General features: G+C 38.0%; 3 protein-coding genes and 1 long non-coding RNA gene across 5 annotated transcripts; 2 read left to right on the top strand and 2 right to left on the bottom strand.

Annotated features, from left to right (window-relative positions):
• Window positions 1-2,402: 2,402 nt before the first annotated feature.
• LOC120447168 lies at window positions 2,403-5,058 on the bottom strand. 2 transcript variants are annotated; one of them, XR_005615919.1, is made up of 2 exons: window positions 2,726-5,053; window positions 2,403-2,669 (listed from the first exon to the last, which is right to left on the bottom strand). XR_005615919.1 is itself a non-coding variant. In XM_039628626.1 (2 exons), exon 2 carries the CDS (start codon window positions 4,184-4,186, stop codon window positions 2,951-2,953), a length of 1,236 nt encoding a protein of 411 aa, XP_039484560.1. In that variant the 5' UTR covers window positions 4,187-4,935; window positions 4,994-5,058; the 3' UTR covers window positions 2,403-2,950. The 2 variants fall into 2 exon arrangements, 1 of the variants encoding a protein (XP_039484560.1); XM_039628626.1 differs by having other exon boundaries at window positions 2,403-4,935; window positions 4,994-5,058.
• Window positions 5,059-31,678: 26,620 nt separating this feature from the next.
• LOC122756415 lies at window positions 31,679-32,395 on the top strand. The gene is made up of 3 exons (XM_044005808.1): window positions 31,679-31,954; window positions 32,082-32,182; window positions 32,242-32,395. Exons 1-3 carry the CDS (start codon window positions 31,862-31,864, stop codon window positions 32,393-32,395), a joined length of 348 nt encoding a protein of 115 aa, XP_043861743.1. The 5' UTR covers window positions 31,679-31,861.
• A 7,076-nt stretch (window positions 32,396-39,471) lies between these two features.
• LOC120446587 lies at window positions 39,472-51,222 on the top strand. The gene is made up of 3 exons (XR_005615873.2): window positions 39,472-42,768; window positions 42,986-43,246; window positions 51,126-51,222. It is a non-coding gene; the product is annotated as an uncharacterized LOC120446587 (long non-coding RNA).
• Window positions 51,223-66,500: 15,278 nt separating this feature from the next.
• LOC120445216 (ribonuclease kappa) lies at window positions 66,501-67,143 on the bottom strand. Its single transcript, XM_039625471.2, has 3 exons — window positions 66,967-67,143; window positions 66,782-66,901; window positions 66,501-66,705 (listed from the first exon to the last, which is right to left on the bottom strand). Exons 1-3 carry the CDS (start codon window positions 67,033-67,035, stop codon window positions 66,607-66,609), a joined length of 288 nt encoding a protein of 95 aa, XP_039481405.1. The 5' UTR covers window positions 67,036-67,143; the 3' UTR covers window positions 66,501-66,606.
• Between the last annotated feature and the right edge of the window lie 4,946 nt (window positions 67,144-72,089).

Genomic DNA, 72,089 nt, shown 5'->3' with positions numbered 1-72,089 from the left:
CGCCGCCTTTTACTCATAAATTACCCATTTACATTTTTGTGTTAGTCTGGTAAATTTTTAACTCCCAACGTTACGCTAATGAAACCAGGTAAAGTAAGGATATGTCTTGATTGCCGGAAAGTAAACCGTTTCACTGAAAAGGATGCATACCTGTGATACCTTTCGTCAACCAGTAAAATGTCCCGCTTGATTATACCTTGAAAAAAATGTTAAATGTTAGCTGAGTAACGGGTATCTGATAGTCTACATTGTTTTTCCACTCTGACGACCACCGCAATGAATCTACCAGGATGTTCTTAAAAACATATTGCTTGTTAAATTAAATCTCACCTTTTTTGATATTGATAGCTTGCATCTTCTTGATAATTAAGAATTTATTATTAGGAATAATGTATAATGTAAATGAAATTATAACTTAAAACCATGATAACTCCTTTGTGTACATATGATCAAACTTCCAACCTGTTGTCTTATAAATTAAAGTTATTTTTTCCAAAATCTTTTGATGTATTATTTTTGAAACCATTAGAAAAAAAGAGAAGCAAACATATAAAATTTTTTAAATTATAATAAAGTTGCTACAGCTACTGCATGAATTGGTCGCTTTTTGATTTTTTGACTTACGCTAATGGTCGAAAGCAACAGCAACCAAAATCAAAAATAGCCAAAAATCGAGCGCACCGTCTGATGCTGCTGTGCCAGTTTCCTGCCGCAAAAAGTATTCAAAGTAGAGCAGTAAATGAGATCCAACGCTCAGACGGGCAAGGATGTATTCCCGATGGTGTCCGCGAGTCCAACAAAACAACGCCTGCTTGCAGGAATCCTTTGCACGATATGATTTATTATGTCTGTGGATACGGAATGGATTTCTACCGACCACATTCCGCAAACAAGAATCCATGCACGTCTCGATTCCTTGAGGTCACTTGTCGTATTTGGGCAGAAGTTAGGTAATGACGATAAACACACGGGTTTTCCACGGAGTCCGCCAAACCAGACCGAGGATTCGTCATACCCGTAAATGACCTCAATCTCAAGCAAATTTACCCATCACATAAGAACCTTGAACAACGAGAGCAGGAATATGCATTGGAACGATAGCGCATTTTCAACAGCGCCGAGGAAGAGGATAACTTCGCAAGCAACGCTTGCAGAACACAAAAACTTTTTGAAAACATAACCGAACACCGACGATTTAGGCAGAAAGTCGTGGACACGGAGATGAGCGTACAATAAGACAAACGTTTCTTTGCCAAAACTAAGGGTGATGGAGTAGAAATAGTGGCACTCCTAGATACCGGTGGTAGTGCGAATTATATTGGAAAAGTAGCAAAAACATGTTTGGAAATAAAAAACTATTTTTTTTGTTCCTTTTTTTATAGTGACTTAAAAGGATACTTATTTTAAGCAGCAATACGAGGATTCATAGTTGCTTTTTGTTTTAAACATATATGTTTTCAGTTTTATTTTTATCAAAATATAGGATCAAGATATAGGATCAGTACGACAATTGTTTGGAGCAGATCGCCATCGCCTAGTTATGCGCGCATGGGTGTATCACTGTACCTGCAGCGCTCTTCGATTCTCTCTCTTTTCGCTCTTTTTTCTTCTCTCCTTAAAGCTTTCGCGTTATCTATTCAGCTAAATTGCTTTGTATGCCTATGTATATGTTTATATTTTGAAGCCAAGCTTTCGCTTAGTCAACTTGCATCTCCGAATAAAACAAAACATACAAATACATTAATATTACCTACTGTCCTCATTAATAGCGCATAGCACATACATATGTAGATATATGTTTATAGTTTATTGATAATAGGTATTTAAGTAATACAACGAAAAATAGCTCGACGAATGTTTATAATAAGTAAGACTTGACAACAGCACTTGATAACGGCTTCTGCTACGGCTTTCGATTACGGCTTTAGGTTACTGCTTTAGTTCGATTCGGCTTCTTTTTAGCAACTTTTTACACGTCCTTTTTCTCCGCAGGCTCTCGATTGACTCTTAACTTCTAGTGCTGGCAACTCTAGTGTCTCCAACCAACGCACAGTGGTTCCTCTTGTATGGAGACGCGGCCATAAATACTTCCAGTGCAGTTAGAAACCTCAAATTTAACCTCAGGGATCCAATAGTGCTTCAGTAAGCATGGTGTAAAAATTGTTAGGATTGGAGCCCCCTTCCCCACCAAAATGCAAAAAAACCCCTTTTCAAGCACCTATAAGTAGGCAATAATTTTTTTTAGCAAATAAAACCAGGTTAATTCGTGTATATTTTTGACAAATGGGCAGGCAGACAAATATATATACTTTATGGAGTCTTATTCTTCTCTCTATTCTCTTCTTCTTTATTTTTGTTGTTTGGAAAAAACTAATGAAAAATATAAAAATGCATATTAGAAATTAATTTAATACTTTATTATTAATTTTACAATGTTTCCTCTAGCAAACTATAAACAGATTCAAGCAAAGTTGACTTATCCTTTTTCTCAAGGTCCCTCTGTCCGGTTATAAACGGATCGGAGCGTAGAAGGAGTGCATTCAAAATGTCGGTGTTTGTAATAATCCGTGACATTTTCCGGCTGTGATAAAGTCTACATTTTTTAATTTCTTTGTTGTTTGATTCCGCAGCTTCCTCGGAAAGCTCTCCAATTGATATAATTGCATGTTCTATAATTGCAGATCCATGAATTAATACCTTGTGAACTGTAGCCGGCAAATAGTACCATGAATATTTTTTTGTCAGTTGCTTGGCAGTTTCTAAAGCGTATTCATTAAATTTCTTGGCATTAATTTTGTAGCCCGATGCAATAGCTTGAAGTATAGTGGCACAACGATGGATCAAGTTTTCATCTATTCCTGTAATATCAGATGCCAATTTTGGATTAGAAAAGAATTTTCTAGCGACATTTCCGTCGTTTGATGATCCTCTACCCCCATCTCTGGGCTTGTCAACTATTAATCCCATTTTTTCGCGAAATTCTTTTTGAATTTTTTTGCTTTCTTTTCATTACTTCCAATTTTTTTTCCGGATCTCTCACCTGCCACATCTTGACGGAGGACTTGTAAGATATATGTAAAAAGTATTCAAAGAAGCGTATTTTTGCATGAAGGGGAGAAAGACCAAACTCGAAATGTTCTTTGTTTACAACTTTGTTTAAGCATTTGTCCAAATCGTTCATTTCTTTTGGATTTGCACCACAAATGTAACATTTGGCAGAAGATGACTCAGTTAAGGCATTGCATACCTTTCCATCCACCATAGTCAGTTGTAAACTATGTTCAACGTTTATATTTCTATTATGAATAAAAATCACTGACCGCTTTAGAAGGTTTATTTTCTCTTTAAAATATCTCTCCTCATTGATAGAAAGTTGACTTGTCTCTTTTTGGAACTGGAAACGTATTGGCCTGCAGTAACGCGTTGAGGAGGGCCTGGGATTTTTCCAAATTATTTTATTGCCAGATTTTGAAATAAGTTGAAGTGGTACGTAGGATGTCACAAACAAGCTTTTGTCATCTAAATCATTATTGGAAAATTTTTGTTTGTATTCACTATGACCTGTACTTCCATCAAATCCCCATTTTCCAATTAACACCAAATTTTCAATAGAATCGTCATTGACTGTTTCCACAACATTAGCCTGTAGCTCTAAAATACTCGACGCTGTATTATCTAATAAACTTTGTAATTCAACTTCAGCGTGAGATTCGTCTACAGATATGTTTTCAGGGTATCTCTTTTTCTTTGAATTTAATATACGTTTATAGCATGGAAAAAAATCAAAGGATATTTTGCTGTTCACGAAGTTTCTGATAAGCAAATATTGGTTTTTAGACATAGCGGTCTCCATTAATAGCGAAATTACCTCATCGGGATCTGCTGGCAATATATTTTTCATTTCACATTCAGTGCGTAACGAAGAAATAGCAGATTCGTCTAATTCGGCCAGATGAGCTATACGCCGTCGCTTTGTTCTCGCCGAGGATTCCTCAAAATCAAGTTTTTGACGTCCACGATGTGGACTTTGTACCCTTTGCTGATATTTTTTAGAGATGTTTTTCACTGGAATTGATTCGTTTTGATTCAGCCAATCAGACTTATATTTGAGTACTGACGATTTCTTTCGATCATAGCGTGTCCAATAATCAGCAATTTGTTTACAAAGGTTTGGAATACATTGCATATGTTCGGTCAATTCAACTATGTAGCCTTTAGTCTTAATTTCATCTCGTACAGCAGTGATAATTTCTTGTATTTTTTCTGTATAGATACCCTTTTTTGTGCACCATAAATTAAAAATGTGATGGCGTTCAAACACACACTGATACAAATCGCCGTCTTAAGCCAAGTCAAATTTACACAGAAAAAATGACAAAATAATTAATTAAATGAGCATTGAAAATTTTACACATACACGAAAGACAAAATCACACAGACAGCACAATAAAAAGGCAAAACAGAGACTTCGTTGGCAAATTTGACTTTGAAAAAATAAGAGATTGGGTTAGTATATTAACGATAACAAGCACATCCGCAACTTTCCGCAAAATTCTCGAAGAGTTTTATTACCTCAAGAAACTCTTTAATACAATGACATAAACATTTATTTCGGGGTATCGGCGGGACACAACTAAAACTTTACGTAAACATGAAAAAGACGTTCACAAAATACACAAAAAAGGTTAAATCAAATATAATTACAAAAAAAGTGTTAAATCAATGAAATTAACTTAACATAATGAATTTATAAAAGTAAATACCTTCAAATTTAAACTGCATTTTAAATTATATCAATCAGATAAGTATTACTGACGCTTTACCTTTTTGAAGTTCGCTCTGTTATTAAGAAGAATGCAATTCGTCCAACTACGCTTCGCAAATGAGCTTGTGCTTGCGACTTCAATTCTATTTTTAGAAAGTCCCGTTAGCTTTCTAGAAAAAACCGGTTTTGTCTTGTATTGTCTGGACATTTTAGAGATGATTTGTTTACTTTTTGCGCAAATCTATTCTGGTTCATATTTTTTGAATTTTGGCCTCTGGGGGAACCACTGTGCAACGCTGCCAACTGCTCGATATATCGCCTGCTTACATTCGGACGACAACAAGTCTTCTGCTACATATCGTATCTCCACAACTTGATGTTATCTACGCTTGTGGAGGTATAATTTGGACCTTCAAACTCGGCAGTCTTCTTGACGTCATAGCGGCTACAGTGTTTCACTTTCACTACCTCGTAAGGACCAAGAAAAGTATTAGCCAGTTTCCTACCAGCGACGAACTGCGTCCGCCTTATTGCAACCAGATCCCCTTAATTATAAGTGACCTCCTCCTTTCTCTTTTTGTCAAAATTGTGTTTGTAGACATCTTGGGCTTTTTGTATCTGCTTTACGAACTCCTCAAAAGCGTCTGAGGTATAAGCTGCTCCACTATCCGTCACGATCCGAACAGGAAATCCAAAAACTTTTGACCATTCCTCCAGCTTTTTGATAACTTCATCGGATTTTGTAGCGAGCAACCACACGAACTTTGAAAATCCATCGACCATTGCAAATATGTACTTATAAAATTTTGCCGTAGAATCCATTGGGCCAAGGTGATCGAGATGCAACGGTTGACCACCTTTGTCTATACAGTTCAGATAACCCTCCTGCTTACCAATTTTCTTATTGGTCATTATGCACTATATGCAAATTAAAATTGATGTTAAAAAATTATTTAAAAAAATATTTTATTTTTATATTTTAATAAATTTATTGGTGATAAACTTTTTCACTTAAACAATATTACAAGACACTATTATCTGATTTTATCTTCGATCGTTCTCGATCCGATCCCGAAACAGACTGACTCTTAGATTCTGAATCCTGATCCATTCAACCTCGGCCAGAAGCTTTTCTTTGGAAACTTCTTGAACTTTCAATTATGTTTAGAATAAAAGCTTGATGCTGAAATTATTTCTTGCATTGTGAAATTCAATTATGCTGACCGATGCAGTTTGATTGAAGCGCAATAAGTTGACCATGGTTTGGTCTCCAAGCGGAAGCTGTGTTTTTTTTGGAGTTTGATTGTTTATCTTAGCGGGGAGCTAAGCGCTGGCAAAGGCAATGACAAAAACAAAGACAAAGGAAATGCCGCCTAGATTGAAATTTAAAATTTGTTTATAAACTGGGATAGAGTGCTATGTTTACGGGTTGGATAACTCTCCCCCTTCTAAAATGACGCGTCCCGCTTCATTACGAATTTCGTTTAAACGTTCATTTAATTCTGTTAAAAATACTTCCTCATTATTTGGTTTTTCTAGTTCTGGCCGTTTTTGTTTGGTTACAAATAAAAAATATCTGAATTTTACTATTAATGTAGTAATCAAATACAAAATGAATAAAATTAATAATATAAAAGAAAGTGATATCTTGGTATTACTTATTTTAATGAAGGGATTTAAAATGTTTATATTATCTAGAGAGAGTTCCGAGTTATTGGACAATATGTAATCGGATATTTCATAATCTGTAAAATGGTTTGTGGTTATGTATTCAAGAATTTTACTTTCTAAATTTGTATATGAAATGTTGTTTATTGTGGTTGTTCCGTTAAATGTTATTAGAAATGACCCATTTAAGTGGGAGTTGTTAACAATATTGTAACCATTTATAAAAATGGCACCATCTTGGATGATATCTATTTCCTTATTTTTTTCCCTTATTTTCTTACAAGTGGATTTTTCTCCATTTAATAATTTGGTAAAACAAGTTTTTTCCTTACTTATAGTACAGTAATTGTTAAAAAGTTCGGTCTTAAATGTAGACATTTCATAATATGTATTGTCGCATTTTGCGACTTGATTGCTTATTACTAGTTTTCCATCGCCTTTTGAAATCGCTCTAGCATAGTATATTTCGCATCTGTTATAAACTATAGGGTATTTTACATAAATTATTAAGAGTTCTTTATGTAATACGATTTTGAACACAGAGATATCCATTAGGTCTGCAATGATTACTGGTCTTAATTCGTGACTTAATATTTCTTTTATATCTTCATGGTTTAAAATTTTAGTATTAAAGACATCAATTTTAGCTAATGTGATAGTATCGATTAAATTTTGCAAGTCAAATGTTAAAAGTTTTAGGCGATGTTTTCTTAATGGTAAATCTTGGTCCATAAATACATGTTTAAAATCATCAGAAAGAGATTCTATTTCTTTAAACAATTTGGAATTGATAATAAATTGTTTGTTATTATTTTCTATTAAGTCATTGATTGTATTTTGAATTTTGACGAAGTCGTCATGATCCGGAGTTCCAGCTAACCACTTCCACACGGTGCCTAATTCATTAATTCCCCTTTTGGATCTAGATGATGTTAACTGTGATAAAATTAGTTCGATAACTTCTAAGTCGTATGTGATTTCCCATTGTGATCTTTTGTTAGTGTCTCTCTTTATGTTTTCTGTTTCAACATTGATTATTTCTTTATAAAAACTTAAATTGGTTACGTGGAATAAATCGCTATAGGATTCGTAAGTAAGAACATCCTTTTTGTCTTTGAACAGGAAAAATTCGTGATTGGAGTAATCAATTATTTCTGAAGTGGCTATCACTACGAATGGTATTAGAAGTAACAAGAAATGCATTGTCTGTAAATTTAAAAGAAATATAATATTTGTTAAAACTTAATATTGTCTTTGTGAATAGTTCTGTTTCTACTATTGATTACTATTTTATTAGGTAGGTTTTCCTTAACAATCTGTTTTTTATATCTTGTTTTTAGCTTATTTCTTTCCCCATGTTTCTTTTCATAAACAACCTGTCCTACATGATATTCTTTTTCTTTACGGCCTTCATTATGTGTTTCTAACATTTTTTCCTGAGTGTTCTTCAGAATGTTTGGAATGTTTTTGTGTTCAATTTTATTATAGAGAATATCAAAAGGTTTTTGGTTTGTTGTAGAATGAATACTCTGATTGAATTCTTTTGCGGCTCTAATAATTATTTCAGAATAGTCAATGAGATTAAATTCTTCTTTTATGCAACGAGCTAATTCTGTTAATGTCGAATGTGCCCTTTCAATTTGTCCGTTCGAGGTACTATGTCTGGGGTCTGCGAAATGTAGAGTTAAACCACATCTTTGTGCAAAGGATTTAAATTGAGCAGAGGTAAAGCTCGGTTCATTATCGGTCATAATTACTTTGGCGTGTGGAAATTGTTGAAGTAATTCCATTACTTTATTCTCGATGTTTAGTTTATTTTGAATTTCTTTTACTACTAGGAATTTTGAATATGCGTCAATACAAGTTAAGAAAATAAGATTCTGCGCGTAATAAATATCGATGTGTAAATTTTCTCCCTCTTTAGTTGGGATAGGAGCTTCCCCAATAGGAATTTTAATTGGATGCCTGTTATATTTATTTTCGTTGCAAATTGTACAATTTTTTATGTATTCCCTTAATTTGGTAAGTAAATTTGGCCAATAATATAATCTATTGATTTGTTTGTAGTTTTCGTCTAGTCCTCTATGAGCTCGACAATGTGTTTCTTCTATTATAATCGCCCTATCTTCATTTTTTTCCACGTCTTGTAGAAATATTTTAGTAAAAAGAAATTTGTTAGTAAAGTTATTTTTTAAAGGTAATTGAATATGATAAAGATCTTCTAAGGTGCAATGAATTCCTACCGTTATGTTCGGTGGTAGATATTCCCTTAATATTGTTATTAAATTTTCTGGCGTATCATATTCGATTATATGTCGTGTCTTGTCAAAAACTTTCAATGACTCATGTATTGTATACCTTCCCGTTGTTAATAACAGTTGTTGTTGAAACTGATTTAACGGTTTACGGGTCTCTTGTATTACATTTTCAAAACTACTTTCGGCAGAATGCTGTGTATTTTGATCTGAGCTTGATTGTTCTATATCGCTGTCTGTAAGGTTATTTAATTTTATTCGAGATAATGCGTCAGCGACGACATTTGTTGTTCCGGGCTTATATATTATTTTTGGGGTGAAACTTTCTATAAAAGAATACCATCTTTTCATTTCTATGTTCGGGTTTTTATCCGAGATTGTAAAAGATAAAGATTGATGGTCTGTTTGTATTTCTATACCGATTACTCCATATAAATAATTTCTGAGATTTTTAAGAGCCCAAACTATGGCTAACAATTCTTTTTTATTAGTAGCGTAAAGTTGTTCGGTTTTATTTAAAGTTTTGGATATGAAAGTAATTGGTTTACTATCCTGTGATAATACCGCTCCGATAGCTACATCTGATGCGTCTGTTGTCAAAGTGAATTTTTTGTTGTAATCTGGTTGGACTAATTCCACTTGTGCTATTAAATTATCTTTTAGTTCGTTAAAAGCTTTTACAGCTGGATCATCTAACTGTATTGTAATTTTTGTAGACATTCTTCTAGAAATTTTACCATTATCTCCTCCTAAGTATTTGGTTAGGGGTTTGGCAATTTTTGCATAGTTTCGGACAAATTTTCGGTAATATCCAGTGAGTCCCAGGAAACTTCGAAGTTCTCTAATGTTTTTTGGAATCGGATACTTCATAATTGTGTAAATTTTTTCAGGATCCGTTTTAATTACATTGTGGGAAACGATATAACCAAGAAATGCTGTTTCTAATTTAAAGAATTTCGATTTTTCAAGAGAAATTTTCATATTAGCTTGTTGTAAAATATTAATTATTTGAATTAGGTCAGTATAATGTTGTTCAATTGTATTTGAAAAGATTATTATGTCATCCATATAAACATGACAAGTTTTTCCGACTTGTTCTCTTAATATATCGTCCATTGCTCTTTGAAATATTCTGGGGGCGTTTGTTAACCCAAATGGCATACGTAAGAATTCAAATTTCCCGTTATTAATAGAAAAGGCTGTTTTTTCAATATCTGACTCTTTCATTAAAATTTGGTGGAATCCTGATTCCAAATCAATTGTTGAGAAATATTTTGACTTTCCTAAGTTAGATAGTATTACAGACGGGTCTTGCATCGGGTATCTGTCCGGTATTGTGCTTTCGTTTAATTTTTTATAGTCGATAACTAGTCGGTGTTTTAGAGTTCCATCTTCGTTTTGACCTTTTTTGGGTACTACTAAGACTGGTGAATTATAGGGGCTTTTACTAGGTCTTATTATTTGTTCTTTTAACATTCTATCGATTTCATTATTAACGAAATCTGAGACTGACATAGCATAAGGATATTGTTTGCTATAAATTGGCCTGTCATTGACAGTATTTATTTCTCCTCGAATATCGGTTCGAAAAGGGATTTGCATATTTATTTTAGAATGCTCCTTTTCAATTTTATTCATAATTTTATTTTCGAAATTTTTCAGTTGATTTGAATTTATTATTAGATTATGAATTTTTTCTTTGTCGGAAAATTCAACGACGGCGTGTTCAGGATTTGTGGATCCCAAACTATTAGTTTTATTGTTGACGGATAATTCAACGTCGGAGTGATCAGGATTTTTTGATCCTAAGCTTTTTGATTGTAATTTGACGGAAATAACATCGTCGGCGTGTTCAGGATTTTTTAATCCAAAACTTTTCAATTGTAATTTGACGGAATTAACATCGTCGGCTTGTTCAGGATTTTTTGATCCCAAACTTTTCAATTGTAATTTGACGGAATTAACATCGTCTGCGTGCTCGAGATTATAAGATCTCCAGCTATAATTACTTCCTTCTGCAATAACTGATTCAGTTTTATATTCTATTTGATTGCAAAAGTATTTCTTTATAATATATTCTTTTAATGGAAGAGTATTATTTTCTCCAATTAAACACAAATCGTTTTTCTCTTCATTGTCATAACATTCTAGTTTTTCCTTTTTTCCATTATATTCAAGAATACCTTTATCTACATCTATTTTAGCTCCAATTTTCCTTAATAGATTGTACCCAATTAATAAGTCGGATTCCAAACCTTCTATTTCATAAAATATATGTTTCGCTTCAAATATTGTTAGTATATTGTAATATTTTATAATTGAGTATCCATGAACTGTTGATACTCTCTTGTATATTGGTAATTCTTTTTTATTTTTATAAATTCCTTTTTTGATATAGCAAGAAGAGGCTCCTGTGTCAATCAATATTTTTAGTTGTTTTTTTGTAATTCTGTCTATTCTTGTTATATGAGGCATTCTTCTGTAGGACCTTGATTTAAAAAATGATCCTCATCAATGTTATTTATTCTCATACCTTTCTGGGCTGGTTGACTTACTGTCCCAGTTGCTTCCCTTTTTAATGGGATTTGTGGTTCACTTTTTTGAGCTTGGTTATGATTATAATTATATCTGTGTGCAAAATTATTATAATTCTGTCTGTTATTATTATACCCCATATTGTAATTATTACTCGGACGATAGTAATTATTATTCGGACGATTTTGATACTTTATGAAACTTTCGACTTCCATTGGTTCTGGTGGGGGTTGTACCTTAGAATTGTTATTTGAATTCCAATTATTATATTGCCCGAAGTTCCCGTTTTGCGGCCAATTATTATTCAGGTTGTTATTCCAGTTATTATTCATTCTGTTATTATTATTATTATAATTAATATTATTATTGTTGTTATTATTATTATTCTGTCTGGAATTAACTGTATTAAATCTTAAGTTGTTTCCCTGACCTTTATTTTCATTCCTAAATCCATAATACCTATTTGCAAATTGGGCTCGAAAGTTGTTAGACTCTAATTCTTGACACTTTGCCAAAGCGTTTGGCAAGTCTGGTGGGTTTAGAGAAAATAGTGTTTCTGAGATTGAACCGTTCAATCCAGAAATAAAAATTCTAAGAGCGTTGCTCCTAATTGTTTTATTTGTTTCTTTGGTTATTTCGCTGTCTTTTCCGTATGTCATTATGGTTTTATTTATCAGTAATGTCATTTTCTTGTTTACCTCGTTGTAGAATTCTGTAATGGTCATACGTCCCTGCCTAAGGATGCTTAATTCTGATTCGAGAATATGGATTGGTCTTTTATCGTTATAAATAAAATCCAATCTGGAAAGAATTGCTTGAAAGTTTAAAACTGTACCATGGTTAGTTAGAGCATCATGTGCTGCTCCCATGATTTTATTACGTAGAATTGTTAAAGCGATAAAATATTGTTCGCTTCGAATTTTGTATAGACTCATGGCAGTTTCTGCCGCTTCTCTCCAGCCTACATATTGGGTTAATTCTCCTGTGAATTTTGGTAAAGATTTAACAACCTCTAGGGTAGTTTCACAATTTATAGTTGGGTCGATTGTTTGGATTTTATAATCTTCCACTACATTTTTGCTAGCGATTATATGCCCTTCTATCCCTTCAATTTTTCTGGTTACTTCACTCAATTGTACACTTATTAATCGGTTAATTAATTCCATCGTCAGATTGCTGGCGTTGGATATCCCGCCCGCAGAGAGGATTGGTGCTGAACCTCCGGTTGCCATTGTTAAATTTAAATCTTCAAAACTTTTTATTAAATTTTCCAGATTGTTTTCTTATATTAATGGTTTAAATAGATATTAAATTTTTTTTTTCTTTTTTACACTTTATAGTATTTTGTATATCCTGATCTTGTTTAAAGACTTAAAATTATTTTATTCTGCTCACGATACTTTCCGTTGTATTCTTCCTTCAGTTCTGTTGGGGTCTTCCTTCAAAAGAAATTTTTTGTATTCAGCTGTGGCGGGGGATGGCCCTTTGCTCTTCCTTCCTTCTTGGTGTTGATTTTTTATTATATATTTTTTTGAATATTTTGGTTATAGTTTTTGGGTTGGTTTCATTTCTTTTTCTTGTTGAGTTCTGGTTTGGTAGAGTTCGGTTTTTGTTGAGTTCTGTTTAGTATCGTGTTCTTGTAATTCGTATTAAGTATTCAGTCCACCTTTCCTTTTTTTTTTTTTTTAACTTCTTAATTGGATTATTGCATTAATTAATTTCCAATTAAGTTTTTCCACGATCACTGTCACAGTAGTTAAATGTCGTTGGATTAATGAGGATGTTTTAATTTTTCCTCTAAAAATATGGGTTGTTGGCGGCGCGAGTTCCGTTTTATATTTAACTTATTATCATTAATATTTATTTAGAACTTTTAAATGACACCGCCCCACGTTGGGCGCCAATTAAAATTGATGTTAAAAAATTATTTAAAAAAATATTTTATTTTTATATTTTAATAAATTTATTGGTGATAAACTTTTTCACTTAAACAATATTACAAGACACTATTATCTGATTTTATCTTCGATCGTTCTCGATCCGATCCCGAAACAGACTGACTCTTAGATTCTGAATCCTGATCCATTCAACCTCGGCCAGAAGCTTTTCTTTGGAAACTTCTTGAACTTTCAATTATGTTTAGAATAAAAGCTTGATGCTGAAATTATTTCTTGCATTGTGAAATTCAATTATGCTGACCGATGCAGTTTGATTGAAGCGCAATAAGTTGACCATGGTTTGGTCTCCAAGCGGAAGCTGTGTTTTTTTTGGAGTTTGATTGTTTATCTTAGCGGGGAGCTAAGCGCTGGCAAAGGCAATGACAAAAACAAAGACAAAGGAAATGCCGCCTAGATTGAAATTTAAAATTTGTTTATAAACTGGGATAGAGTGCTATGTTTACGGGTTGGATAACTTGCATGTGGCGATAACCTGTGCCACCTTTCGTTCCATGTGCGGGATAAAAAAATGCTGTTCCAGGCTGTGCATCGTCTTTGTTATTGCAAAGTGTCCATCTGCATGGGCTTCAGTTATAATCTCATGCTCCATAGCCTTAGGTACAACGAGAAGATCACGACCGTCAACATGTTTAAACAGAACATTTCCTTTTAGCTTATATCCTTGGTATGGTCCCTTCTCCAGGATACATAAGATTGCATTAATAAACTCGTCCATCCGTTGTGCTTTTTTTATACGGGCTGTTACTTCTGTTCTCACCAAAAGAATATTTGGAAATCAGCGCTACGATGCTCCACTGCAAACGAATAATCCTGCAGATACAAAATCCATTGCGCAACCTCACGAGGAACATTCTTCTTCCTTACAGTTTGGGTAAACGCTGCGCAGGCAGTCACCAACACGAAGCGTACACCCAGAAAGTAGTGTCTGAACTTCTCGATCGCCAAGTATGCTGCTTTAACCTCCAAGATGTAACTATGTCGTTTTGAATCGCTTTCCGATGTCTTTTTGCTCCAGAAAAATATTGGATGAAGATTTTCTCCAAACCGCTGAAACAACGTTGCGCCAAAACCCTCCATTGAAGCGTCTGTGTGCAGTTCCGTGTGTGCATTCTGTGAATATATTCGAAGAACTGGTTCTTGGCAATGCCTTTTCTTCAACTGAATCAATGCGAAAAAAACCATTCAGCCCCAAAAACGACTGCACTGCTTTAACATTCGTCGGGATAGCGAATTGTTTTACGGCTCGAGTCTTTTCGGAGCCAGGCTAAATCCTTCCGTTTTGAACCGTATGTCCGGGGAAATCAATTCTGCTTTCCAGAAAACGGCATTTTTTCCATTTTATGAGCAATGAAAAACGAGCAGCTACCTCCAGCACTAATTTAAGCTTTTTTTGATTAACCGACATGCCGTAAAATACATTTTGTTTGATATAATTTATCCATGCTGAGCCCGAAGGCCAGTGTCCAGCAAAGGGGACAAAGTCACGCCCTCCACCGTAATCTACGTAAGAAGACATTCCGCCTGGGTAACACCAAAACCAGGGGATCAACCATCTTCGAGAAACCTATCTACCGGACCATCCGTAAAGGAGGAATACTGGAGCTTAGGATAAACATAATTGGCACCCAACTATTATTAGGAACCCAGAGTATCTTAAACCATGTAAGTTTGATTAGTGAATGTTAAAGTCGGCAGCCTTTAATAATTGGATTTTAAATAAATAAACAACTCCGTTGCATACTTCAAGTTACAGTGAGATATTGTTGCATACTTTTATCAGATATCATTTCCTATTGCATACCCAAAGTTACATTGAGATATTTTACTTTACTTTACTGAAAGTAGTTCTACATAATAAATAAAATTATTATTTCTATTCTTCGAGCACGTAAATAGCTCCGCTTCTAGGAAACCGAAACCGTGCTCGGAAAAAATACATGTGCGTAGTGCCAACCATCGGTAAATGAGTTCGGCGGGCGAATACAGAGAAGTGAAGCGACGGGTGGGATTTTGAACAACAAGGTTTTCGCTCGACAACTAACAATAATACAGACATGGACGCTGCTCAGTTGCAGGCGATCATACAAGGAGCAGCTAACCAGGCCCTAGCTCAGCAGGAGAATAGGCTAATGGAGTCATTTCAGACCCAACTAATTCAGGTTAGAGAAAAAATGCAGAACTTACGCGTGGAAGCGCCGCAGGTAGAAGCATATAAGAGAATTGGCTTTAAGCCAAACGTTAAATGTGACTTAAAACTCGACATTGTAAAGTCCATTCCCGAGTTTGAGGGGGACCAAGACGATTATGTGGCGTGCCGGCAATCAGCCGTGGACGCCTATGAAATTTTCAGGTCATACGATGAGAGCGAGACACACTACCAGGCTGTCACAATCATAAGAAACAAAATCAGGGGGGTAGCGAGAGTGCTTCTGGTGTCCCATAACACGGTACTAAATTTTGATGCCATTAGTGCTCGACTGGACTGCACATACGCTGACAAAACGTCGTTGCGTGTCCTTAGGCAGGGTCGTGAAACGGTTAGGCTAGGTGAGCCTACCTTGATGCAATATTACGACGAGGTAGAAAAGCGACTAACACTGGTAACGAACAAAATCGTTATGATACATGAACTGGATAGCGCCGCATTGTTCAATAATGAGGTTAGAAATGATGCCCTCCACGCGTTCGTTTCGGGGCTCAGGAAACCCTTGAGGGCCACAGTGTTGCCAGCTCAGCCCAAAGATTTACCCTCAGCCTTGGCTTTGGCTAGGGAATCCGAAGCAAGCATGGAGCGCGCCTTCGCGGCCACGTATGCAAGGGCTGTGGAAGATATGTCTTCTAGCTTCAAAGCTAACGGTCGTGTTTTTTTGCGCTCCGAATTTATTTTTGTTTTGCTAAATCCAGCGGTGGAATTTAACAAATTCTTTAATAATTCAATTTCGTAATCCGTACTAGTTAAAGTTCCGTTCGCTTCGCGAGTGAATCTTTTGTGATAAGTGCATTATTTTAATAAATTAATTCAATCTGTTCTCTTTCTGTCTGCGTTTTGTTTACTCTCTCTTTCATGAGTTGTCCGTAGTGCTGTTTGGTGTTATTTTTGTACTTAACTGCACGGTGCACCCGCTCTCTCGCTCTCCCACACAAAATCCTAAAGTGCAGACTGCGCTCTTGCGGTAAATTTTCTGATTTTGTCTTTTGCAAACCAATGTTGTCTGCTTCCATAACAAATGCCGTCAGGTAAAAAAGCCTGAGCAGTCAAAAATGACCTGTTAACTATGTGATAGAATGGTGCACACTAAGTGCGCTGGTTTTAACGGCCGAACAAGTGATGACCTAGCTAAATGCCCTAATCTAAAATACTTTTGTGATACTTGCCTAGGAGTTGCAAATGAAATGCAGCTCTTTATGCGCCAAACTAAAGGTGGCTTGAAAGGACTGATCAGCAGTTTTGGCGTGGCTAGAGATTATTTTCGTCGAGCTGATGATCTTCTTTCTGCGCTTGATTCACAATTTAATAGCCTCAAACTATTAGAAGAATCTCCGAAGCGCAAGAAAGCCGCTGGTGATCAACAGGACTCCACAGCTAATCAGTTGACGATTGCAGCAAACCCGCAAATGTTGCTTAGATCGGCAGCTAAAAAAGATTCGGTGCAATCCGATCAATCGGTTGTGGAGGAGTCCAGCCTGGGATTGCTACAGATTCCGTTTTGTCCGCACTGGTTTCTCAACCGGTGATTCCACAATATACAAGACAAAACAAAAGCCGACAACATAAAAGTGGAAAAATTTAACTTTTCTTATGCTAGGGACATCTCATCTTTCAAGATAACTGTCCCACTGTACTTTGGCCGGAAAGTATGATTGTGAAAGAGTTTGAAGCTAAGACTAAAAATAGAAAAAAAGGGCCCGTGGGAATTAAACTTCCCACAAGTGGCCAGATCACTGCACCATCCTCCTCTACTACTTCTACTTCTTCATCTTCAAAAAACTAAAATCTAGTCTCACTATCTGTTATCAAAATGTAAGAGGCTTTTGTAGTAAGCTAATTAATTTGTATTCTAATAGCCTTTCCTTTGCATCCCATATTCTTGTGTTTACAGAGACTTGGCTAAAACCGGAGATACTTAACTCCGAAGTTTTCCCATTTATGTACACAGTATACAGGCATGATCGTCCCTCCAGGCGGGGAGGGGGAGTCCTAATTGCTGTTAGGTCTACCCTCACGTCAGTGGAGGTACTTTTTGATGAGTTCCGTAACTTAGAATTCTTATGCGTAAAGCTGTCATTTTCTGATAGCTATGTTTATTTTACGTGCTCGTACATTCCGCCGTCTTCTGAATTTCCTGAATATATTAACCATCTGTCCGCTATCCAATCCGTTTTAAACAGACTGTCCGATAGGGACCAACTAGTTGTTCTAGGTGACTTTAATATACCAGACACTAAGTGGTCCACAGAAGAACAGTCGAATATTCTCCTGCCTATAGCACAGCATGACTTTATTGACGGTTTGCTTGACATATCGTTGTCGCAAGTTAATTATATTCGAAATTCTCTTGGTCGTTTATTGGATCTATGTTTTGTTACAAGTCCTGAAAGAGTGTTTCTGAATAGGGTAGCACCTCTTAGTCAACCAGAAGATCCATACCATCCAACTTTCGAGGTGACAATCGACACTGGTACCGTAATAAAAGAGAGGCCAGATAAGTCAACCAAACGAATTCATTGTTTTCGTAAGGCAAACTTCCGGAGGCTAAATCTTTTTATATCTGGCTTTAATTGGTCCGATCTATATTCTTGCAGCATAATGGCCGATGCCATAGATATTTATACCCGTTACTCGTAGAGTAAAAGGGTATACTAAATTCGTTGAAAAGTATGTAACAGGCAGAAGGAAGTGCTTCCGACCATATAATATATATATATGTTCTTAATCAGGATCAATAGCCGAGTCGATCTGGCCGTGTCCGTCCGTCTGTCTGTCCGTCCGTATGAACGTCGAGATCTCAGAAACTATAAAAGCTAGAAAGTTGAGATTCAGCATGCAGATTCCAGAGACATAGACGCAGCGCAAGTTTATCGATTCATGTTGCCACGCCCACTATAACGCAAACAAACCGCCAAAAACTGTCAGTGTTGAAGACTCTCCTTCGCACTTTCACTATCTAAGTAACGGGTATCTAATAGTCGGGGAACTCGACTATAGCGTTCTCTCTTGTTTTTATACTGCAATTAAATCATTTTTCAACTCTTGTGTTCCGATGTACTATCCGTCTACCTCTAACAAACCTCCTTGGTTTAATAAAGAGTTGACAAAAGTTTATACAAAATTTAAAAATACCGGTTCTTAGTCTTTATTTTCTTAATATGTAAGTGCTCGGGTAAACTTTACCGTGCTTAATGCTCAGTGTTATAAGAATTATTTAAACCGTAGTAAGTTCCAGATCGCACAGGATCCCAAACAGTTTTATAATTTCGTTAACACTAAGCGCAAAACAACCAGTTACCCTTCCTCGCTATTTTTTGAAAATACTTCGGTAACAGGTCCCAGGTCCCGACGGAATTCCTGGCTGTGTGCTTAGATTGTGTGCGGAAGCCTTGTGGAAGCCTCTACTAAAATTGTTTAACTTATCTCTGGAATCTACACAGTTCCCCCAAATATGGAAGGAGTCCTTTGTGATCCCTCTCCATAAAAAAGGTAGCAAATCGGATGCAAGCAATTACAGAGAAATCTCCAAATTGTCTGCTATCCCTAAGCTTTTTGAAAACGTTATCACTCCTCATTTGCAGCACCTTTGTAGGTAAATTATATCACCATGTCAGCATGGGTTCATGAAACGCAGATCAACAAATACTAACCTTCTGGAGCTAACCTCCTTCTTAGTACAGGGCTTCAAAAATAATCTTCAAACAGATGTCATTTATACGGATTTTAGTAAAGCATTCGACTCTGTTAATCATTCACTTTCAATAAAAAAACTTGATTTATTAGGTTTCCCTGTTGATCTCCTAAATTGGAGTCTAAGTTATCTGAATGGCAGGACGCAACGGGTCCTCTTTAAAAATTCTCTTTCTTGTATTCTCCGAGTCACATCCGGCGTCCCACAAGGGAGCCACCTAGGTCCTCTCATTTTTACCTTATTTATTAACGAACTTGCCTTAATAAAAAATCATTCGCGTGTACTAATGTACGCTGATGATGTAAAATAATGCTTGCAATATAAGGACATTTCTCGCCATTTGGACTTACAATCCGATCTAGATTGCTTTCAAACCTGGTGCCGTGATAACGTATTAAACTTAAATGGCTCTAAGTGTAAAGTTATGACCTTTTATCGTGCCAACTCAATGCACGCAACTTACACTTTAAGTGGGTGCTCTTTGGACAGAATAACACATGTTGATGATCTTGGTGTTCTTCTGGACCCTAAACTTAAATTTTCAGACCATATTGCGTCTATAGTCAATAAGGCCAGAGGTGTGCTTGGTTTTATAAAACGGTGGTCAAAGGAATTTGATGATCCTTACATGAACAAAACCTTATCTTTTTCTCTATTCCGTCCGATCCTCGAGTATGCATCACCTGTTTGGAGTCCACAATATGAAGTTTACTCGGACCGCATCGAATCGGTTCAAAAGAACTTCTTACTTTTTGCGCCGTAAGGCAAACCTTAGATTACCTCCTTATTCAAGTAGATTAATGTTAATTAACTTACCCTACTTAGCTAACCGTAGAACGATGCTTGGAACAGTCTTTATTTTTAACCTTATTCGTGGTGAAGTGGATAGTCCGGACTTGGTTAGTCGGCTTAACTTCACTGTTCCGAGCAGATTTACTAGAAATTACGTACCTCTAATTTTAAATCATTGTAGATCTAATTATGAGTTGCATGATCCCTACAGAGTATTATGTTCTGACTATAATAGATTGTATCCTATTATCTCTAATTCTGACTCTCTGCCGTTTTTAAAGCGATCAATACTAACATACTTAACGAATTCTTAGATCTTACTACTTTATACATATATTTCCTCGTCCTTTACTGTCTTCTATATTGCGTCTATCTTCCCGCGATTCGAGCCGTACGATACACGGCAGCGCCCCTCGGTCGGTTGGGCGGGAGAAGTGGCCGTAGACTCGCGCGAAAAAAAAAAAAAAGACATACACTTATGGGCAGCGAAAAAACCAAAACCGTTCGCACGAAGGTCAGGGAAAAAATAGCAGGACAGAGGATGGGCAAGGAGGAAACCCCCATTATTATAAAAAGCAAAATAAGTTCCCACAAAATAATGCGGCCCATAATAATAACGATGGCCCTAACCAGTCACCAGAACCCATGGAGTTAGGCTCCACACTCAAAGAGTGCAGAATACCACGCAACACGTCGACGACGAAAGTGGCAGCAGCGGCTGTCGCCGAAGTAGATGACGATTCCGACGGTTGTGACCAAGTAAACTACATCAAGCCCGTAAAGGAGCTAAAAAATGTGGTGCCGGTCAAATCCCCTTTCATGGTTAGTTCCATCGACGGTTCTAACAGAGTTAAACAGAAATGTTTAATGAACGTTTTCGGGAAAACAGCGGATTTTTTCCTTTTGGACACCTTAACACTTTTTGATGGCATTATTGGTTTTGATTTTCTAGCTCAAGTTGGAGCAAAACTAGACACAGAAAAATGCACAATAAACTATGGTCCTGTTGTTGAAGAGCTACAGCTCGTCATAGTTGCGACGATGTAAATTTCACTAACGTGAATGACATTACGGTACCAGGATCTGTAAAAACCGAATTTAGAACCATGATCGCAAACAGATCTAAGGCAATTTCAGCCTCTAACGAGGCACTGCCGTTTAATACTTCTGTTGTTGCCACAATTCGCACAAGCGATGATAAGCCCGTATATTCCAAATTATACCCGCACCCCATGGGTGTATCTGAGTTTGTTAAGCGAGAAATCGCTGACTTACTGCCGAAAGGCATTATTAGAACCTCAAGGTCACCGTACAACAATCCAACATGGGTTGTTGACAAAAAAGGCCATGATGAACTGGGGAACAAAAATAAGCGTTTGGTTATAGACTTTAGGAAACTTAACGAAAAAACCATCGCTGATAAGTATCCAATGCCAAACATCCCCATGATACTGGCAAACTTAGGAAAAGCCAAGTACTTCACAACGTTAGATTTGAAGTCCGGCTACCGCCAGATATACTTGGCCGAACATGACCGTGAAAAGACCTCCTTTTCTGTGAACGGCGGAAAGTACGAATTTTGTCGATTACCGTTTGGGTTGAAGAATGCAGGAAGCATCTTCCAAAGAGCGATTGACGACGTCTTACGGGAACAGATTGGCAAATCATGCTATGTTTACGTAGATGACGTCATTATTTTTTCTGAAAATGAAAACGACCATGTCAAGCACATAGAAGCCTGTGTGATGCCAACATGAAGGTATCCAGCGAAAAAACACACTTCTTTAAGCAGAGTGTTGAATATCTGGGATTTATTGTTACCAATGGAGGTGCAAAAACCGACCCAGAAAAAGTAAAGGCCATAAAGGAATATCCAGAGCCTACAAATTTGTATGAGCTAAGGTCATTTTTGGGTCTGGCCAGTTATTACCGTTGCTTCGTGAAGGACTTTGCGGCGATCGCGAGGCCCTTGACAGACTTGCTGAAAGGAGTAAACGGCTCTATCAGCAAACACATGTCCAAGAAAACACCTATTGAGTTTAGTGATTTGCAGAGAGATGCATTTGAGAGGCTGAGGAACATCTTGGCTTCTGAAGATGTAATGCTCAGATACCCCGATTTCAAGAAGCCATTCGATCTGACGACGGATGCCTCTGCGAACGGTATTGGTGCGGTTTTATCGCAAGATAAAAGACCCATCACTATGATCTCTAGGACCCTGAAAGAAAGCGAGTCACACTACGCAACAAATGAAAGAGAATTGTTGGCCATAGTGTGGGCCTTGGGCAAGTTACAACACTACCTCTACGGCACTCGCGATATAAATATTTATACGGACCATCAGCCGCTGACATTCGCGGTGTCCTCCCCGCGGTGACGCTCTTTCTAGGCAGAACATTAATGCCCTACAAAATGAGCCTCAGTCAGACGCTGCGACTATCCACAGCGAACTGTCATTGACCTACACGGTCGAAACGACAGACCAACCGGTGAACTGCTTCAGAAATCAGATTGTCATAGAAGAAGCACGTTTCCGACTAAAACGAAGCTTGGTGTTGTTTCGCAGTAAAACTCGCCCCCTTATCAATTTCGCCGACAAAAGCACCATTTTGGAAATGCTGAAGGAGGTCGTAAACCCCGAAGTCGTGAATGCGATACACTGCGATCTACCCACCCTGGCAAGTTTTCAACATGATTTAATTTCTCATTTCCCAGCTACGCAGTTCCGATACTGTAAGAATATGGTTATAGACGTTACGAATAGAAATGAGCAGTTGGAAATTGTCACGACAGAACATAATCGTGCACACAGGGCGGCTCAGGAGAATACCAAGCAAGTCCTCCGCGATTACTATTTCCCCAAAATGAGCAGCCTAGCAAAGGAAGTGGTTGCAAATTGCAAAAAATGCACCAAAGCCAAATACGACAGGCATCCTAAAAAACAAGAGCTCGGGGAAACACCCATACCAGGCTATACCGGCGAAATGTTGCACATCGATATCTTCTCAACTGATAAGAAGCAATTCTTAACATGTGTTGACAAGTTCTCGAAATTTGCAATAGTGCAACCAGTGCTGTCCAGAACAATAGTGGACGTCACGGGGCCCCTGCTTCAACTCGTAAATTTGTTTCCCAAAATCAAAATGATATATTGCGACAATGAAGCCGTCTTCAATTCGGAGACTATCACCTCCTTACTTAAAAACAACTACCACATAGACATTGTAAATGCGGCCCCGCTGCATAGCCTGTCAAACGGTCAAGTGGAACGATTCCACAGTACCTTGACAGAAATAGCCAGGTGTCTTAAGTTAGACAAAAAAATCAGCGATACGACAGAATTAATATTGAGGGCAACAATAGAGTATAATAAGACCCTACATTCGGTCACTCAGGAGAAACCGGTTGAGATCCTCCACTCGGGTTCCGATGATCGCTGCCTAGGCATTAAAGACAAGCCGATAAAGGCCCAGAAAAACAACATTAAAAGATGCAACCCAGCTAGGCAAAACCGTGTTTTTGAGGTAGGAGATGAGGTTTTTGTCAAAAACAATAAAAGGCTATGAAACAAGCTTAGCCCATTGTGCACAGAACAAACAGTGCAGGCAGACCTGGGAACGTCTGTTCTCATTGAGGGGAGGGTGGTCCATAAGGACAACCTTAAATAAATATTCCCACTTTTATTTGCTAATACCATATTTCTAGATAGTAAGCCAGATTTAAGAAAATACGCCGTGGTCTCATTCTACGTTTGGATTGCAGGTTCGCCTTCATAACGCTCATCACCCTGGCAGTGACAAATGCACGGATTACCGACTTCTCTCACGCCATATACATTCCCGTCATAGATGGTGATGTATTGGTGTTTGAACAACGTGACTGCTTGAGGCACTCGAGCAACATATCCGAGTTTATTAGCATGGTAGATGAGACAGAGGAATTGTCCGAGTCTTTTCCACAGTCGCATATGCGCAAATTGTTAGATGTTGATATAGATCATCTCAGAAACTTGCTGTCCTTTCTAAAAATACACCACCGAATTGCGAGAAGTTTAGACTTTTTGGGTATAGCTCTAAAGGTAGTCGCAGGAACCCCGGTCGCCTCAGATTTCCTAAAAATCAGAATGACAGAAGCCCAGCTAGTGGACTCAAACTCCAGGCAGATTAACATAAACTCCGAAACTCAGAAGCAGATACAGACTGACTGACACCATTAACAAAATTATTAAAGCCCGAAATAACGATTTGGTTGACACCCCGCACCTGTACAAGGCACTACTATCGAGAAATAGAATGCTGACAACAGAGATACAAAATTTAATTCTTACTGTAACATTGGCAAAGGCTAGTTAGTTTATTAGTTAGTTTATTAGAAGCCTCTAAAATAAGGATTCTTCAGTCCGATAACATTATCCATATACTAATAGCCTATCCTAGAGTCAGGGTCAAATGTAAAAAAGTCCTTGTATACCCAGTATCACATCATCAAGTAATCCTACGACTCGACGAAGACACCTTGGCCGAATGTGAAGAAGACACCTTTTCGGTCACCGAGTGCATGGAGGCCACGCACAACACCTTCTGCGAACGATCTCAACGCAAAACTTGCGCTCGCTCGCTCCATGCGGGAAACACAGCCCAGTGCAACACTCAACCCAGCTACCTGAGGGCAGTAATGCCTATAGATGACGGCATCGTTATTATTAACGAGGCAACAGCCCGCATCAGCACAGACGGCGGCCCAGAGGTGCTCGTGAAAGGAACGCAGCTGATAACATTCGAACGGTCAGCTACCATCAACGGAACGGAGTTCGTAAATCTCCGAAAAACAATAGACAGGCAGCCTGGTGTAGTAAGATCACCACTACTTAACATCGTCGGCCACGACCCGGTACTGAGCATGCCCTTGCTACACCGCATGAACAACGACAATCTGCGCTTTATCCAAGGGTTAACAGAGTAGTTAACTGATAGAGCTACCAATATTTATATCAGCAGCTATATAGTTTACATTTATAAATACCCTAGCAACTAAGTAGCTTCAGATAAAAAATGCTGATGCGCCACAACTGATTTCAGCGCTCCGCGCTAAGAACGGTCAGCAGCGGCATAAATGCTGAGTCGGCTTGCCGACCATAAGCTTATGGCGTGATGTATTGGAGCTAGGGTAAATTCATATTTTCCATATTCTTTGTATTTAGTTCTAAGCGAGCACTTTAGAAATAAAGAGACAGCTACTCCGGCAACTTGCCGTAAAATACATTTTGTTTGATATAATTTATCCACGCTGAGCCCGAAGGCCAGTGTCCAGCAAAGGGGACAAAGTCACGCCCTCCACCGTAATCTACGTAAGAAGACATTCCGCCTGGGTAACACCAGGAATAGGGGATCAACAATCTTCGTGAAACCTATCTACCTGGACCATCCGTAAAGGAGGAATACTGGAGCTTAGGATCAACATAATTTACATGCTGTATTTGTATTCATTTTTTATGTTCAATCCATCGACTATGTATCGGATAACCGACATCATATCCACACCTGCAACGAGCGCAGCAATTTGCCTCATCTGTAAAACGTATTAATACACTTTTCAGCTCCTCATATGAACCGACAACGACTGTATTTAAAAATAAGGCTGCTGCCTTGGTCATTTTACTGCGTGCTTGTACATATCGCTACTTTTCATCCAGAACGTAGGCATCTGCATTTTTTTCAAAGTTAAAATATTCTGTCCATCAAATTTCGGCACCACCTTTGAAAAACTTTCTGCTGATATTTTGCTGGTTTTCTGTGGTCTCTGAGCATTTTGGCATTGTATGTTTAGCAACTTCACAATTTCCTCGAGATTTCTACTGTTTTGCCAAACTTGTTGTTCCATCGTCACTTTTCTAGGATTATTCAAAGCCAATTTTTCGTCTTCCTTTTGTTTTTCTGCTTCCGACATATACTTCACTTTTTCCACAGTCGCAGATCGTGTGTTATATTGTTGTCCCTCTGGCACTTCTGGTTTCGACGGTTCCAACGACATTTGCACAGATAAAGGTTTTTCTTCAATGTTCTGTTTCTGTTGCACTCCTGGTTTCTGAGCGGCTTTTCTCGGTGTACTTGAGGCTTTTTCCTTTTCTCATATTCTTTTACAATTTCGGCACATTTAACTATTTATCAGCACACTTTCAGCCTTTTGATCACGCACAATCCGTCACGGTTAGTGTTTATAGTTAGTGTTTATAGTTTATTGATAATAGGTATTTAAGTAATACAACGAATAATAGCTCGACGAATGTTTATAATAAGTAAGACTTGACTACAGCACTTGATAGCGGCTTCTGCTACGGCTTTAGGTTACTGCTTTAGGTTACTGCTTTAGTTCGATTCGGCTTCTTTTTAGCAACTTTTTTCACGTCCTTCTTCTCCGCTGGCTCTCGATCGACTTTCAACTTCTAGTGCTGCCAACTCTAGTCTCTCCAACCAACGCTGCCAACTGCTCGATATATCGCCCGCTTACATATATATATATAGTGACATATCCATTCTACACCCACAACTCCCCAACTCACACACTCACATTAATGTCTAAGTACAAAAGCACACACAATATTGTAACAACTCACACGCACACATTAATGTCTAAGAACAAAATGTAATCAAAGATCAAGAGCCCTTCGATTAAGCTTAGCTGTCATTTACGCACAGCATCATATTCCAAAGTCTAGACTCTGTGGCGAGCCAACGTCGTCCCCTAAACATTCGATCACTTGTCGAAGCCAACTGAAATAACAAATCGTAAACATTTGACCACTTGGCGAGGCCAACTGAAATAACAAAAACTTCCGCCCACGCAATGGTCTCAGGATTCTCCAACTACTCCTCTTTTTCGGGAGCTTCTCTCTCATATTTTTCGAGAGCTTCTCTCTTAATAAACAATTATAACTTAATTCTCTTAAACTTCACTCTTAAGCTATCCCAAGCAGCCTATATAAACGCAAACATGTCCCCATAAGGCAGTTCAGTTCTGAGTACGCTATCAGCCCATTTCAACATCGAAATCAATTGTCCAACTAAGTGATAATCAAAAGGCTCTAGTTCTTCCTCTATTGGAATAAATAAAACGTTTAATAAAATATCAAAAACCAACCGTGTTATTTTTTTTTATTAAACTCTCGGACTGAATTCGTAAATGGCGCAGTCGGTAGTAAATTGAAAAAAAAGTCCTAGTAAACTCGTTATCCTTTGACAATCTAGTGAAAAGAGGAAACTTGTACGACCAAGTAACCTTTTCTGATTGTACCCGCGAATCGGCCGCAACAAAGTGATTTCGGTTCGTTTAAAGTGACTAAAATCGGTATCCGCACAAGAACCAGTGTGATCGGAGTTAATTTAAAGACCTAATTTTGTGGACCGCTTCGTGAAGTGAGACCTCCACTAAGGTGTAATACAATTAAAAGGCGCACAGTGCAGTTCAATATGACATTAAGGCTATCACTATCACTTAAGGCATAAGTCTCGACATACTGTAGCAGTCTGTGAACAAGAACAGAAAATAACTTATAAATGGCGTTACCAGCAGAAAATCTTTCTCAATTACTTCGGCAAATACGCCAAGTACCACCATTCACTGGAGATCCATCAAAACTCAGCTCGTTCATCAGACGAATGGAATACCTGTTGAACATATACCCTGCAAACGACGCTCGACAGAAGGCGATCATATTTGGAGCCATCGAACTTCAAATCACTGGAGATGCAGAAAAAGTTTCCCTATTCGGAATGCATAATGATTGGTCAACTCTAAGGGACGCCTTAATCACAGAATTTAAGACCCAGACACCCCTGGAGGAACTACTAGGAAGGTTGTACAGCACTTACGTCTATTTTGCAAACAATTGGAAGATAAATCAAATGTAATCATAAATAAGTTAGCATTAGAAAATGACAGAACTAATATTACAGTTTATACTCAAACAATGGCAACCACTATAAAGAATACAATTCAAAGATCACTCCCCGATAGACTGTTCATGACTCTAGCGAGGCATGACATTTCAACTATCCAAAAATTAAGACAAACCGCCCAACAAGAAGGTCTCTACGAAGACCCAGTCTCAAAAACATCCGATAGTCAGCCAAGATTTAACCCAAATTCACATAAACATACACACATTAACCAAACTAAAAACACCCATCCCAACCAACAATTCGTTCCCACTTTTATTCCATTAACAAACCCTACACAGATCAAAAATACCAACTCAAGACCAGCTGAAATAAATCCAAGGTTAGCAAGGGAATTCACACAAAGGCTAATTACAGGTAGAATTCAAAATCATTTAAATTTTCAACAACAAAATACTAGTGCACCAAACCCTCCTACCAAAAGGCAGAGAGAAAACGCTAGTGCTCAATTCAGAATGGACACAGGATGCGAAAATTTTCTTCAACCAGCCTCGGAATCAGAAAGCGATTCAGAGGAAGTGGAAAAAGTGTTTCATTGCAGTCAAGCAAACTTTGTCAAATATTTTATATTCACAATTTCTTAGAAAAGTATGATTAACTGTTAGGCAGAAACTATTTAGAGCCAACTAACACTCAAATTGATTATACAACACAAACAGTCACTATAAATGGCTATACATTCAAAATGTGGTATGACCACATCAAAATAGATGAGTCCAAGGCTACCAATGAGTGTCCCAAGTCATCTAACTCAGAGGAAACCCCTCTACAAAACCCAAAAAAAGGAGAAGACCCACCTGAAAATTAAGCGGAAGGCCAACTTAAAACCAGAAGAGTCAAAGAACACCAATGAGTGCCCAGACCGTCTAATTCAGAAGAAACCAAGATTACCTATAAGTATTCCAAGCCTTCTAAATCCGAGGAAAACCCTCTTATTACCCCTTACATAGAAGAAGCCCTTCTAGTAACATCCTCTAACTACGCCTTAGACGACGAGTTAAGAGAATCCAACGTATTCAGATTAGAACATTTGAATACAGAAGAAAGGGAACAACTTTCCCACGTTCTGCTTTAATATAATGACATTCAGTACAAAGAAGGTGAAAATTTTATTTTTACAAGTACGATCAAACATTCTATTCATACAAAACACGAAGACCCGATCTATAAAAAACCATATAAGTACCCCCAAGCATTTGATCAAGAAGTCAACAAACAAATTAACGAAATGTTAGAACAAAAAATAATTAGGAAATCGAAATCCCCCTATTGTTCTCCAATTTGGATCGCCCCAAAGAAAAGCGATGCTTCTGGGAAACCAAAATTTCGATTAGTCATAGACTATCGTAGTCTCAACGAGATTGACGACAAATTCCCTATTCCTGTAATGGATGAAATATTAGACAAGCTTAGACGCTGTCAATACTTCACAACCATTGATCTAGCTAAAGGTTTCCATCAAATCCAAATGGACCAACAATCAATACCCAAAACAGCATTCTCAACAAAACATGGACATTATGAATATATTCGTATGCCCTTTGGTCTGAAAAATGCACCAGCAACATTTCAACGCTGCATGAACAATCTTTTAGAAGATTTAATTTATAAAGATGGTTTAGTTTACTTAGATGACATTATCATTTATTCCACTTCATTGGAGGAACATATAATGTCATTAAAAAGGGTATTTAATAAGCTACTATCAGCTAATCTCTAATTGCAACTCGATAAATGTGAATTTCTGAAGAAAGAAACAGAATTTCTCGGTCACATTATCTCGACAGAAGGTATAAAACCAAACCCTAACAAAATAATTGCAATTGTTAATTTCCCTATTCCTAAAACCACAAAAGGAATAAAATCATTCTCTGGACTATGCGGATTTTACCGTAAATTCATTCCCAATTTTGCAAATATAGCAAAACCTATGACTCTCGAACTAAAAAAAGGAGCAGTAATTAACACAAAAGATAATGATTATATGTCCGCCTTCGAAAAACTAAAAGTACGCATCCGATCCAATCCTAATATATCCCAACTTCGAAAATAAATTTTCACTGACAACAGATGCGAGTAATATAGCCATAGGTGCTGTATTATCCCAAGAACATAAACCCATCTGTTATGCAAGCAGAACTTTAAATGAACATGAACTTAACTATTCGGCCATAGAAAAAGAGTTATTAGCTATAGTATGGGCAACAAAATATTTCAGGTCCTACCTATCATAGGCCACTTGTATGGTTAAGTAACATATAAGACCCCAATATGAAACTACAGAGATGGAAGATAAAACTTAACGAATACGATTATAAGATTCAATATCTACCCGGTAAAGAAAACCACGTCGCTAACGCTCTATCTAGAGTCCAAATACAAGAAAACTTCCTAAGAGAAGATGACCCAGTTTCCGTTCCCACAGCAGCTACTGTGACTTATGACAAATAAAGTAAACAAAATTGACAAACTCAACGAGAATAGACACGACTTCAGTATAGATACCAACTTTAGAGAATCCCCCTTAGTTAGATCAAAAACAACTAACCCATTCAAAAAGACAGGAAATTTAAGACAAATAGATGATAAACATTTCGAAGGAACAAATAGAGGTAGAAAGATAATACATTATAAATCCAAGTTTAATAAGAAAAAGAAAATTAATAAGAGTAAATATAATAACGATAATTCCAGGCCTACTCCTGAGCATGATAATCATGTTATGCCTCCCATCGACAATTAACACACAATATCTAGAAGTAACCCCCATCCAGGCCAAAAACGGTTACCTAATCTTTCAAACCGGATCAATACCAATAAACCATGAATATCATTACTTATCCATTAACTTAACTAAAACCGAAAATACTTTTGAAGAACTTATTAAACAAACTCAACCTTTTAATAACTTACCACAAATTCAGTATCTAGTAGAAAAACTAAACAGAGAAATGAACGGTATAAGAATTGTAAAACGCAGTAAACGCGGTCTTGCTAACTTCATAGGAACAATTTACAAATACATTTTCGGTACTTTAGATCAAGAAGATAAAGAAGAATTACAACAACAAATAGCCGACATCTCTAAAAATAATGTACAAATAAGCGAACTCAACCACGTAATAGAAGTCATTAATTAAGGAATCGATCTGACTAATCATTTAAATCATAATTTTGAAGGAGAACAAATGATAGCTTTAATAATTTTCAACTTACAAGAATTCACTGAATATATTGAAGACATAGAGCTTGGTTTGCAATTGACACGCTTAGGTATCTTTAACCCAAAACTTTTAAAACACGATTCGTTAATCCACGTCAATTCTGAAAAACTACTTAATATCAAAACTTCAGCCTGGCTTAAATCTGAAACAAACGAAATTCTGATAATATCCCACATCCCAAGAGAAATAATCAAAACACCAGATTTTGAAATAATCCCATACCCAGATGAAAAAAGTAACATACTAACCGAACCAATACATGACAAATATTTTTTACACAATAATCAAACTTACACAGCAAGTTCTCAAAGCTTAGTTATAAATAAATGTATAACTGGTATACTAAACCAGGTCCCAACACAATGTAGATACAGTAAAACACATTCTGATTTCGAAATAAAATATGTAGAGCCTAATATAATTACAACTTGGAACCTTCCCAAGACTATCCTAAGCCAAAATTGTATCAATAGAGAAACTATAATAGAAGGCAATAACATGATAAAAGCATTCAACTTTTCTGTTCAACTAGAAGAAATATTAATTACCAACACAATGTTAGACTATACTCAAACTATCTATGTAAATAATAATGTAACAAAACTCGAACCACTCTGTTACGGCCTGCTGATTTCGATGGGGCAAGGCCGGCTAGCCAGTCATCAACAGGGCGGATTCTTCCCCTGTGCCCACAGGTCGCACCATAAATTCCACTCGGCATGGAATCCACAAAAACAACAAAGAAACATCAACAGAAACTACAAGTGAAGGACTAATACCGGACGACACGACGCAGATTTGGGTCTTCGATGGAAAGGACCCTGACGCACCCTCCCTACCAAGGATCCGTCTATTTCCCATTTGAGGATCTCCCTGGCATGTGGTTCATCGGCTTCCTCCAGGTTATCGGCTCATCCGTTCGTCTTTCCCCCCCTAATTAATACAATCTAGCAATTCATCGTTATAATCTTTACTTATTTAAATATTCAATTATACTAAATAACATTTTCAAATTTTCCAAAATTTTAGGCTTCCATCGCCCTGGGCCAAAGCAAATACGATACAAAAAAAAAAAGAAAGGACGACGAAAGAGCTGGAGTGGACAACAAAGACCCGAAACTGCTGCACGGGTATTGACATATAAATATATATAAATTAATAAAATTAATAAACCCTCATTTTACTTCAGAATTCCTGCCTACATGGAGCTCCAAGGAGGATCAGGGGCTGAGACGGGTCAGGTGGTTATTCACGAAAGGTCCATACCCCTACACAGGATCGGCCTGATCTTCTCGGAGGTCGTATTCCAAGATTTAGATTTACTCGGACTCGGCGTGATTTAATTGTACATAAGTTACTGGTTATTTATATCATATTTATAATTTTTTTATCATCGTTTTACGTGTTTTAGGTTTTATCGTCTTTCAAACAAATATTTGTGTGTTTGTTTATGGCATGCTAAACGCCACTAAAATAAATAAATAAATAATTACACACAGACGAATATTTTAGATAATTTTAACACGGGCACATAAATAAGTTAAATAAATAAATAAATAACGATTAATAAATAAATAGAAATAAATAAATAGATGCGAATAAATAAGGCGGATTAAATAAATAAATAAATAATTATAAATAAATAATTATTCTAATTTTTTTCTGGCCGAACTTCTCCCGGGCGGTTTGGCTTGGTCCTCGGCGGGATTTTAGGTTGGAATCCACCACGGGTTCCAGAAAAGGTCTCCCCGGGTCCAAACTGTGGATATCCCGGGGTCAAGAAAATGCCTGTATACCCTATTTATTTTCCACTTCCGGCTGCCGGGTCTTCCTGTTCTGCTCCCGTCCTGCTCCCGTCGATCTCCGGATCGGGTTAAATTATCTGAGTTTCCGTTTATGTATGCCACCGATTTTAAAATACGGCCGTTAGATTAGTTAGTTCGCGGCAGCGGGTCGTCCGATTCCCAAATTTTCTCTCTGGCCCACATGGCGGTCACCTCGCCCTATTTATGGGCTCGGCTCTGCCGGTTCCCTTTCCTATTCTTTTGCTTCCTCCTTTCCCTTCACATAGGTCGAGAACCGACTTCAAGGCCAATGCCAGTGCTCATTTCCCGTCTTAGTGTGGGTGGATGCACTTCGTCGGTGTTCTCCTCTCTCCACATACCATCCACACTTCCCCTTTCTTGGGTGTGGACGGTAGGGGGCGCTCTACATACATCCCACTTTCCCCTTCTCCTCTTGGGACTGACAACCTCGCCTTAGGTGCTCATTCCAGACGATATTTCTTTCGCCCGCGGCTATCGATCACCGTCAGAATGCAACAACTCGAATACATTCAAACAAAAGAAATAATCAAACAACACAATCAGACGAATAATATATTTCAAGTAATAACACTTACAACATTAATGATAATTGTTATAATTGCATTATTGTACACTATCTATAAATATAAGACTATACCCCAAAAATTAATTGTAAAATTCAAAAATCAAACTCTAAAAAACGAAAATATTATAAGTTCTGAATCAAACAATATTGTACCCCCCAATACCCCTGTATTGTACCCTAATCTTAACGCCTAAGGACAGGCTTTTTTCTTAAGGATGGGGAAGTAACATATCCATTCTACACCCACAACTCCCCAACTCACACACTCACATTAATGTCTAAGTACAAAACCACACACACTATTGTAACAACTCACACGCACACAATAATGTCTAAAAACAAAATATAATCAAATTTCAAGAGCCCTTCGATTAAGCTTAGCTGTCATTTACGCACAGCATCTTATTCCAAAGTCTAGACTCTGTGGCGAGCCAACGTCGTCCCCTAAACATTCGATCACTTGGCGAAGCCAACTGAAATAACAAATCGTAAACATTTGACCACTTGGCGAGGCCAACTGAAATAACAAAAACTTCCGCCCACGCAATGGTCTCAGGATTCTCCAATTACTCCTCTTTTTCGGGAGCTTCTCTCTCATATTTTTCGAGAGCTTCTCTCTTAATAAACAATTATAACTTAATTCTCTTAAACTTCACTCTTAAGCTATCCCAAGCAGCCTATATAAACGCAAACATGTCCCCATAAGGCAGTTCAGTTCTGAGTACGCTATCAGCCCATTTCAACATCGAAATCAATTGTCCAACTAAGTGATAATCCAAAGGCTCTAGTTCTTCCTTTATTGGAATAAATAAAACATTTAATAAAATATCACAAACCAACCGTGTTATTTTTTTTTATTAATCTCTCGGACTGAATTCGTAAATATATATATGTACATGTAGCCACCGCAAATTAAGTTGTATTTCTTTATTAAGAAAGAGAGAAAATGAAGTTAGACGCGCCAGCAAACACAAAATTAAAACACTTGAAATAAGTTGAAAATACCTAAAATAATTTAATGCCTTTATCGAATCGTAATATCTTTCCATTTAGTCGTAAGATGTTGCGACACGTTCTTAATTTTTTGTGCGTTTTGCCGATGAAGTGAAAAATTTACGTAGCGTACAATTAATGCAATTTGTATAAGATGATTAGATATTGCTGCCACAACTGAAACAACACCCTGTCAGGGTATATATAATAAATATCGAGACACTGTTATAAACTTTAAATTTCAATAAGAAGGCGTTGCCGAATTTTATCAGAAATTTAGAATTCTGCGATTTCTTCGAGACACGCCGAATGTCAGTGTGAGACAGGCACCGTAGTGCAAAGGTGATAGTGCCCAATTTTAACAGAACTTTAAAATGCGGCGTATGTACAAGACAGACGCCAATTGCCTGTGTGACCACAAATTTTCTCTTAAATTTTGAATTCTGAGAATTAGAAAATACAAAACAGTAAGACAAGCAGTGTGAACGTGAACCATTTTAACCAAAGCCTTGTTTTACTTGGGTGACTAAAAACGGTTATAAGCAGGGGCAACTAGCTTGCTAGGGCAAAACAAAAAAATTCAATAAACTTAATGAGTCAATATAGGAGGAGAACTTAGGCGATACAGTGTGTGAAATTAAAGATCGAGGTGACAGTGAAAATTGCAATGACTTGGTAACCATGTTAAAGGCCCTCCTCTCAGACATAAAGGGTATATGAATATATATGAACAGTGTCCGTTTAGGTATACAAAGAAATCAACGTGAAATTAATTCTTTGGCCGATCGTCAATTAAAAACGTGATTTCTAGAATGATTCCATTAAAAAGACAAATTCAGATGAGGGCAATACAAATAGTGCTACTCAAGATCAAGGTCAAGAACAAGCCAACATCTCGGAAATCGTCGCTCAACCTAACCAAAACAACGTGCAGCTACATGATTTACCCAAATTTTCTGCAAATACAGAGGACTGGCAACTCTTTAAAAGAACTTATGACGATTTTACTGCCTTCTTTTATTATAATAAATTGGACGTTTTGCGCAAATGCCTAGTTGGAGAAGCCAAGGAGACTGTAGCATACCTGCTAATTTACCCAGATAATGTACATGTGAACGAGGAGTTAGAGTTTATGTTTGGTCGACACGAGTTACTCATTCGTTCAAAGATTCGAGATTTTCCGAAGGTTGCAAATAACAAACCCGAGTAAATAATTCACTTTGGAAATAATGTTCGCGGGGTTGTACATTTTTTGTCAGCGGCCAACCACAGGGAGCATTTAAGTGCTCCCAATCTTATTGGAAGAACTTTTAACCAAATTACCCAGCCATTTGCAGATGGAATGGCTTCAAAACGCTGAAGGGAGGCATATGTCCCCATCCATTGACCAATTTCTCTAATTGGTTGAATTTAATTACAAGAATCGTCTGACGATTACCAGCTGTAGTAGACACTTAAGGAAAACAACTCGTTGCCCGAAACTTAAAGCCTTATTGCGAACACACAAATCAGGGAATGCATTTTATGCAAAGAATGCCATGATCTTGAAACCTGTAAAATCTGGAGGGAAGAAACCGATATAAAGTCGCGCTGGAATATTGTTTCGCATGTCTGAAAAAAGGTTTAACTCTGCAATTCTGAACATTATGAATTGCAGAGTTTAACAAACTTGGCCGTTTGAAGGTTGCCAAAATTCGCATCATCGTAGTCTTCATAATGTTCCACAAATTTTAAATCTTCCAACCACAGATCCGAAGCCTTTAATAAACTGGTGTGGCGAAGGTAATTGTTCGAGCCATACATGTTTAAGGTGATTCCCGTCGTATTATATGGAAACAACGGTAAAATAAAAACTTATGCAATGTTTGATGACGGAAGTTCAGTTACCTTGTTGGAGGAAGGTATTGCTGGCCAATTGGGACTAGAAGGCCAAAGAAGTCCATTAAGTTTAAAAAGTTTAAAAATGTCTAAAAAGATAAGATTTAAGATTACTGGCATAATTGATCATGTGCGATATGACTTATTCAATTTACAAACTGTACGGAGTCTCGATTTACCAAACCATTCGCTTGCAAAGAATCAACACAATACAGTGACGCTAAACCAGACCTGCTCATTGCACTTGACAACCTACATTTAGGTCTTCCGAAAAGGATCGTGGAAACAGGAAGCTTACAACCAGTAGCCATTGACACAAAACTTGGATGGCTGGCATATGGTCCGAATTTAGAATTTGAAAGTATTAGAGCTTCATTTAAATCTCTTGTGTGTTTCATAAAGAATGAAACTAAATGGCTAGATCTAGTGATCGAGTTTTTAGAATCTGAGAATTTCGGTATGAGTATTTTTCCACCCATGGATTCAATTGATGATGTAAGAGCCAAGGAACTGATGATGAAAAAAACCATTCAAATTGGAAAACAGTTTGTAATCGGATTGCCATGGAAGGAAAATGTAAGAATGCCGGATAGTTAGGTGATGGCTAAGAAAAGATTGTACGGAATTGAAAAGAAGATGCACGCTGATCAAGAATTTGCTAAAAAATACAGAGCAGAGATAACTTAATAAGTCGAGAAGGGTTATGCTCGCGAGCTGTTACCTGGAAATTATTGACACATCCAACCCCGTCTGGGGTTGTACTTTGCAGTACAGTCGGTTCCTTAATTCCTTAAGCAATATGTTCTCCATTCTGCGCAAATTATGTCAAGAATCTAAACTCAGAAGATCGATTTCCAAGGGCATCGCACGTAATTGTAGAACACCATTACGTAGACGACCTTTTCATGAGTTTTACATCTGAAGTAAAGGCAATCGAGATTGGTCAAAAGGTCGTAAAGGTACATTCAGAGGGAGGATTTGAGCTGCGTAATTTTCCTCGAACTCGGATAAATTGGAGAATATCATGAACAATCATCAGGTACAAAAAACTCTCAACCATCTCCAAAGTCAGCTCGCAAGCGAGAAGGTCTTAGGCATATTTGGAGAGACCAAATTCCAACGCATTTCACAGAACGTCTTAAATGGAAGTCGAGTCCCAACAAAGAGAGAGCTCTTAGGCATGGTTATGGCGATCTTGAAGGCGATTATCATATTTCGACAAAGATCATAGTTCAGAATACTTGGAGTCTTGGAAAAAAACGGAATAAACCTATATCGCTAGAGCTGCATACAAAGTGGAAACGTTGGTTGGCTGAAACACACAATATGCACAACTTTAAGGTTCGCCGAATTTAATTTAAACTGCTGCGACCGATTGGATATGCATATATTCGTCGACGCGAATCAAACTGCAATTGCAACGGTTGCTTATTTGAGCATAGTTTGCCCTACCGTCGTCGACATAGCCTTTGTCATGGGAAAAACACGCCTGGCCCCGAAAAAACTGTTGTCTATTCCTAGACTGGAGCTTCAAGCTGCAATCCTTGGCATTCGGGTAAGCCACCGGATTACCGAAATACTTTCAAATTCATCACAGTCTCAATGGAATTGGGTACTATCGTCCTGCAACACTGCTGATGTCGCCACTCCGACTCCCCGAAAATCGATGGCCTGGTCTCATGGACACTCGGCCCGAGATTTTCGGACAGGATAGGATCTGCAACTGTCAAAGAGTTAGCTGATGCTGAAATCGGATGGTGCAACAAGAAGCCTTCCCCGAGGAAATCAAGACATACGAAATCAACAGATAATTACCAATCAGCGTCGAATTTATGAACTGTCTCCATACATCGTATCAGACGGCCTCCTACATCTATCGGGTCGAATAGATGAGACCTCATATTTACCACAGTCGAGACGTCGTCCAATCCTCCTTCCGAAAGATCATAGTCTCTTTTTTGATTATGCATTTTCACACAAAATACTACCAGCGGAACCAAGCAGTCATTATAAATGAGAGCCGTCAAAATTTTTGGATAGAAACTCTTAAGTAAAGTAATGCATTAATGCAATAGATGCATCGTATATAAAAGCGTTAAAAACGTTATCACGAGCTCAAGAACAAACGAAAATATATTAGATCGAGACGCCTTCGAAAACGAAGCCGCCCAGAAGGTAATTGAATGACATTCAACTGCCCATGTTGGGAAAGAATTATATGAATAATAAATAGATTATTAAGTAAAACATTGTACAGTATCAACCCACGAATCGATACACTCCAATCTCTACTGAATGAGGCAGAAAACATTATAAACTCACGCTTTCTTACCGATTTTCCAATCACTCATGAAGACGAAGAACCCTTAACACCAAATCATTTTTTAATGGGTTGTACCAATTCAACCTAGACGCCTCTGCCGTCTACCCAAAATATATGGCTGAGAAAGCAGTGGAAAATTGTCCATTCTCTTACGGATATGGAAAAGATGGATAGTGGAGTACCTTCCACAACTGGTTAATGGTGCTGACTGGCACCTAATCAGTACCCCGCTTAAAATTGACGCTGGTACTTATAATGTGGCGTTCCTTACCAAGAAGAGCATGGAAGAGAGGCCGAATAAACAGGTGAAAACAGAGGAAATTATTTTGCACCAACCAACATCGAAGTTAATACTCCTCCAATTGTATGGTGAATCAGTGGACGATTCACGGTTGGGGAGGGTGTAAGAATTTGAAACAGTATAATGTCAAATTTGAATTCGATAATGTCAGATAATATTTGATATCAATAGGTTAAGTAGTCATGAATTTGGTATTTCCTAAGTTGTACTTTGAAATTGTAAATGCCTGGGCACTCTAAGAAAAAGACAAAGTGAAGTAAAACGCGCCAGAAAACACAAAATTGAAACGCGTAAAATAAATTTAAAATAACAGAAATAATTTAACGTCTTTGTCGAATTTTAACATCTTTTAATTTTGTCGTACGAAGTTGTGACACGTTCTCAATTTTTGGTGCGTTTTGCCGGAGTGATGAAGTGAAAAGTTTACATAGCGGACAGTTAATGAAATTTTCATAGCTCTGTAGAAGTTGATTAGGTATTGCTGTCACAAGCCCGACGTCGAATTTGCTTGTAGGCATACCTAAAAACAACACCCTGTCAGGGTATATATAATAAATGTCGAGACAATGTTATAAACTTAAAATTTCAATAAGAAGCCGTTGCCCAATTTCATCAGAAATTTAGAATTCTGCGAGTGTGTGACGCCGACGCCGAAGTGCATGAGTGTTAGTGCCCAAATTCATTAGAAATTTAGAATTCTGCAAGTGTGTGAGACCGACGCCGAGTGTCAGACAGGCGCCGAAGTGCATGAGTGTTAGTGCCCAAACTCATCAGAAATTTATAATTCTGCGAGTGTGTGAGACCGACGCCGAGTGTCGATGTAAGACAGGCGCCGTAGTGCATGGATGTTAGTGCCCAAGTTCATCAGAAATTCGAAGTTCTGCTAATGTGTGAGACAGACGCGTCTGGAAGTCGCGTTGGAATATTGTCAAGGAAAATCGTTTATGTTTCGTATGTCTGAAAAAAGGGAAAATTGTTCAGAATTGCAAAGTTAAACAAATTTGCCCGTTTGAAAGTTGCCAACATTTGCATCATAGTAGTATTTATAATGTTCCACAAATTCAAAATCTACCAATCACAGATCCTACGTCTTTACTAAATTGCTGCGGCGAAGTGACTAGCTCGAGCCCATACCTCTTCAAGGTGATTCCCGTCGTATTATATGGAAACAACGGAAAAATAGAAACTTATGCAATGTTCGATGACGGAAGCTCAGTTACCTTGTTGGAGGAAAGTATTGCTGACCAATTAGGACTAGAAGGCCAAAGAAGTCCATTAACCCTCCAGTGGTACGATAACAGAAATAGTTTAGAAATGTCTAAGAAGATCAGATTTAAGATTACTGGCATGAATGATCATGTGCGATACGACTTAAAGAATGTACAAACTGTAAGGAGTCTTGATTTGCCAACCTAGTCGCTTGCAAAGAATCAGCACAATCATTTCGCTAATGTACCAATATTGGATTACACTGACGCTAAACCAGTTCTGCTCATTGGACTTGACAACCTACATTTAGGTCTTCCGAAAAGGATAGTGGAAACAGGAAGCTCACAACCAGTAGCCATTGATACAAAACTAGGATGGCTGGCATATGGTCCAAATTCAAAGTTTGAAAGAATCAGAGCTTCATTAAAATCCCGTGTGTGTTTTTTAATGGATGAAAATAAATGGCAAGATCTAGTGACTGAGTTTGTAGAATCCGAGAACTTCGGTATGAGTAACTTACCACCCATAGAACCAATTGATGATGAAAGAGCCAAGGAACTGATGATGAAAAAAACCATTCGGACTGGAAAACAGTTTGTAATCGGATTGCCATGGAAGGAAAATGTAAGAATGCCGGATAGTTAGGTGATGGCTAAGAAAAGATTGTACGGAATTGAAAAGAAGATGCACGCTGATCAAGAATTTGCTAAAAAATACAGAGCAGAGATAACTAAATATGTCGAGAAGGGTTATGCTCGCGAACTAAGTTACCCGGAAATTATCGACACATCCAAACCCGTCTGGTACATTCCGCACTTTACAGTACAGTCGTATCACAAACCAGTTAAAATGCACATCGTTTTCAACGCAGCTGCTGAAGTCGAAGGTATTTCGCTTAATAAAGCACTACTTAAAGGCCCTGACAATTTAAAGCCACTCTTATCAATTCTTATGCAATTTAGGCAAAATAAAATAGTTGTAACTGCAGATATTCGAGAAAAGTTTTTGCAGATACAGATAAACGAAAACAAACAGAGCGCCCAGCGGTTTTTGTGGCGAAATGGAGACATAAGTCAACCGATTAGACACTACGCCATGACGTCCTTAATTTTGCCATTCTGTGCAAATTATGTCTAGAATCTAAACTCAGAAGACTTTAAAGATTGATTTCCAAGGGCAACGCAAGCAATTGTTGAACACCATTATGTAGACGACCTTGTCATGATTTTTACATCTTAAGAAGAGGCAATCGAGATTTGTCAAGAGGTCGTAAAGGTGCATTCAGAAGGATGATTTGAGCTGCGTAATTTCTCCTCGAACTCGAAGAAATTGCAGAATATCATGAACAATCAGCAGGTACAAAAAACTCACAATCATCTGCAAAGTCAGCTCGCAAGCGAGAAGGTCTTAGGCATATTTTGGAATACACAGCTTGATTTTTTCAATTTGAGACCAAGTTCCATCGCATTCCACAGAACTTCTTAAATGAAACTCGAGTCCGAAACTCGAGTGGCGTTTTTTGACCCGTTCGGGTTGATTGCTGACTATCATATTTCGCCAGAGCTGCATACAAAGTAGAAACGTTGGTTGGCTGAAATACATAATATGCACAACTTTAAGGTTCGCCGAGTTTACTCTCCTAACTTACACTGCTGCGACCGATTGGAGATGCATATATTCGTCGACACGAGTCAAGCAGCAATTGCAACGGTTGCTTATTTGCGCATAGTTTGCCCTACCGTCGTCAACATAGCCTTTGTCATGGGAAAAACACGCCTGGCCCCGAAAAAACTGTTGTCTATTCCTAGACTGGAGCTTCAAGCTGCAATCCTTGGCATTCGGGTAAGCCACCGGATAACCGAAATACTTTCAAATTCAACACAGTCTCAATGGAATTGAGTACTATCGTCCTGCAACACTGCTGATGTCGCCACTCCGACTCCCCGAAAATCGATGGCCTGGGCTCATGGATACTCGGCCCGAGATTTTCGGACAGGAAAGGATCTGCAACTTTCAAAGAGTTAGTTGATGCTGAAATCGGATGGTGCAACAAGAAGCCTTCCCCGAGGAAATCAAGAACCTACGAAATCAAGATGATTACGAATGATTGGCATTCGGGTAAGCCACCGGATAACCGAAATACTTTCAAATTCATCACAGTCTCAATGGAATTGGGTACTATCGTCCTGCAACATTGCTGATGTCGCCACTCCGACTCCCCGAAAATCGATGGCCTGGGCTCATGGATACTCGGCCCGAGATTTTCGGACAGGAAAGGATCTGCAACTTTCAAAGAGTTAGTTGATGCTGAAATCGGATGGTGCAACAAGAAGCCTTCCCCGAGGAAATCAAGACCCTACGAAATCAACAGATGATTACCAATCAGCGTCGAATTTATGAACTGTCTCCATACATCGTATCAGACGGCCTCCTACATCTATCGGGTCGAATAGATGAGACCTCATATTTACCACAGTCGAGACGTCGTCCAATCCTCCTTCCGAAAGATCACAAAGTCTCTTTTTTGATTATGCATTTTCACACAAAATACTACCAGCAGAACCAAGCAGTCATTATAAATGAGAGCCGTCAAAATTTTTGGATAGAAAGCCGCCCAGAAGGTAATTGAATTGACATTCAACTGCCCATGTTGGGAAAGACTTATATGAATAATAAAAAGATTATTAAGTAAAACATTGTACAGTATCAACCCACGAATCGATACACTCCAATCTCTACTGAATGAGGCAGAAAACATTATAAACTCACGCTCTCTTACCGATTTTCCAATCACTCATGAAGACGAAGAACCCTTAACACCAAATCATTTTTTAATAGGTTGTACCAATTCAACCTAGACGCCTCTGCCGTCTACCCAAAATATATGGCTGAGAAAGCAGTGGAAAATTGCCCATTCTCTTAAAATTGACGATCTGGTACTTATAATGTGGCGTTCCTTACCAAGAAGAGCATGGAAGAGAGGCCGAATAATCAAAGTCTTCACCGAATAGGATCAACAAGTACGTTCAGCCGAGGTGAAAACAGAGGAAATTATTTTGCACCAACCAGCATCGAAGTTAATACTCCTCCAATTGTATGGTGAGTCTGAGGACGATTCACGGTTGGTGAGCGTGCAAGAACTTAAAACAGTATAATGTCAAATTTAAATTCGATAATGTGAGAACAGTAACCTATCGTTCTTGAATTTAGTGTTTTCCTTATTTGTATTTTAAAATTGTAAACGCTTGGGCACTCGAAGAAAAAGAGGAAGCTTCACTTCCTTACTTCATAAGACGCGTCAGCAAACACAAATCTGAAACGCGTATGTTTTTTTTTTTTTTGCGTTATTTATTGGATCTTTTCAGTTCAAAGAACCTTGGTCCGCAAAAATCGAATTTTTGAAATTTTAAAGATGGAATTCTTTTCCCATGTTTGCCCGCCAATTAGCTTTTTTTGCCCTCGTCCAGTTTTGAAGATATGAAATTTCGAAAAATGTTGAAAATTTTCGAACTTCCAAAAGTTTACTTTGTTGAACATTTTATTTTAAATCGCAATAACTTTTTTTTCCCACGTTTATGGCAATAAGTTTAGAAAATGTAAGGCCTTAAGGAATTAAGCATTTTACATACCGCAAAACTAAATATTTTCAAACAAAATCGTTTGCCCACTCTTTAAAAATGGTTTTTATCATTTGCCCAACCCTTTAAAAATTGTTTTTTTCGTTTGCCCACCCTTAAAAAAAATGTTTTCGTTTGACCACCTCTTAAAACTAAATATTTTCAAACAAAATCGTTGCCCATATTATATAACTAATAACTAATCACACTTATTCAAATCTTTCTTACCTGGATTTCCTCGTTGACGAGATTTATGTGGAGGTCTCTACCATGGTGCCCCAGTGATAGTTCACAGAATCGCCGACTGAGCTCGCTGTATAATTTCAATGTTGGTTTTTGACGCGTTTTGCCATAGTTTAGGGTACATGTTAGGCAGATTTGTCTATTCAGTGTGAATGTCTGCTTTTGGTCTGGCTGCGCCAGTCCGCAAACTATCTTTTCACTGTTTTAAGATGACAGTCAAGTTTTTCTGTTGCCTTTGATGAGCATTTGGATCGGCTGAGTATTGCGGTATCGTCAGCAAACGTAGAGGTTGTGAGCTGATAGTTTGTAGGCATGTCTGCTGTATATAAAGTGTAAAGAACGGGGCCCAGCACACTTCCTTGGGGAACTCCAGCATTGATGACGCGGTCGTGTGAAGTCGAACTGTTACACCTGATTGAAAACACTCTTTTGAAGAGATAAGACTCGAACACTTTGTGGGTATTCTGCGGAAGCAGTTTTGTTATCTTGTACATTAGTCCTTCCAGCCAGACTCGGTCAAATGCTTGTGCGACATATAAGAATATTGCTGAGCAGTATTCCCGGTGCTCAAAAGCAGTACGAATTTCGTTTGTGATGCGATTGACCTGTTCGATCGTTCCATGATTTTTGCGAAAACCAAATTGATGGGATGGTATTGTGTTTCGCATTCTTAAGTAGGGAGCTAGGTGTTTTAAAAATGCCCTTTCAAACAGTTTCGAGAGACACGATAGGAGACTGATTGGTCTGTAGGATGAGGGTTTCGTTTTGTCTGGTTTGTTAATCATCACTATGACCGCCTTTTTCCACCTTTGGGGATAGTATCCAAGTTTCGTAATAGCGTTAAAGAGATTGCATTAGGTCAGAACCGCACACGGTGGGAGTTTTATGATCATTTTTGGTGTCACCAAGTCGTGTCCAGGTGATTTTTTGGGCTCAAGATCTTTTATTATAGATGCTATCTCACGTTGACTAAATGTTATTGGATTTATTGGTGGCTGGATTTTAATTGCTACAGGTAGGACAAATGAGTTGCTAGCAGTATTTGGTTGGAATACGCCTTGAAGGTGATCGGCAAATGCACTTCCTCTATCTTGTTCGCCGCGTATCCAGCTTCCTGAGGGGCCTCGCAGTGGAACGACTGTTTCTGCTGGTGGCTGAATATTTTTGTGTGCTTTCCACAAAGGGTTCTTCTTGCTGGTGGGCGATAGTTGTTCGATATATAGATGCTGGGCGTTTGCTTCCTCAAGCTTAAGTACCCTGGTTAGTCTATGTGTTGCTATTTTTAGCTGTTCCTTAGCCTTTGCGGATCTGTGATTCTGCCATTCTCTTCTTAGTCTTCGTTTTTCAAGTAGTAGCTGTTCGATTTCACGAGTTGTCTTGGTATGATTTGTCATTTTGTGTGTGTCTGGAGGGGTAGAGGCCTTGGCTGCAGCAACAAGATAATCATCCATCGATTCGGTCAGGCGGTCAATATCCTCATGGGTAGACATTGTTTGAGTTGGTACCATGTGAGTACAAACATATTTCGTGTACCTTGCCCAGTTGGTCCTGTTGCCTGTCAGCCTGTAGGTGTGCTCTGTTATATGTGGTCGATGCCTGAGAGCAAGTAAAACTGGTGAGTGATCTGATGATAGTTCTGCAAGTGACTCAGCCGTAATATTATTTCTTGGGATCTTTTTTATTATTGCGAAGTCAATGAGATCCGGGAGCTTATTTGGATCTGCTGGCCAGTATAGGCCTTCCCGGAGTGACAAATTTCGTGGCTTAATGAGCGCGTTGTAAAGTTGTTTGCCTTTTGGGTTTAAAAGGCGTGAACCCCAGTGCGTGTGCTTGGCATTGTAGTCACCAGCCGCTATAAATCGCTCACCGAGTGAGTTGAAAAATTCCAAGAATTGGTCCTCAGAAACTGCAAAACGAGGTGGGCAGTAGACTGCGGCCAGAGTGACGGGGCCAATGCTAGATTGCATGCTTATGGAAGTGGATTGCAGGTAGTCCGTTTCAGTTCTATTATGAAGGTGGTGTTTGATGCGACCTCTGATAAGTATGTCAGTGCCGCCATGGGCTTTTCCGTCCGGATGGTTTGTGGCGTAGTATAGGTATCCTGGAACATGGAAGTTGTGCTTGTCTGTTAGATGTGTCTCGGAGAGGAGCATGACGTCAATATTTTTTTCGGATAGGAACTGGGCAAGTTCGAGTTTATGCCGTGAAACGCCATTCGCGTTCCACATAGATATTTGAAGTGGAGACATTATGTTGATTTTGATGACACGAGAAGCTGTATCAGCATAAGTTTCGCATAAGCTCTTGCATTGTGGTTTGCATAATTGTCATAAATTCTTTTAGGGTTTGCTGGAGTGATATCATCATCGTTTCAATGCCAGTTGATATATGCTGCGTTTGATCGTTCGAAGTAGTTATTTCCTGTTCTTCCCGCGTAGTAGTTGACTTTTGTGTTATTGGATTCACGCTTTTAATTCCCGATCTTAAGGCACTAGCGAAGGAAACGCTAGGATTGGTACGACGTGTAGGAAGGGGTGCCGTGTAAGAGGGGCCCGATTGTGGCGGAGTGTGACTGATGTGTGTGACCTGAGCTCGTGTTGATTCTCCATGTTTGTTAAGACGGTTCTTAAGTTTCTTATATACTACACAGCCACGCCAATTCGTTGTGTGCCTTCCAGTGTACAGTAAGTATTAGTGTGGCCATATTCTTGGCAGTTAGTGCACTGCACTGGGCGATTGCGCTTGTGTGGCTCTTCTACTGTGATACGCCGTTGCAGTAGGAGCTGTAACCTTTAGACTAGGTGAACTTCATATTTTTCAGTATCTGGATCTCTGGCTCCAAGTCGATTTTGAACATGGGTTTTTGTTCCTTATTCTTCGTTGAGTATGCTCATGACCATTTTTGCATTAAAGTTATTCTCCTTAAGCGCTTCTACGATTTCAGTGGTCAAAACAATTGCCTCAATCCCTTTGATAACAACCTGTAGGCCCCTTGCGCTTTTCAGCTGGTATTTTTAAAAGTTTTTTCCTGCATCGTTTGGGAATTTGGTTAGGAGACGATGGATAGTCTCCGTGTGAGTTTGAACTTTTGTTCCCTTTTCTTAGGAGGATTACGTAGAATGAGTTTTCTCCTATTAATGTGGCTGTTTTGTTCACCAATGCATTCGAGCTTTTTTCTCGATGGAGGAGGCTTAGCCTTCTTAGGTTCCTCATTGGATGACTTCACTTTCATCAGTAGAATTTGCCAAAAGCTTAAATTTCTTGGTGTTTGCTTTGGTGTTTTATTAGTAACATTGTCACGTGTAATTTTTGACTTATTTTTTGTTTGGTGATTTTTATTATTTTAAGGGCTGAGTTTTATGTTTATTGTTATGTAGCGAGCCATTCGTCTTTATGGTCGACTCGGCGTTATTGTTTATGTTTTGGTTTGCTGATAGCAAAGCAGAACCGTTAGAAAATCTTCGCAGGTGTTTGGAGCTTGCGGGTTTTCTGACGAAGTTAGTAATGAGGGAGAGCAAGAACGCGCTCTTTCTTGAGTTGTTGGCACAGGTAAATTCATCGGGTTAGGGGTGACTGAGCGCTCGCTGTCTGCAGAAGTTGCGGAGACGTATTAGAAGTACGCGTTGTTTCGTTGCCATAAGAACCGGCGATCGTCTTGTTCACGTTGACGCTGAGCGCGAGTGTCTTTCTGACTCTTTTTATTAGCTTTTTTTGTTTTTGGTCATTTGTTTGAAGATGTAAAACTAAATGGGACCCACGTAAACTCTTAATAACTTTGACATACATTGTCAAATCCACAAACGTCATACCACATCTGACTCTTCATTTCAAGTAGTCATTAACCATGGATAACTTCACTCCACCTGAACGATCAATCGAAGCCACTTACCGTCAATGGCGACCGATATCGAGCCAACCGATTTTTTGATGCCAATTGTGCGTAAAAAGCGAATGCGTAACTTCTGGTTCCAACAAGATGGCCCGAACTGACACCACGCGACTTTTATTTGTGGGGATTTTTGAAATCTAAAGTGTACATCAACAAGCCAAGGACTTTGACTCAACTCAAGGCGAACATCTAACGTGAAATAGCGGTGAGCGGTAAAGTGGTGAAAAATGCCGAAAAAAGAACAAATTTCGTCATCAGGGAAAAAGGCGAGCACCCGAAAAAGAAGTGTGGAATCCTCGTTTTTCCACCTGTCATCGTGCCGCAAACACGGGCTGCAACTTCGGTGCCACTTTGCACACTCTTCGACTATTTCTGACAGCGAGGTCTCTAGAAATAGTTAAATTTCGCGCAGCGTGTAAAATCACGCGACCCACAAAGCGGATTGCATTGCCAACCATATCCAAAAAATCTAAGATCTTTTTGCAATCTCTATGGAGTGGTTACGTGGATTGGGATGACGCATTGCCAGAGCCAATTCTTTCGTCACGGGGGGAGTTGACCTCCCGGTTAAAGCTCATACAGAACTTAAAATTTTCACGATTCGTAATGCAGCCACTTTTGCCAAAGGGTCATCCAGTCACAAAGGCATTCATTGATTATTATCAAGAGAAATATTTGCAAGCTGGACCGCAGGTGATGCTGCCCTTTCTCTGGAACCGTGAATGCCGTGAACCATTAGTTGGTCGAGGATGTGATTAATTGGGTATGCGTCCTTTATAGATTTCCTGTTTATCTGATTGTTATTCGTTTAAAAATTATAAATGATAAAAAAAAAAGAAAATAACAAGCAAGCAAACACAGCAACAACCCAACCTTTCTTCGTGTTAATGCTAAATCGTTTTGATATCAATAAATCCAAAACTGGAAAAGGAAAAGTTAAATTTATTTTGGATTCTGGTGCTTCCATCTCGTAGATGACGAGAAACTCTTCTTGTATTGCATCAACTTGGAGGCGCCTATGGCATGAGAGATTAGGTCACATTAGTAAAGCAAATTGGTAGATATTAAAAAAAAAATTGATTGGTGACAACAATCTTCTTGATAACGTTAATGCAGTTGATGAGATTTCAGAAGCATGATTAAATGGTAAACAAGCATAATTGCGTCATGAAAACTATAAAAATAAACACTACATAAAAAGAAAATAACAAGCAAGCAAACAAAGCAACAACCCAACCTTTCTTCGTGTTAATGCTAAATCGTTTTGATATCAATAAATCCAAAACTGGAAAAGGAAAAGTTAAATTTATTTTGGATTCTGGTGCTTCCATCTCGTAGATGACGAGAAACTCTTCTTGTATTGCATCAACTTGGAGGCGCCTATGGCATGAGAGATTAGGTCACATTAGTAAAGCAAATTGGTAGATATTACAAAAAAATTGATTGGTGACAACAATCTTCTTGATAACGTTAATGCAGTTGATGAGATTTCAGAAGCATGATTAAATGGTAAACAAGCATAATTGCGTCATGAAAACTATAAAAATAAACACTACATAAGTAGACCCCTGTTTGTAACACATTCTGATGTATGTGGCCCGATAACTCCTGTTTCGATTGACGACAAAAACTCCTACTCCTACTCCAAACTAAAAAGAAAATTTGACGAAAAGTCATACAAAACTATTTTAGTTGGTTTTAAACCAAATCGTTTAAAACGATGGGACGTAAATAATACAAAATTCATTATCGCAAGAGATATAATCGTAAACGAAATAAATATGGTCAATTCTAGGGTTGCAAAAAAGTAAAATTGATATCCTAATATCCTCCGAGAGTTAGAAGACTAATAAGAAAAGGTTCCTGAAAGAGAGTAAGCAAAGTGAAATAGTAATTATCCTGAATGAGAGTAAGTAATGTGATAAAGTTAGTATCCTGAATGAGAGTAAGGAATGTGATAAAGTTAGTATACTAAATGAAGGTAAGGAATGTGATGAAGTTAATATCCTGACTGAGAGTAAGGAATGTGATAGAGAAAGTATCCTGAATGAGAGTAAGGATACTGATGCAGCTTGTATACTGTATGAAAGTAAAGAAAACAATGAAATGGATATCCAGATTGACAGTATGGAGAAAAGTTTGATTTTAGAACAACCTAGTGAAAGTGATGAATGTGTGTCCGAAGAAGTGATAGGCTACAAATATCGTACATGAAAGATGAAATTGATTATTTCAATTATATTTTAAATGCTCATACTATTTTTAACGACATTCTAAGTTCGTTTGAAGAAATAGAAATTAAAAGTGACAAATCTTTATGTGAAGCTGCTATTAAAACTAAATTTGATGCCCATAATTTAAATAATACCTGGACAGTTACAGAAAAGCCTAAACATAAAAGCAATGTCGATAGTAAATGGGTATTTTCCGTTAAATATAACGAACAAGGAATTCCCGTTAGGTGTAACAGAAATACGGCATTTTATTAATATTACGATAGAAATGCATGAAGATCAAATTAATTTGGGTCAAGCTGCATATGTTAAAAGAATCTTAAACGAATTTTAAATGGATAAATGCAATGCAGTCGGAACTCCTTTACCAAACAAACTGAATTATGAGTGACTTAATGCAGACGAAAATTGCAATGTTCCGTGTCGTAATCTTATAGGGTGTTTATTGTACATAATGCTTTGTACACGTCCAGACTTAACGACAGCCGTAAATATATTAGGTCGATACAGCAGCAAAAACAGTGTCTTAAAACGGTTCTAAGATTTTTAAAAGGAACAGTTGAAATGAAACTAGTTTTTAGAAAAAATGCAGCATTTTAAAATACATTAATCGGATATGTAGATTCTGGTTAGGAAGGTAACAAGATTGATAAGAGGAGTACAACAGGGTATTTGTTTAAAATTTTTGATTGTAATCTAATATGTTGAAACATAAAGAGGCAGGACTCAGTTGCAGCTTCATCAACTGAAGCTGAGTATAGGCGATATTTGAGGCCGTAAGAGAAAACTTATGATTAAAATCCCTTCTTAAAAGTAAAAGCATCGATCTTGAGATCCCAATCCAAATTTACGAAGATAGCCAGGGATGCATTAGCATAGCCATGAATCCTTCATGTAATAAACCTGCTAAACATATAGATAAATATAGATAAAATATCATTTTGCGAGAGTGCAAATTGAGACTAATGTTATATATCTTGAGTATATTTCCACAGAGAATCAACTTGCCGATATGTTCACTAAGCCGTTGCCTGCAGTAAAATTCATGGAACTTCGAAATCAATTGGATCTTGTGCAAGATGACCGAACCAGACTTGCTTATGCTGAATGAAGTTAAATAAGTTTATTGAGTTATTTGATTACTATAATTTAAAAAATATTTTTGTCAACATTAATTTATAATTTATAAATGCTATATTTGAGGGGGCGTGTGGGAATATCACGATTCCCATACAAAAATACAATTGGCCTTTGTATTTAAGTATTTAAATTACATATCGGTTTTGGTCAAACTAATTTTATCGCCTTCCGGAAAGAAGCTCTCCCTCTCTCTCTCTCTCTGCTGTGTATAGCTTGTGGTGAATGGTGTTGCAAATAAGAAAATATAAAAAATAAAAAATTACAAATTATAAACATAAAAATACACATAGATAATGGTCTTATTGTTGAGGGTATTAAACTAAACGTGGTTATCAATATCTGACGCCACGCGACTTTTATTTGTGGGGATTTTTGAAATCTAAAGTGTACATCAACAAGCCTAGGACTTTGACTCAACTCAAGGCGAACATCGAACTTGAAATAGCGGTGAGCGGTAAAAGTGATGAAAAATGCCGAACAAATTTCGTCATCAGGGAAAAAGGCGAGCACCGGAAAAAGAAGTGTGGAATCCTCTTTTTTCTACGTGTCAACGTGGATTCTGCGTTGCTAGCATATCAGCTTATGCTACTTGCGATCAAAGACTAATGGGGAATCGAAAGTTCATCTGCAAGAGTTCCACTAAAGACCTTAACAATTCCAAGGATTCCAGGAGCATCCACTTGGCGAATAAGTATGGATTTCATAGCCAGGGTAAGCCGTTTCCACAGAAAAGCAAGCTGGTTTTGCTTAGGCCCATACTCGGTTCCGATGGATTGCTTCGAGGCTTGCACTACGATAGGAGGCATCCGATACTTTTACCAAAGGGTCTTCCAGTCACAAAGGAAATCATTGTTTATTATCAAGAGAAATATTTGCAAGCTGGACCGCAGGTGATGCTGCCCTTTCTCTGGAACCGTGAATGCCGTGAACCATTAGTTGGTCGAGGATGTGATTAATTGGGTATGCGTCCTTTATAGATTTCGCGTTTATCTGATTGTTATTCGTTTAAAAATTATAAATGATAAAAAAAAAAGAAAATAACAAGCAAGCAAACACAGCAACAACCCAACCTTTCTTCGTGTTAATGCTAAATCGTTTTGATATCAATAAATCCAAAACTGGAAAAGGAAAAGTTAAATTTATTTTGGATTCTGGTGCTTCCATCTCGTAGATGACGAGAAACTCTTCTTGTATTGCATCAACTTGGAGGCGCCTATTGCCTATTAAAATTGCAGTTGCCAAACCTGGCGAATTTATTTTTGCAACGAAGCGTGGAATTGTTGGACTCAACAATGGAAATCAAATCACGCATGAAGATGTGCTTTATTTTCAGGATTATTACAACTTCAAAAGGCTGGCATGACCGTTATGTCTGGCAATTACGGTGTGAAGATATTCAAAAATGGATCATTGATCATTCGTTGCTGAAAACTCAGGTACGTTCAATACTCCGATTCTTAAAAGCCTTTACATTAAATGTGGAAAATAAAAAGAATGAATATCGGTTATGGCATGAGAGATTAGGTCACATTAGTAAAGCAAATTGGTAGATATTAAAAAAAAAATTGATTGGTGACAACAATCTTCTTGATAACGTTAATGCAGTTGATGAGATTTCAGAAGCATGATTAAATGGAAAACAAGCATAATGCGTCATGAAAACTATAAAAATAAACAATACATAAGTAGACCCCTGTTTGTAACACATTCTTATGAATGTGGCCCGATAACACCTGTTTCGATTGACGACAAAAACTCCTACATTATTTTCGTTGATCAATACACACAATATTTGTCACATTATTTGCCTCTGGGGTAAGGCTGATTTGACAGCCACCTATTTAATTAATAGGATTCCAACTAGAGCACTTGATAAATGTTCTAAAACCCCGTATGAGGATAGCACAACAGAAAACTTTTATAAAATATTTAAAATATTTAATATTTGGCTCAACAGTGTATGTGCATATTAAACATAGAAAAAAAAGAAAATTTGACGAAAAGTCATACAAAACTATTTTAGTTGGTTTTAAACCAAATCGTTTAAAACGATGGGACGTAAATAATACAAAATTCATTATCGCAAGAGATATAATCGTAAACGAAATAAATATGGTCAGTTCTAGGGTTGCAAAAAAGTAAAATTGATATCCTAAAATCCTCCGAGAGCAAGAAGACTAATAAGAAAAGGTTCCTGAAAGAGAGAAAGCAAAGTGAAATAGTAATTATCCTGAATGAGAGTAAGGAATGTGATAAAGTTAGTATCCTGAATGAGAGTAAGGAATGTGATAGAGAAAGTATCCTGAATGAGAGTAAGGATACTGATGCAGCTTGTATACTGTATGAAAGTAAAGAAAACAATGAAATGGATATCCAGATTGACAGTATGGAGAAAAGTTTGATTTTAGAACAACCTAGTGAAAGTGATGAATGTGTGTCCGAAGAAGTGATAGGCTACAAATATCGTACATGAAAGATGAAATTGATTATTTCAATTATATTTTAAATGCTCATACTATTTTTAACGACATTCTAAGTTCGTTTGAAGAAATAGAAATTAAAAGTGACAAATCTTTATGTGAAGCTGCTATTAAAACTAAATTTGATGCCCATAATTTAAATAATACCTGGACAGTTACAGAAAAGCCTAAACATAAAAGCAATGTCGATAGTAAATGGGTATTTTCCGTAAAATATAACGAACAAGGAATTCCCGTTAGGTGTAACAGAAATACGGCATTTTATTAATATTACGATAGAAATGCATGAAGATCAAATTAATTTGGGTCAAGCTGCATATGTTAAAAGAATCTTAAACGAATTTTAAATGGATAAATGCAATGCAGTCGGAACTCCTTTACCAAACAAACTGAATTATGAGTGACTTAATTCAGACGAAAATTGCAATGTTCCGTGTCGTAATCTTATAGGGTGTTTATTGTACATAATGCTTTGTACACGTCCAGACTTAACGACAGCCGTAAATATATTAGGTCGATACAGCAGCAAAAACAGTGTCTTAAAACGGTTCTAAGATTTTTAAAAGGAAATGAAACTAGTTTTTAGAAAAAATGCAGCATTTTAAAATACATTAATCGGATATGTAGATTCTGGTTAGGAAGGTAACAAGATTGATAAGAGGAGTACAACAGGGTATTTGTTTAAAATTTTTGATTGTAATCTAATATGTTGAAACATAAAGAGGCAGGACTCAGTTGCAGCTTCATCAACTGAAGCTGAGTATATGGCGATATTTGAGGCTGTAAGAGAAAACGTATGATTAAAATCTCTTCTTAAAAGTATAAGCATCGATCTTGAGATCCCAATCCAAATTTACGAAGATAGCCAGGGATGCATTAGCCATGAATCCTTCATGTAATAAACCTGCTAAACATATAGATAAATATAGATAAAATATCATTTTGCGAGAGTGCAAATTGAGACTAATGTTATATATCTTGAGTATATTTCCACAGAGAATCAGCTTGCCGATATGTTCACTAAGCCGTTGCCTGCAGTAAAATTCATGGAACTTCGAAATCAATTGGATCTTGTGCATGATGACTGAACCAGACTTGCTGAATGAAGTTAAATAAGTTTATTGATTACTAACGGGTGTTTTTTTTAGAGGTATAGAACTTTAAGTTGGCATTACTGTTCAAGATGGCGACCGATTTAACAGCTGTCAAGTGATTTATTCTCAGTTTGGTTTGGCAATTCGTCATGCGTGCTTACAAAATCCAACTCGTGCAAGAATTGAAACCAAACGATCATCAAGCAAGGCGTAGATTCGTCGAATGGGCCCAAAACGAGATTGCTGTTGTTCCCGATTTTTCATAAGCCTCCAAGATCTTGTGATTTAACACCGCTAGACTACTTTTTGTGGGGCTATGTAAAGTCATTGGTCTATGCGGATAAGCCACAAACGCTAAACCATTTGGAAGACAACATTCGCCGTGTTATTGCCGATATACGGCCAAATATTGGAAAAAGTCATTGCAAATTGGACGTCCAGATTGGACTACATCCGAGCCAGCCGTGGCGGTCATATGCCAGAAATCATATTTAAAATGTAATGCCACAAGATTATCTTTCATGTCAATAAAATTCATGTCAATCGAATAATCCATCGTTGTTTTATTGCAATTTAAAGTTCTATACCTCTAAAAAAAACACCCTATATAATTTAAAAAGAATTTTTGTCAACATTAATTTATAATTTATAAATGCTATATTTGAGGGGGCGTGTGGGAATATCACGATTCCCATACAAAAATACAATTGGCCTTTGTATTTAAGTATTTAAATTACATATCGGTTTTGGCCAAACTAATTTTATCGCCTTCCGGAAAGAAGCTCTCCCTCTCTCTCTCTCTCTCTGCTGTGTATAGCTTGTGGTGAATGGTGTTGCAAATAAGAAAATATAAAATATAAAAAATTACAAATTATAAACATAAAAATACACATAGATAATGGTCTTATTGTTGAGGGTATTAAACTAAACGTGGTTATCAATTTTCAGTGACGCTTGACGAAGGGACTCCTGCGGTCCCCGCATTCGGATGTGCATTGTCGCTTCTTCGTCGTCCTTCTTCCGCTGGCCTTGCGTCGCTCTCTACGGCGTATCCGTTGCGGCTCGACTAGGGCTTAGGATGTTATGGGGCGTCGTCCATGAGTCAAGCTATCGCTCTTCCCCAAAACCAGCTGTGCCGACCACTGACTCCACCGTCGCTTCTGTGTATGCCAGGCACTCGTGGCCTCTGCCAAAGGACCACATGCTTGCACGTACGGGGCCTAGGTTGTTATGGGGCAGGGTGTATCGTCCGAGAGTCAAGCTAGCGCTCCTCCCCGAATCACCTTTGTCGACCAATGACTCCACCGTCCCGTTCTGACCACGTCATGTCCTTGTGATCGCTTGCGCTTCGCTTGTAGAGATTCTTCTTGGATGCCCGCTTCGACACTCACTTGTTCCGGGTATCGCTCCGCGTACTTTCACTGACTCTGTATGGCTCTCCGCGTACTTTCCCTGTCTCACTGTTGATCTTCGCGTACTTTCACTGGTTGACAGTATGGATCTCCGCGTACTTTTACTGACGGAATCCTTCTTCTGCACGCCGGTTTTGTAGGGAGTTTTAAGACTCCTCATATCTCCCCCTTCCTTCGGAAGTTTTTTAAAAAATGTTCGTTACATCTGGCGCCCAATGTGATTGTCCTGATCAAGAAGCCAGCTTGGAGGAGACCAATGTCATGCCCGGGCAGGAGGAGCCTCGGGTCGAAGACACGGGAAGCGCAAGGTTTGGATGCAGAGCTGAAGGACGGTCTCTAAAAAGAGGAAGGGGGAAAACCATACAGGGTATCGTAACGCCCAACCGACGTTCAGAAAAAGGAGTTCGAGCGCGGAGCGGATGCCAGGAGGAGCAGCTCGCAACAGCACCACAAGTACATACGCGCAGGAAAAGGAGTTCAACCAGAAGAGCCAGAGCGGAGGATAGGAGTAGACGAAAGCCAACGACGAGTGGGTACTGACCAGAGAACTGCAGCAAGCCACCGACACCCTAAGTGTACCCGCTAAACACCGGGAGTCTCCGCACCCGGGTGTTTGGAGACACCCTAAATTTAGCAATGACAAACACCCGTGTGTTTTGCCACCAGGGTGTTTTTTTGTACTTGCACAAAAACACCCGGGTGTCTGGAGTGCAAAGAAGTTTAGGGTGGGTGACACGCAAGCAAGGATCGGCCGCAGGTACTTTTCTGTATGCATAAAAATTGTATGGGTGGAAGCGAGACACGGTCCAAAAAATTTAGGATGAATGGAAACACCCAAGAAAAAGGTCGTGCACATGTTTTTGCGTTTTGATGTATCTAATGTCTTAACAAAAAACAAACTTATGTATTATTTAATAATATATTATTAAATAGTATTTATATAGGGTGTTTTTTTTAGAGGTATAGAACTTTAAATTGCAATAAAACAACGATGGATTATTCGATTGACATGAATTTTATTGACATGAAAGATAATCTTGTGGCATTACATTTTAAATATGATTTCTGGCATATGACCGCCACGGCTGGCTCGGATGTAGTCCAATCTGGACGTCCAATTTGCAATGACTTTTTCCAACATTTGGCCGTATATCGGCAATAACACGGCGAATGTTGTCTTCCAAATGGTTTAGCGTTTGTGGCTTATCCGCATAGACCAATGACTTTACATAGCCCCACAAAAAGTAGTCTAGCGGTGTTAAATCACAAGATCTTGGAGGCTTATGAAAAATCGGGAACAACAGCAATCTCGTTTTGGGCCCATTCGACGAATCTACGCCTTGCTTGATGATCGTTTGGTTTCAATTCTTGCACGAGTTGGATTTTGTAAGCACGCATGACGAATTGCCAAACCAAACTGAGAATAAATCACTTGACAGCTGTTAAATCGGTCGCCATCTTGAACAGTAATGCCAACTTAAAGTTCTATACCTCTAAAAAAAACACCCGTTACTTAATTAACATAATTCTATTTCTATTGGTTTCTTTTTAACATTTTAAAAAGAAAAATTATACAAACAAAGTTAAATATGGTAATTAAATATTAAAAATTTTAACAAGGCAAATAATATAAGATATAAAAAAGAAATGTATATTTTGTGTTGGTTAAATTTCTGTAAATAGAATGCATAATTCAACAGATTTTCAACATAATATATTTCGTTTTTTAGTACTTGCTGTACTTTTCTTTTTCGTATGTTACCTACCACAGGCACTCGAATGTCTACCAGACACACGGGTGTTCACCAAAACACCCGGGTGTTTACACCAAAACACTTGGGTGTTTACCAAGACACCCGGGTGTTTCCGAGAAAAAGGCACTTGCCTTTTTCTGCATGTTTGCCTTCTCTACCCTTCGTTATGAGTGGCGAGTGTGATCGGTACCCGCGACGTAGGGTGCCGCATTGATTCGGGTGCGCAGGCACCAGGGTGTTTGCAGACACCCGAATATTTTGAGCGGGTGTTTGTATGTACCCGCGAAAACCGGTGTGAGTGGCACCCGCACTCAAAATTGTTGAGTGTGATCAGGGTGGCAAAAAATGCCACTCTTGCAGTTCTCTGGTAGTACCTTGGCTATGTTTGGTGCGAACGAGTTAAATTTTTTAGCATTAATACTGTAACCTGAAGAGAGCGCCTGGAGTAAAGTAGCACATCTTTCAATGATTTCTTTGTCGATTCCAGTTATTTCAGCTGATGAGACTGCATTATTACTAAATTCTCTAGCAGTATTTCTAACATTAGAACATCCAACCTTTGGCTTGTCAACTATTTGCGCACGCTGCCAACCCAAATCAATTTTCTGCTCTGTTTCTTACTTATTCTTAAAGAGAATAGTAAAAATAAAGCAAAACCAATCATACATTTTAGTAGCTTGATCAATTCCTAGTTAGGGTTGACACAATACTAGCCAATGTTTTGGCTTTAATTTTTTGATTTTTGGCCTATGGGCCAGAACACAGTGCTATGACTAGTAATTCTTTTTAAATGGCTGCATAATTAACCATTGTGCATTGTGCAGTACCAGTGAAAAGAATTTCTAATATAATTGTTTTTGTTATTAATATTGTTTGCCTTTATGTATCTATTTATAGATACGCGGTTAAAGTTTGGGATAGTTATTGAGGGAAGAGTTGTTGTTTCTTTGACTGCGGTGTCTGTGTACTGTGTACCGATGTGACTAAGTGAGTAGCGGATCGCTGAGACGTAGAATGTTGTGTTGTTGTTCATTGCTTTATTGTGGAAAGGGAGTCGGAGCAGATGCAGCTTTTCCCTCTTCTTTTTAATGCTATTTTTATTGCTTCCAAGATGGCTATGGATTTGCTGAGAATACTGAGGAGTAGCTTGGAAGCACTGTTTGTCTCAGTGTCTTTTCTTCTGTAGTTATTGCAAAGCCTGTTTCGAGAACCATAGTTGTTGCTCTTAAGGTTATTCTTGATTTGTAAATATTGTTTACTGTAGGTGTCCTTGTTTAGCGAACCATCTATGTAATATGTTGTATAGTTGTTGTTCTTAAGTTGGTCCTTGATTTTTTATATTTGTAGATATTCTGGTTTTTGTTTGCTTGTTTTACTCTGCATAATTGGGTGTCTAATAACTTTATGTCGAATAACCGGGTTGGGTTGGCTGACTTATGTTTATAAGGTAGAGAGATGGATATATTAAGTTTGTGGCAAGCTATGATGCATTGGTTAATGGACGACTTTCGGTAATTACTCGTACAGTAACTTTCGTTGAAAAGTATGTAACAGACAGATGTTTCCGACCATATAAAGTGTATATATTCTTGATTAGGATTAATAGCCGAGTCGATCTGGCCATGTCCGTCCGTCTATCCGTATGAACGTTGAGGTCTCAGGAACTATAAAAGCTTGAAATTAAGCTTAAGCGTGCAGACTCCAGAGACATATGTAGCCGCAGCGCAAGTTAGAGAGATGGGTAGGTTAAGTTGACCCATGTTGCCACGCCCACTCTAACGCCTAAAACAGCCAACATTGGCACGCCCACACTATCGAAAAATGTTTTGAAATTCTAAATTTTTTTGCTAGTCTTGTAAATTTCTATCGATTTGCAGAAAAACTGTTTGACACGCCCACTCAAACGCCCACAATTAGCTCAAAGCTGCCACGACCACACTTTTGTAAAACGTTTTATTATTATACCCGTACTCGTAGAGTAAAAGGGTATACTAGATTCGTTGAAAAGTATGTAACAGGCAGAAGGAAGCGTTTCCGGCCATATAAAGTATATATATTCTTGATCAGGATCAGTAGCCGAGTCGATCTGGCCATGTCCGTCTGTCCGTCCGTCTGTCTGTCCGTCTGTCCGTCTGTCCGTATGAACGTCGAGATCTCAGGAACTACAAAAGCTAGAAAGTTCAGATTGAGTATACAGACTCCAGGGACATAGACGCAGCGCAAGTTTGTCGATTCAGGTTGCCACGCCCACTCTAACGCCCACAAACCGCCCAAAACTGCCACGCCCACATTTTTGAAAAATGTTTTAATAATTTTTCATTTTTGTATTGGTCTTGTAAATTTCTATCGATTTGCAAAAAAACTTTTTGCCACGCCCACTCTAAGGCCCACAAACCGCCCAAAGCTGCCACGCCCACACTTTTGAAAAATGTTTTGATATTTTTTCATTTTTGTATTAGTCTTGTAAATTTCTATCTATTTGCCAAAAAACTTTTGGCCACGCCCACTCTAACGCCCACAAACCGCCAAAAACTGTCCTTCGCACTTACACTAGCTGAGTAACGGGTATCAGATAGTCGGGGAACTCGACTATAGCGTTCTCTCTTGTTTTTTCGTTTTTTTATTGGTCTTGAAAATTTCTATGGATTTGTCAAACAACTTTTTGCCACGCCCACTCTAACGCCCACAAACCGCCCAAATCTGCCACGCCCACACTTTTGAAAAATGTTTTGATTTTTCATTTTTATATTGGTCTTGTAGATTTCTATCGATTTGCCAAACTTTTTGCCACGCCCACTCTAACGCCCACAAACCGCCAAAAACTGTCAGTGCTGAAGACTCTTCTTCGCAATTCCACTAGCTGAGTAACGGATATCAGATAGTCGGGGAACTCGACTATAGCGTTCTCTCTTGTTTATTTTATTATTAGCCTGTTTAGTGCGGTCGTCGCTCGATATGAACCCGAACGCACCGAGAGCGTCTCTCACGCTCTCCAGTACAGTAATCTCGATATCTACCGCAACTGCGCCTATAGCAACAACAACAACCACATCAACATAAACCCTGTGCTTAATACCGACAGCGGTGTACATTTTTGCGAAACCATTAAAACCCAAAGCAAGTGCACTCACACCGACTCTTGAAAGCAAAGGAGGACAAGAACCAAAACAAAACAAAAAACTGTGTCAAACAGGGTTGGATCGTTACATCCAAATAAAGCGAAAGCTAAGCCCACAGCACAAACGGGTTGGTAATCACCCAAAAATAAGACGCGCTGACAACAACTCAGCTTCAAATAGGTTTGCACTATTGAATGACTGCGAAGTGAATCCAACCAAAGAATAGGAGCAGAAGAAGATTAAGCCGCCACCAATATTTATAGTTAACAAACTAGCTGCAATCATCGAAGAAAACAAGTTCCATGTTATACTAATGGAATCATACTCTAAACAAATGTGCAGACTCCGGATCAGACTCATTGATCAGTGACCAAGTACCTGGATGAAGATGGGAAGAGATAATAGACCTACCAGTATAAAAGTGCCAAAGGATTGCAGGTTCTCATTAAAGAAATAGAATCATCAGGGACCCAATCTGAAATTATCGAAGAACTAAAGGAGTGTTGAAATACTAAAAGTAATATGTTAATTTAGCAACAATCATATTTTGTAATTTGATCACACTGATCTGAATCAGTTCTTTACTGTTTTCTTGTACTTTCCTTCTTCTTACGTTTACCTCCGAACGACACACAACTCCGTCGCACTTATGTGAAATAAAACGATTATTTAACTGACACTATATATCCTCGCGTTTTTCTCCATCATTTCCCAATAGGTTATGGGCCCAGGAGTAGTGAAGAATATAATAATTGTGCGTGATCAAGAGGAAAATATTGTGTTAATTAGCTTGAAAATTTTTGGGCTGTGTGCGGTCGACAAATTGGACGGCGAATATCACGCTGTATGGTCGGCGCAACTGAAGAGTGTATTGGTGCACTCAAGTAAGTGGTCATTAGTGTGTGGAAGACGCGTGAAGCAAGAAAGCGATACAGTGGAGCAAAGTGCTCAATTTGATAAAGTGCTAGATAAATAAGAACTAGCAACCATATAGCTGTGCGTGAAGGTTTCACAAATAAATTTCATTAATCTGCGCTAGGTCCAAAGAAGCTTGGGACAAGCTTGCAGCTGTGTACAAGCCTCGTGGACCCACCAGAAAAATTATCTTATTCAGGAAATTACTTCGGTTTAGTTTGTCGGAAAATTCGTGCGTACAAAATTACATAAACGATTTTGTGGATATCGTTGAAAAGCTGAAAGAAATTTACATGGACATTTCTGAAGACGTTCTCACTATTTGTGATATATTCGTGGTAGCGATCGAAAAGATCTCAAAAGCAAAGTGGTTATATAAAGAACGGTCAACATGAAGATGTGCTACAGGCAAGAAAGGCTGGAATTTTTTGTGTTATTGATACTTCGAACAATCGGTGCATGTACTTGTGTGCAACTAATGAATTGTGGAAGTGGCATTATCGTTATGGTCATTTGAATATGGCAAGCCTAAAAAAGATGGCTAGTGACAATATGGTCCATGGCTTAAAGTCAATCAAAAATGTTGTGGACATAGACAGAATCGCATGTGAAATCTGTGATAAAGGTAAAATTTGTGGGCTATTTCATTCCGACATTTGCTGGCCAATGAACAAAGTATCTGCCGGTGGAGCAAGATATTTCGTAACATTTATTGATGACTGTTCGCGTTATATGTTCGTGTATCTCTTGAAGACCCGTGATGATCTGCTTCCCGTGTTTAAAGACTTTGTCGCGTTCGCCGAAAAATAGACCGGAGAAAAACTTAAAGCAATTCGCAGCGATAACGGTCTCGAATATATAAGCCACGAGTTTCAGAAGTTTTTATCCGAAAACGGTATTAAGCGGCAATATGCAGTACCGTACACTCCACAGCAAAACGGAGTTGCTTAGCGCGCTAACCGGACACTTTTGGGAATGGCAAGGAGCATGCTTATACATTCAGGAATGAATGAGTTTCTATAGGGAGAGGCAGGAAGGACTGCAGCATACCTACGCAACGGATCGGAGACAAGGTCATTGAAGAGTCAAACACCACACTGTGGACAGGTAAAAAGCCTTCGATATCGCATTTGAAAATATTTGGATGCAAAGCGATTGCATTAATCTCACTATCGATCGACCGCTGTTATCGTAGTGCCCTCATCCCGATTTTTTCCAGTGTTTTGATGCCAACAGCTGATTTGGTTTGTTTTCCTCTAAAGCAGCTTTATGTTATCATCCTTGCTCCTGATGTTGGGGACCACCGCTTTACATCGTTGCCTTATTCACGCTGTCAGTACCAGTGAACTGCAAGAGTGGCATTTTTTGCAACCCTGATCACACTCAACAATTTTGAGTGCGGGTGCCACTCACACCGGTTTTCGCGGGTACATACAAACACCCGCTCAAAATATTCGGGTGTCTGCAAACACCCTGGTGCCTGCGCACCCGAATCAATGCGGCACCCTACGTCGCGGGTACCGATCACACTCGCCACTCATAACGAAGGGTAGAGAAGGCAAACATGCAGAAAAAGGCAAGTGCTTTTTTCTCGGAAACACCCGGGTGTCTGGCAAAACACCCGGGTGTTTTGGTAAACACCCGGGTGTCTGGTAGGCATTGTTTAATTACCAATTTAACTTTGTAAATGTATAATTTTTCTTTTTAAAATGATAACAAAAAAAAAACAAGCAAAAAAACAATAGAAATAGAATTATGTTAATTAAGTATAAATACTATTTAATAATATATTATTAAATAATACATAAGTTTGTTTTTTGTTAAGACATTAGATACATCAAAACGCAAAAACATGTGCAAGACCTTTTCCTTGGGTGTTTCCATTCACCCTTAATATTTTGGACCGTGTCTCGCTTCCACCCATACAATTTTTATGCATACAGAAAAGTACCTGCGGCTGGCTGATCGTTGCTTGCGCGTCACCCACCCTAAACTTCTTTGCACTGCAGACACCCGGGTGTTTTTGTGCAAGTACAGAAAATCACCCTGGTGGCAAAACACCCGGGTGTTTGTCATTGCTAAAAATAGGGTGTCTGCAAACACCCGGGTGCGGAGACTCCCGGTGTTTAGCGGGTACACTTAGGGTGCCGGTGGCTTGCTGCAGTTATCTGGTACTAACAACCACTTATTCCTGGTATTACCTACCACCCACCATTCATAAAATTTTAATACACGGGCCTGCCACAATTGAAAATGCTCTCGTATCGATCGTAGCGAGTTGTCAGAGGAAGACAACGAACACCGATTTATTTTATCGTATATTAATAACTTCAGATCCTTTAGTAATGGGATAGCGAAAATTGCCACCTAAACACAAATCAATTTTAAATAAATATATTTTCGATTTGTTATTGTAACATTATTATTCATTCATTTTTGTATTAGTCTTGTAAATTTCTATCGATTTGGAAAAAAACTTTTTGCCACGCCCACTCTAACGACCGAAGCTGCGAGTGCTGAAGACTCCTCCTTCGCACTTCCACTAGCTGAGTAACGGGTATCAGATAGTCGGGGAACTCGACTATAGCGTTCTCCCTTGTTTCTTTATAAAATTAAAGCGTTTACATTTATAATCTTTCATATTAACAAAATTTAAGCATACTTTTAGGTGTATTCTTTGGTTTTTGCTTTTTGGTGGCCGTAGATACTAACGACCACGCCCATTTTTTTGATATTTTCCAATTCTTATTTTGTGCGGTTTGTGGGCGTGGCAACATGAATCGACAAACTTGCGCTGCGTCTATGTCTCTGGAGTCAGTATGCTTAATTTTAACTTTCTAGCTTTTGTAGTTCCTGAGATCTCGACGTTCATACGGACGGACAGACGGACGGACGAACAGATGGACATGGCAAGATCGACTCGGCTATTGATCCTGAAGAAGAATATATATACTTTATAGGGTCGGAAACGCTTCCTTCTGCCTGCTACATACTTTTCAACGAATCTAGTATACCCTTTTACTCTACGAGTAACGGGTATAAAAAGTGCATAAACAATTATCAAAAGTGTTACTTATAACATGCAATCCAATCCTTGTGGTTTGTAATATGTGTTTGTGATCGTATATTGTTGAAATTAACTGTGATGTCCCAATAATCTTCTGTAAGTTCTAACCCTAATAAAACACAACTTTTGTAGTGTATTCTAATTTTTAAATAGAGCAACAAAGTGAGTCCGGCTCTCTCCTGCTCTAAAACCTATTATATGTTGTAGAGTTATCAATTCTCAGTATATGATATTAGTATTAATGCACACTTTCTGAAAAATTGGTGTTGGGTCATGCAGCCGCCAAAACTGTGCAGTAGACTAATCTTATACTCTTAATATTGTAAGCCGAAGTAGTCAGTAGTAGCAGTTGCGATGCCCATAGTGCAAACCGCTGTTCTCGCACGAATTTATCTGTTCGGCGCTCATTCCTTCTCCTTTTTGTTATCTACCTTTGTACATTAAGCTTGGGCGCAGCATTCGGCTGTCTGTCCCGCCAATTGTCACTTCTTCGTTTTTCGGCAATGACAACTTGTGCATTCGATATAGCTCTTGGTCGGCCCTAGCTGGCAGTATAAAATAGACAAAACTTTCTTCGGCTATTTATTATTCGCAACAGCTATAGAAAAAGCTCTATAGCTAAACAAAGGGTCTAACCTCAAAGTGAAAAACAGCAAATTGTTCGAGAAATGAATAACAGAGACGACGGGTAATGCAAAACTCCAACTCCATTTTTCATCAAATATATTACTATTTTTATCATGAACATAAATCAAGTTATTAATTAATTCCACAAAAAGTGGTCGTTGGCTCCATAGTGCATAGTAAGAACAACTTAATATTTCCGGTCTTACCTCTTTTGCAGAAGTTTAAAAGTATGCTATGACCATACAGCGCTTACTGGTTACATAAGATAAACCTAATATAAAATTAGAAATTAGATGGTCGGAAACGCTTCCTTCTGCATGTTAGATACTTTTCAACGAATCTAGTATACCATTTTACTCTACGAGTAACGGGTATAATAAAGTATAACGATAATTCAGGTCTGCTAAGACAGAGAGAAATATTAGTTTGGACGTTTTTGAAAAAAACTCCAAAACGGTTCTCACAGTTTAAGCTATCACGCTATAAATAACATTTTATATAGCTTTTTTATGTTCTCCTATGGGAAAAACCCTTAAAAATTGTGTAGGAGAAAAATATCGTTTTTTTTATGTGTTTCAAACGGAGATTAGTTCAACGCGTATTTCAATTACGAATACAATAGCATTATGTAAATGAGAACATTTTTAAAATAAATGGGACATTGACCACATTAAACCTAAAATAGATATGAAATGAATAGCTTTCTATAATAATACAAACCACACATCTCAATTTTTGATACATCAAATATGCTACAGTATATAAATTGAACTTTAACTTTATTAAAACAAAAAACACTTCTAACAAATATATCGAAGCGAAAATTTCAATACTAGTTTTAATAGTTGGGAAACTACATTTCAAATTATTAGTTAGCAGTTACTCTGCTATTCATGTAGAATTGCTGGGCGGATAGCAATAAGGTCAAAACATAGATACATGCTGCAATCCAGCAATTATAGGCATTCTGAAAACAAAAATAAAATATACCTAAAATTAGTAAAATAAAAAAAAAAATTCCAAGTACGTATATAAAGACGTACCTGGTTGTATGCTCTATTTGCTGCTGCATAAAAATCTTCCAATGAGTGGTATTCCTCTTCTAGCGGTAAGTCTTCAATAAGGGCTACACTATTTATGTAGAAGAATAGACCCATTAGAACCTTTAATATAAATATGTATATGGTTATTTTTTCAATACTGACAAAATTTGAATCTTAATACTCACCAATTGAACAATACCCCAAACAGAGATAATAAGACCACAAAGGGATAGTTTAGGACCACAGATTTTCATTTTTTGTATTTTTTGTTAGACCACTTTCAAAAAGAAAAGTTTCAAAACACACAGAATTTTCCTCGATGAATACACTGAATTTGTCAGGTGAACATATCATGTGACCAAACACTCAGTGTGGCTGTGCACGCAGAAATTTTAATTACTGATGCAAATGGAATATAAGCGATTAAAGAAAATGCTCGTCAAGCTAACGTCAGTGATCTAGCAGCGATTGAGGCACGATGGTAAATTAAGAGAAAATAGAAGAGCGATGGAACGATGGAAAATGGAATATGCCGTTTTTTAAAAAAAATTTTTTTTTTTATTTGAAAGTTAATTGAAATAATAAACAATGTAACATTTAAAAATAGATTTATCTGCCTTATAGGGTTGATGAATGTATAGATACTGAGAAATTATTAAAATGTATCCACAGTTTTCCAGAAAATAGAATAACAGTGGGACGAGCCTAAATAGATTAAAAGCATGACAGTGACTTCCGCCGACATATCTCCGCCTAGTATACTTTTCGGGAGGAATTATGTCTCTTTTTTCTGACGGAGCTTTGTCGTTTATCTAATGTCATATCTCCGAGCGGAGGTATAACGTTTTAAAACGTTGAGAACTGAACTGAATATATGGTAAGCTGTATTAGCCTCGCTTTTATAACCTTATTTGTATGTGGGAAGGCAAAAGACTTTGAATGGTCAAGATTCACTTCAAAAAACGAAATTTACCGACTGAAAAATGACTTTGTTATTTTCCTCTATAACAAACCCATCACATTGATGGGGCAATATAGTTCTTATTTACCGAACATAACACCTAACATTTCAGGATGTATGGGATATATGTTTGCGTTTAGTAATATTCAGAGCAATAGAAGAAAATCAACACTTGTTTTTACTTTGGGTAGCGATTGTACGCAAGGAATATCCTTGCCTTTTCAAATCTGAACCAGAATATCTGTTACCTGATAATTGATTTTACCTGATTTTTTTGATTTGTAAAACGGGCACTTTTGTTTAGCCGAAATTTAAAGTAGATGCCTTTTTTATATCAAATCAGATCTTATTTACTAAGGAAAAATAATAGTTTACTTAGTTTAGTTTATAGTTTATATTAGTTATTTTATAAAATATAATTTCTGACCACACCTCATATTTGACAAACAAAATGTTGCCCTCGACAAGAAAACTATCCCGAAGGTTGCCATACTGTTCGTGGAACGAAACAGGCAGATAAAAGTGCTTATAAAATATAAAAGAATTCATATATTAATTAAAAGGAGGGCCACACTCGTTCTTTGTAAATAATGCTATATAATTTAAGTACTTAAATGGTCAAAGTGCAGTAAAAAAGTAATTGCGAACATCGGAATTAAAACTGTGAAAAAGGTGGCAGCTCTAGATTTTCTCAAACCCTTCCAATTTGGCTTCAAAGCAAGCAATTGCAGATATAAAAGGCATTGTTTGATTTTGACACATAAAATAAAACAGGCGTTTGAGCAGCAAGAAGCGATGAGAAACGAAACATTCCAATAGCAAATCGATAGGAAAAATTTTGCGAAAACCAGAGCGTCTAAAAACGAAATCGTACGATTTGGCCCAAATCGAAATCGAAAAAAACTTACGATTACCGGAGCATGCCTGAGTAAAATGATGCTAACATTCCAAAACCATTCCTCTAAATTTTGTCATATTAGTATGAACCAAATTTACCGCATACATTTGGATTTACGTCATTTCCGAGAAATTTCGTCATATAAAAATGGAAGCACATAATTTTGTACTCAAATATATTTAAATCATTAAATTTTTTTTGTACAAAATCTAACTTTGCGGTCGATTTTAGGTAAAATATTTAACCGACCGGCTTGGTTATGGTCTCTATGGAAAGAGTCATCAAGTCTCGGTAAAACCTAGGTAGAATAAATGTATAATATTCTTTGCACGTTTTACGAAAGTACTAATTTTCACATATTTTCCAACTTCGATGGAAAAAAGAAAGCGATCTTACACAGACTCATGGGTTTGGCGTATGAGGTGTTGTTCTTGAATATGTTCTTTATCATATCATAACAGATCGGGACCCCGACGTCCTACTCCGAATTTCCAAGGCAAAAGATAATTTCAACTCAGCGTAAAAAAACGCGCGGCTTAGTGCAAATTCTGCTATAAGCGCAATCGCTGCCCAGTACGAAATTGTATGGCGGGCATACGTTTTTTCCTGTATTGGCGGCTTGTTTTTCAATCCCTGACTTTGTAATGATTTTATATGAATGTATAATGATTAATTATTCTTCAAAAATATTAAATGAAGTACAATTTTGTAGAATAAGATGAATTATTTGTAAAAAAAAAGGTAAAAATATATAAAAAATTGACAAAATAATTATAAAAAAAAAATTCTTTAAAATTTATTTATTTTTTGTTTTTAAAACATTAAATATGTACCATATAAGCATTTTAAGAGAAAACAAATGAAAAGTATTAGTCGAAATTGGATAAAAATTGAGAACTGTGTTCGAGTATAAAATCTACTATTTAACACACCATATAGGTAGGTGACCACTTAATCGAAAGGAAAATATCTCAACTGGTTCAAGAGTTATGATTTTTGTATCCCTAAAGTATCTAAGGCGCCTCTGTGCGCTGTAAGGTAGCTTGTCGTGGACCTACCGTCGATCTCGGCCTAAAAGTATAAAGTTCGTGATTTAAAATAAAAAGATTTCCATCAAAACTGATTCTGATCGAAATTATTTAATTGCCGTATAACTACTTTGGACAGAAACACACTTTCAGGACTTGTTACAAGCCATAGATAATGTAATTTTGTATATGATTAACTTGCGACAACTTGTTATATTTTAATAAAGTTATGTTGTGCTATTATTTCTTTGAAAACACAATGATATGGGATGCAACAAAATGCTATTAGAATTAAATTAAGTTAGTTTGCTACGCAAGCGACTTGCATTTTCATAAGAGCACTATGTCTAGATGTTAGTTATTTCTGGTGGTGCCTAACAAGATTACCTCCACAGTATCATTTATGCCCTTGTTGATTTGTAGACATCTGGCGATCATGACCCGTTTTTTTACCCGTTACTCGTAGAGTAAAAGGGTATACTAGATTCGTTGAAAAGTATGTAACAGGCAGAAGGAAGCGTTTCCGACCATATAAAGTATATATATTCTTGATCAGGATCAATAGCCGAGTCGATCTGGCCATGTCCGTCTGTCCGTCCGTCTGTCCGTCCGTATGAACGTCGAGATCTCAGGAACTACAAAAGCTAGAAAGTTGAGATTAAGTATACAGACTCCAGGGACATAGACGCAGCGCAAGTTTGTCGATTCAGGTTGCCACGCCCACTCTAACGCCCACAAACCGCACAAAACTGCCACGCCCACATTTTTGAAAAATGTTTTAATATTTTTTCATTTTTGTATTGGTCTTGTAAATTTCTATCGATTTGCAAAAAAACTTTTTGCCACGCCCACTCTAACGCCCACAAACCGCCCAAAGCTGCCGCGCCCACACTTTTGAAAAATGTTTTGATATTTTTTCATTTTTGTATTAGTCTTGTAAATTTCTATCTATTTGCCAAAAAACTTTTGGCCACGCCCACTCTAACGCCCACAAACCGCCAAAAACTGTCCTTCGCACTTACACTAGCTGAGTAACGGGTATCAGATAGCCGGGGAACTCGACTATAGCGTTCTCTCTTGTTTTTAATTAATTTACTTATTTGGAGATGAATGCAGATGTTACGCAACGAATCAGAGCGGGAGCTCGAAACTTAGAGCTTGAAGAAAGAGAGCTGGGAGAGACAGGTGAAAGAGCAGAATTAGAACAGGACAACAGAAGAACAGAGAGTGTGGGCGTGCCAAATTAAGTAAAGAAACGGTACCAAGTTGAATTTTGGACCATGTTAACGTAAATCCTTGGACTTTGGATCTAGAGACTGGAGACATCAAGGAATAACGGTTAAAGGAGGCCTATATTAGCAGACCGAGCGGAAAGAGAGACAGGGGCAACGAAAACACGAGTGAACAACACGAAGCTACGAAATCAGCAAGGGAGCTACATTCGTGAAGGGAGCAGAATCGCTACGTCGAGACGTAGGCACATTGGGTGGCTCGAGGAGCAGCTGTCGGTCGCAGTGGTCTAAACAGACGGCCAAGAAGCCGACGTGGATGGTGGAGGGTGTTCACGGCATTCACGATTTCAAGTGGCAAGTGAAGCAGTTTGGATTACTCTCTGCATCGACCAAATTTCAACGGGCACTGGACCAGGTTATTGGACCGGAAATTTCGCCACATGCCTTTGCGTACCAAGATAACATCATCGTAATCACTAGATGAACACAAAAGTAACTTCAGAGAAGTGTTCCGACGCATGAAGTACGCCAATCTAAGGATAAGCTCCGAAAAATGTCAATTCATCAAGGAAGAACCAAGAACACCGCGTCACAAGTAAAGGAATTGGTATGAGCTCAGACAAGGTAGCAGCCATAGCCCAGTTAGAACCATCCTTGTCAGTCCGCGAGCCAAGACAATACCTTGGAGTTGCGTCGTGGTACCGGCGTTTCGTGCTTGACTTCGCACGCCACTCAACGACCTCATTTGCAGGGGTACCAAGAGAACATAGCCCATGTGCAAGCCTTTGAGGCAATGAAAGCCAGACTGGGCACAGATCCAGTCCTGGCGTGCCACGACAGAGATGTTCATCCTGAAAACCGCTGGTGACTACGGGAAAGACGCAATGGTCACGCAGGATACAAAAGAGGCCGAACAAGATATTTCGTACTCTAGCCGAAGCCGAGTAAAACTATTCAACAATAAAGGAGGAGTGCTTGGCAATTATGTGGGCATTCGGGAAATTAAAGCTATACCTGGAGGGTTACTATTTTTTGATAGTGACGGATCACATGGCACTGAAGTGGCTAACAAACATAGAAAGTCCTAAGGAAAGAATGGTCAGACGCGCATTAGAGCAACAGCAATATGACATTGAGATTGCGTGCAGATAATGTGGGGGCGGATGCATTATCCAGGCAGCCACTATCA

This window comes from Drosophila santomea, chromosome 2R (genome assembly GCF_016746245.2).
Source record: "Drosophila santomea strain STO CAGO 1482 chromosome 2R, Prin_Dsan_1.1, whole genome shotgun sequence".
Classification (NCBI taxonomy): Eukaryota; Metazoa; Arthropoda; class Insecta; order Diptera; family Drosophilidae; genus Drosophila; species Drosophila santomea.
The sequence above is the reverse complement of the archived record's forward strand: the minus strand, read 5'-3'. Positions and strand labels throughout refer to the sequence as shown.

Coding starts and splice junctions, on each gene's coding strand:
- LOC120447168 (XM_039628626.1), bottom strand. CDS start 4,186: ATGCAATGTATTCCAAACCTTTGTAAACAAATTGCTGATTATTGGACA.
- LOC122756415 (XM_044005808.1), top strand. CDS start 31,862: ATGGAAAGGACCCTGACGCACCCTCCCTACCAAGGATCCGTCTATTTC. Junction 31,955..32,081: donor GGTTCATCGGCTTCCTCCAG/GTTATCGGCTCA, acceptor CCAAAATTTTAG/GCTTCCATCGCCCTGGGCCA. Junction 32,183..32,241: donor GACCCGAAACTGCTGCACGG/GTATTGACATAT, acceptor ATTTTACTTCAG/AATTCCTGCCTACATGGAGC.
- LOC120445216 (XM_039625471.2), bottom strand. CDS start 67,035: ATGAAAATCTGTGGTCCTAAACTATCCCTTTGTGGTCTTATTATCTCT. Junction 66,902..66,966: donor TTTGGGGTATTGTTCAATTG/GTGAGTATTAAG, acceptor TTTATATTAAAG/GTTCTAATGGGTCTATTCTT. Junction 66,706..66,781: donor CAAATAGAGCATACAACCAG/GTACGTCTTTAT, acceptor TTTTGTTTTCAG/AATGCCTATAATTGCTGGAT.